This window comes from Lagenorhynchus albirostris, chromosome 15 (genome assembly GCF_949774975.1).
Source record: "Lagenorhynchus albirostris chromosome 15, mLagAlb1.1, whole genome shotgun sequence".
Taxonomy (NCBI): domain Eukaryota; kingdom Metazoa; phylum Chordata; class Mammalia; order Artiodactyla; family Delphinidae; genus Lagenorhynchus; species Lagenorhynchus albirostris.
The window spans coordinates 53,060,778-53,127,525 of NC_083109.1; the positions used below are offsets into that span (position 1 = coordinate 53,060,778).

The window sequence follows — 66,748 nt, forward strand, 5'->3', positions numbered from 1 at the left end:
TAAAATCATCAAAAGAAAGAAAATAAAAATCATCCATAAATATATGTATAAGAACATTGGCTGCAAATAAATAAATAAATAATTAAATAAATCCACTCCTTACCAAAAAAAAAAGAACATTGGCTGCAGTATTATTATCCATAGTGGAAGTTTATGGACAACCTAGATGTCCTTTGGTAAGAACCTGGCTAAATAAGTGCTAAATCCATACAAAAGTGATTAAAAAGAATGTGGCAGGGCTTCCCTGGTGGCACAGTGGCTAAGAATCTGCCTGCCAGTGCAGGGCACACGGGTTCGAGCCCTGGTCCGGGAAGATCCCACATGCCACGGAGCAACTAAGCCCGTGCGCCACAACTACTGAGCCTGTGCTCTAGAGCCCGCGATCCACAACTACTGAAGCCCGTGTGCCTAGAACCCATGCTCCACAACAAGAGAAGCCACTGCAATGAGAAGCCTGCGCACTGCAACAGAGAGTAGCCCCCGCTCGCTGCAACTAGAGAAGGCCTGCACTCAGCAACAAAGACCCAACACAGCCAAAAATAAATAAAAATAAAATTACAAAAAAAAAAAAAGAATGTAGCAGATCTGTATGCACGACTTATGTGACCACAACATGTCCTAGAGTGGAAAAGGCAACTGAAGAACTACAACTACCCTCATACAGTACTGGTGGGAATGTAAAGTGGTACAGTCGCTTTGAAAAAGTCTGGCAGTTCCTCAAAATGCTAAACACAGTCACCATATAATCCAGCAATTCCACTCCTAGGTATAGTCCCAAGAAAATTAAAAACATATGTCCACACAACAACTTGTATGTGAAGGTTCACAGCAGCATTATTCACAATAACCAAAAGGTGGGAACAAATCAAATGTCCATAATGGATGATGGATAAACACAATGTGGTATATCCATATAATGGAATATTATTCAGCCATAAGAAGGAATGAAGTACAGATTCATGCTACAATGTGGATGAACCTGGAAAACGATGCTCAGTGAAAGATGCCAGACACAAAAGGCCATGTACTGTATGATTTCATTTATATGAAATGTCCAGAATGGGCAAATCTTTAGACAATAGACTGCCAGTTTCCAGGGGCTGGGGAAATGGGGAGTGACTGCTAGTGGGTATGGGTTTTTTTGGGGGGGTGATGAAATGTTCTAAAACTGATTGTGATGAGGGTCACAGAGCTCTGTGAATATACTAGAATTGAACACTTTGAACATGTGAAGTGTATGGTATGTGATTTATACCTCAATAAAGCTGTTATATATTTTTAAAATATATACAGTAAAGTAAAAAACAGGACACTCCCATTTAATAAACAGTATCTTTATATACCTAATTTGCCTGGAAGGATACTCAAGAAACTTTTTTTTTTTTTTTTGCAGTACGCAGGCCTCTCACTGTTGTGGCCTCTCCCATTGCGGAGCACAGGCTCCGGACGCGCAGGCTCAGCGGCCATGGCTCACGGGCCCAGCCGCTCCGCGGAATGTGGGATCTTCCCAGACCGGGGCACGCGGCATATGGGATCTTCCCGGACCGGGGCACGAACCCGTGTCTCCTACATCGGCAGGCGGACCCTCAACCACTGCGCCACCAGGGAAGCCCTACTCAAGAAACTTGACAACAGTGATGGATGGGGTTTCGGGGACAGAGGTGGGAGGGAGATTTAATTTTGATATTATGTGCAATCACCTGCTATTCAAAGCTAAGTAATTTTTTAAAAAAATTCAAAGGGAATCTGCGCTCAGGTCCTGCCCCACGGCCCCACTGTGAGTCAGGGGTCCCAGCCATCTCATCGCTCCCTCCAGGACGCCGGGGACATCTTCTGGAGCTGAGGGGCGGGCGCCCACGCTCTGCGGGGTCGGACCGGCCTGACCTCTGCCCTGGGCTGGCCTTGGTGAGGGGTCCTGCGCCTCGGGGCCCCCGTTTGGGGTTTCGCTTACCTGTGGCTCCAAACACGACCACCAGTTTCTTGTCTGCCATGAGGCCGGGAGCCGGAAATTAAGTCCGGAGAGGTCTGAGGGCCGTGAGAGGTGCACAGTCGGTGAAGGGGTCGGGGGTGCTTGCCCGGAACGACCCCGCGCGCGCCGGGTAGGACCAAGGGGGCGGTCCGGCCGGGAGAGGTCGGGACACCGCGACCCCCGCCGCCTCGGGCCCGCCCCTCCCGGGTCCTACCTGCACCCGCCGCCCGGGTCCCCCAGGTCGGCTGTACCTCCTAGCCGCGGCCTAGGTGGGAAATGGTCCGGGAAATAGGGACCCCCAGTTTTGCAGCCGAGTCCACCGCCAAGGGGAAGGATGGAAGCCTGCGAGCGGCGCCGCCCCCCGCCCCCAGCTCCAGCTGCAACCTGGCAAAGTCACCCCTTCCCGGCGACCCTGCGTGAAGGGACCCCAGCCTGGCCTGCTTCCGAATCCCAGCCGTCTGGGCCCTGACTCTGCGCGGAGCTGACCCGCCACCCCCCTCCGCGGACACAGATGGTTCGTCCCAGCTCCGGCTAGACTCAGCCTCAGATCAGGACCAGCCAGCCCCAGGCCTGCGTAAACCGAATTTGTGTAAATCGGATCTAACCGAAATGTACACGCCGAGGGCTTCTTAGCCGGATGCTGGGGGTCATGACTGTGCGAAGCAAAAATAAATACATAAACACATAATAAATAAATAAAATTTTATCTTGCATGAGCATCTGAACTTTGATATACGGGTGTCACCCAAAGACAAATAAATCTATATCTGTGAGTCTTAATACCCAAGGCTCTGTTTGAGTTCTTGTATACCTGACTCACATTTGAGGTTGCTACTACTTGCCCGTTTTGAATTCTATTTAACAGGAAGGAGATCTCTCTCTCTCTCTCTCTCTTTCTTTCTTTCTTTTTTTTTTTTTTTCTTTTTTGGCCACAGGCAACGTCATGTGGGATCCTAGTTCCACGACCAGGCATTGAACCGTGCCTCTGCAATGGAAGCGGGGACGGCCAGGGAAGTCCCCAGAAAAGAGATTTCTTTGTGTTCAACTAAAACTCAAAAATGGCCCTCTCACTCCTCTTCGGAAATTTATTGCTGACTGGATAAAAGCATTCATTTTTTTCCTTTCATTCATTCCAAAATGTGTACTGACTCCTCAGGGAACGTCAGCTTCCTGACAGTAAACATTCTGTGTTCACTGCTGAGTTCCCAGCACTTAAAATAGTACCTGGCACAAAGTAGTCGCTCAATAAATATTTGCTGACTGACTGGTTGTCTAAACATCTACTAGGAACTGGAGTCACAGGGAAATCAAAGTAAAACTGGTGCTGTTTTCCCGAATCTAATAGTGGAGATAACCCACCAGGTAATGTGTATTTTATGTATGTAAAATATTGGTCTTTATGTGTTGTAAGATGCGTTTATTTTAATAAATACTCATTTATGTTTGTGTTTACAAGTGAAGGTGGTGTCTAAATAGAATGTTTAAATCTTGCATTGTCTCCACACCCTGTTATGCATGTCTCTGAGCTCAGACTGCAAAGTTTGCCAAGAATACCTTCCTCCCACCACCTTAGATAGGGCTGACTCCTACTCATTCCTTAATGCGCCACATAACCACCACTTCTTCCAAGAAGCCATCCCTGACCCCTAGGCTAGGGTAACTACTATTTCACTCCCATCTCTATTCCACTGGCAACATTGTCTCTACCATATTAGACCCAGGGCTTCTTAAGAGCTGGCCCCATGTCTTTTTTGTCTCTATCTCTCTCCCTCCTGGCACAATGTCCAGCACTTAGTAGGAACTCAATAAATACTCATTAAATGGAACACAAGTGCATATTATTCTGATAAAAGATGCGGTTTTTCTTTAACTGCATGGGTTAAACCACAAAACTCGATGTTCCGAGGTCTCCACTTTAAGGAAATAAATCCAAACAAGGAGATCCCTAGTGGGACCAGCTGCATAATGTGCAAGGCCCAGTGAAAAAAGAAAATGTGGGGCTCCTTGTTTTAAAATTACCAAGAACAGTGATAGCAGAGCATTAAACCAAACCCAAGGTCCTTCTGAGCCTGGGACCCAGTATGACTGCTCCAGTCATAAGCCCATGAAGTTGATTGGCCCTGGTCCCTAGGTTTGAGAGTAGCAGCCCAGGGCCACGCTGGGGCCTGAGCAACTCCAGTGCCCTTTGGCCTTGCTGAACCTGAAGCTTGGAAATCAGTGCAGGTAATGAGTGGCAGGGAACAGCATCTCTGCCCTGGGCTTCTGGTCAGTGGTGCTGGTGCCAGGAAGCTGTCCTGAAGTTGGTGGGCAGACAGGCAGCCTGGGCAAAGGTCTTGTTTCTTGAAGCCCCAGCTACCCACCTCAGGCGGTTCCCTGAGGCCTGAGGGAAGAGATTTGGCTATTGACTGGCATATGATCAGCCATGACTCGGCATCTCCTGTGGGACTTTATATCTGACAAAGGACTTCCAGCAAAGCACTTGCCAGCAGCTCACTCAGCCAAGCGACATGTACTAATGATGATAACAGTGGGAACCCTTCTCTGGGCTTCTCCTACATGTCAGGCACAGACTTAGCCCCACATTATCTCATTTTTAACTCTAGAGCAACCCCTCCTTCAATCAGTGCCACTCGATTTAATTCAATTTTACGTGTGCGTGTTTGGGGCAGGGGGCAGTTTTAAGATTCATTCATTTTTTTTCTTTTTTTTTTTGGCCACGCAGCATGGGCATGCAGGATCTTAGTTCCCTGACCAGAGATGGAACACATGCCCCCTGCAGTGGAAGCACGGAGTCTTAACCACTGGACCGCCAGGGAAGTCCCAAGATTCATTCTTTTATTATTTTTTTAAGTTAATCCTGTTGTGTTTTTTGGGTTTTAAAAAAATATTTATTTGGCTGCACCAGGTCTTAGTTTTGGCATGTGGGATCTTCGTTGCAGCATGCGGGATCTAGTTCCCTGCCCAGGGATCAAACCTGGGCCCCCTGCATTGGGAGTGTGGAGTCTTAACCACTGGACCACCAGCGATGTCCCAAGATTCATTCTTTTAAATTTGATTTTGATAGCATAATGCATTTATTCATTCTCATAAAAAGTTTAAATGGTACAGATATATAGCACAAGTGAGCCTTGACATCCCTCTGTCATTCTAGTGTGTAAACCTTCCCTCTTTTGGATGCATTTACATGCCTAAACATGAACATGTAGAAAGATAACATTTTGCAGTTAAAAAAATAAAACAATTACAAAACAATATTAAAAACAATTTTTAATATAAAAAATAAAAGGGATTATTGACTAAAAAAATTAAATAGTCAATCTAAGAAAGAAATGGAAAATTTTATTCTCATCAACCTGAGCTCTGAGAACTGTTCCAAAGAGGCAAGGGAGGAGGCCAGAATATATGTGATTTTGATGAAGGGTTACATGCAGTCAAGCACACATCGTGGGAGAAGCCTACTGCTATTCATGAGGAACAGATATCTTAGTTAATGGTTTTAGTGCTTTTCTAAGTATGGGAAGATACAGGAAACTGGGTTCTTAAAAATTTCTCCTGAAAATATCTGAGGGCCATTTCTGTCAGTTTTCCTAGAGCACAAAGTGCCTCATCCTGATCTTTGCTCTTTCAGGGTGGGTTGTAGGTCAGTGACTCTAGTGGCTAATGACAATTCTTGTAGAACTGGCTGGTGGGCAACATTCTTTATTTTACAATCTCCTCCCTTTCAGTCTTAATTTCAACCAAGTTTTGGGAGGCATTTTGTGGCCAGTTTGTCCCATGGAACTAGGAATGCTCATTCTCAGGTCAGGATTTCATTGATAGGCCACTTAATGTACTATTACTGGACTAGGCCCTGCTTAGAGTAGTCAAAAGCCTCTGGACCACCTGTCTTACAGTCTGTCATGGTCAAGGAAATGGTTCCCTCTTGTTGCTTCTTCCCATATGTAGAGTTACACTATTACAATCATTGATCTTCTAGAACTATATATAAGGTCAATTGTTTCAAGTTGCTTAATCGTCATTAATTTGATCTGAGGCTCAGTCACACATTTGGTAATGCAAGAAACATTAATCTTGTAAACGTAGAATACAAGTAATTCAGCTAGTTACATTAATAAAGTCATAAATAAATATTTAAGCTAAGAACTTCCATTAGGTGCAACCCAGTATCTCCCCAAGATATCTGCATCCTGACCCCTTACAGGATCGAGAAAGGAATGTTATGGTCTCAGGAATTTCATGACTGGCTTCAGAAGGGGAAAAATTGGTATTTATGGTGGAGCAGGTATTTCTGCCGCTAGGGAGGGCTGGTTAATGCATAAAGCAGATACACATAATGCACACTAGAGGGGAGGGAGGAGGCCCAAACAGAATTTTTTTTTTTTTTGGCCAAGTTGTGAAGCTTGTGGGATCTTAGTTCCCTGACCAGGGACTGAACCCGGGCCCTCGGCGGTGAAAGCGCAGAGTCTAACCACTGGACGGCCAAGGAATTCCCAGAATTTTTCTTGTCTCAAAATGTGAATTTTTACTTCATCAGTATCATATTGAATATATTTTTCCCCCGAATTTTATTATGAAAATTTGTGAACATAAAAAAAACTTGAAAGAACTCTATAGTAAGCAGCTATATATTAATACCACTTTCATTCTTTTTTTTTTTTTTTTGGCCATGCCATGTGGCATGTGGGATCTTAATTCCCCGACCTGGGATGGAAATCGCACCCCCTGCAATGGAAGCATGGAGTCTTTTAAAATTTTTTTAATTATTGTTTTAAATAACAACAATTTATTTAGTTTTTAAAATAAATTTATTTATTTATTTTTGGCTATGCTGAGTCTTTGTAGCTGCGCGAGGGCTTTCTCTAGTTGCGGTGAGCGGTGGCTACTCTTCCTTGCGGTGTGAGGGCTTCTCATTGCGCTGGCTTCTCTTGTGGAGCACGGGCTCTAAGCCTGAGGGCTTCAGTAGTTGTGGCTCTTGGGCTTAGTTGCTCCGTGTCATGTGGGATCTTCCTGGACCAGGGATCAAACCTGTGTCCTCTGCATTGGCAGGCGGATTCTTAACCATTGGACCACCAAGGAAGTCCAAAGGGCAGAGTCTTAACCACCGGACCTTCAGCGAAATCTCACCACTTTCATTCTTAACATTTTGCTATATTTGCTTTATCAGATATCTATCTAGCCATCAACTAATCTTTTTTTTTTATGTTTTTTCTAGTGAGTTGCAGACATCAGTACTCTTTTTTTGTTTGCGGTACGCGGGCCTCTCACTGTTGTGGCCTCTCCCGTTGTGGAGCACAGGCTCCAGACGCACAGGCTCAGCGGCCATGGCTCACGGGCCCAGCCGCTCCGCGGCATGTGGGATCTTCCCGGACCGGGGCACGAACCCGTGTCCCCTGCATCGGCAGGCGGACTCCCAACCACTGCGCCACCAGGGAAGCCCCATCAGTACTCTTTACCCTTTAACACTTCAGCACACACATTGTTTAGAGTTTAATATTTGTTTAGAGTTTAGAGTTTAGAGTTTCAATATTTGTTTTTAAGATTAAATTTACATACTATCAAATGTATTTTTAAAAATTTTTATTGGAGTATAGTTGATTTACAATGTTGTTAGTTTCAGGTGTACTGTAAAGTGAATCAGTTACACATATACATATAACCACTCTTTTATTAGATTATTTTCCCATATAGGTCATTACAGAGTATTGAGTAGAGTTCCCAGTGCTATACAGTAGGTCCTTATTAGTTACCTATTTTATATATAATAGTGTGTATACGTCAGTCTCAATTTCCCAATTTATCCCCCCCCCCCCAGCCTTTTCCCTCCTGGTAACGGTAAGTTTGTTTTCTACATCTGTGACTCTCTTTTGTAAATCAGTTCATTTGCACCATTTTTTTTAAAATTCCACATGTAAGAGATATCATATATTTGTCTTTCTGTCTGACTTACTTCACTCAGTATGACAATCTCTAGGTTCGAATGTATTTTTGTATTTTCCTACAACTTGCTTTTCCCCCTTCTACTTGATGTCCGCCCTTCCTTTTTTTTTGCGGAATCCTAGTTCTCCGACCAGGGATGAAAGCGGCCGAGTCCTAACTACTGGACCGCCAGGGAATTCCCTGCCCTTCCTTTTTATTCGGCACAGCTCTGTTGAATAGATGTGCCCCTGTCAACCCCAACCCCATCGTCTTTTGATAGACGTTAACGTTGTTTCAAGGTTTTCACCGAAATGCTGTTGCAATGACCTTCCTTGTTTGTGTCTCTTGGGGTTCTTGTGTTTCTCTAGAACAGCTACCCAAAAGTGGAAGTACTGGATCAAAGAGAATGCCTATTCTGAATTTTAACAGATATTTTGCCAAACTGTCCCCCCTTTCCCAATAACTCCCGCAAATACCGCTCATTCCCCACACCTTTGCCAGTACCGGACAATACCAGTCTTTTAATCTGCAGCCAGTTGCGTGGTTAAGGAAATGACGGGAAACCAGTGTGGCTGAAACAGAAGGGACAGGTGGAGCCCAGTGTTAGATGAGCCTGAAGCGGATGTGACAAAGGGCAAGAAAAGCGCCTAGCCCCGAGACGTCCTCATAAACACCCCCTCTAATGAATGGATCATTCAGTCGCAAGCACTTTCGACTTCCGCAGCCGACCAGCGTTCTGGGATTGCAGCCACTTGCCCGCCGCAGGGGTGTGTCCTCCGCAGGCCCCGCCTCCGCTGCGTGCGGACGTCGGGCCGCCTGCTTGGCTGCGGAGGCTGCGGCGGCCGCGGCGCTGAGCTAGACGCTGAGTGACGCGCGGACTCGGCGCTGACGGGCAGCAGACCTGACCCGCGGCCGGTGAGTGTGCGCGGCCGGTGAGTGTCCGCGCCCTGCCGCCCCTCCCTCGGGGCTCCTCCGCGGGCCTGGCCCGCCCGGGCCCTCGGGAGCTGGGCTCGGTCGGCCATGGCCCGCTGCGCCCCAGCGCCCGCTTGAGGGAGCCGTGGCGGGCCAGGGGCGGGGGGCGGCCCGGAGGGGGCGAACGCGGCGAGCGGGGTGGGGGCCGAGCGGGGGGACCCCGCTTCCTAGACGGCGTTTCAGAGGCCCGGGGAGGCCTAAGCCGCGAGTTCGCGTAGTTGTGCCCCGGGGGAGGTGACCCCCTGGTCGCTGCGGGCGGACTTGGCGTTCCCGCGGGGCCTGCAGCCTCTGGCCGCCCAGCCCGCACGTCTGTCCACCTTGGGCCGGCGAGGACCCAGACCTGGCCCGGCGGCGGAGAGCCGTGCCTGGGCTGTTGGCGTGGGCCGGGGCTCTGCCCTTCCTGCTCTTGACTCACCTCGGTCCGTAGGGCCCTTTGAGTCACTGTCTTGACTGACGGAGTGACCCGCGGCCGCCAGATTGCGAGGGACCAACGTCAGGGGCAACCGGTTAGTCTGGCAGGGAGTCTGCTTGTCACCTCATAAGCGCAGTGCCCTAGGTGTATTAATTGTCTCGTAAAAGCTGCCAGGACCGCCTTGCACAGTCTTTGCACAAGGCCTGTGTCATGTCATTTAAATGACTTCTGATGAACTGGTTGTTGTGGTCTGTGGCTGTTCATCCTATTGTCTTGTATTCATGGCTCTGTGAACCACACAAGGCGGAGCATGATTGAAAAAATATAAACATCCTATGGCGCTCTACAGTTCAGGAAGCCCTCTCACTCTCAGCCCCTAACAAAACCCTGTGAGGTGATAGTTTTCCCACAGGTGAAATGGGTTTTAATGATGAATCTTGAGTTAAGAGATTTAACCTGCATCCCACAATCAAGAAGATGGCACAGATGGCCTTGTACCTGGTGGTCTGCTCCCAGATCCCATGCTCTTTCCTAAACAGAGCCATGGAGGTTGGAAATGGATTATGTTATTTAAACTAGACATTTTTCCCTCTTCCCCTAAACTGCCCTCCCAAGCAGAAGGAAACAGGGAGCTTACTGGTTTTATGTATTTGAATTTCTGTTAGGCATTAACCAGGTGTTTTGATTAAAATTTTAACTGTCATATTAAAATTTTTAGGTTTTCTTTTGCGAGGAGGAGGATAAGGAATATAAATGAGTAAATCTGTGCTTTTAAAAAAATTATTATTTTATATTTATTTATTTATTGGCTGCTTTGGGTCTTCGTTGCTGTGCGCGGGCTTTCTCTAGTTGCGGCGATTGGGGGCTACTCTTTGTTGTGGTGCATGGGCTTCTCATTGCAGTGGCTTCTCTTGTTGTGGAGCACGGTCTCTAGGTGTGCGGGCTTCAGTAGTTGTGGCTCGCGCACTCTAGAGTGCAGGCTCAGTAGTTGTGGCGCCCGGACTCAGTTGCTCCACGGCATGTGGGATCTTCCTGGGCCACGGCTCGAACCGGGGTCCCCTGCATTGGCAGGCGGATTCTTAACCACTGCACCACCAGGGAAGTCCCTAAATCTGTGCTTTATTCATTATGTTTTTTTCAAGAAACATCACAAGACAAGACATCACAAGCTTACCAAGAGCTAACAGTTCAGTTGGGCATTTCAAGTTTACTTGGTGAAATTGGGAAAGGTTTTCAAATACAGTACCTAAGCCAAAATACTCTTGGGGGTATGGGAATTCCAGGGAGCTTGGAAACACACTTACTGAGTGACCTTGTCAGACTGGCTATGTGAAGAGGAAAAATCTGTGATTCCCCCATTGTCTGACTTGATTTCCTTTTTTCCTTTGCCTGAGCCAATGAGATGATATGCTGTGAGTCACCAGAGTCAGGAGTATGAGCTACTCCAGAAATGACAATGCCAAGGAGAAGGTGAATTACAGAAAGTAAAGTATTCATTGCCTTTGGCTTACCGTTCCTTGAGTCTGTTGAAAAGCAAAATAGCTGGGACCTTTGGGCTACCTTGGTTTTTTGGTTTCTTTTTAAAAGCTGACTCTCTTCATAGGATAGTTGGGCTCTGTTCATAGGATAATTGGGCTCTGTATCAGGTTTGCACCAAAAACTGAAATATTACTCCTCTAGGAGGAAGATATTTTTGAAAATTGGAATTGTATATTTCAGTGTAAAATTCAGAATTTAGTTTGTAACTCCTTGGAGAGAAAGATTTGAACAATACATTACCTCCTTGTATATTATTGACCATAGTTAACTAAAAAGTGATAAATAGACATTTAATGCAGTCTCTTTTTCTGATACTAGTTAATGGGAGAATTAAGAGATCTGGGTCACATTTCCTTTTGTGTTGAACACAGTGAAGGTTTTTTGCCTTTTAACTTAATTTATTATATCTGTTAGGTTTGTTTGTGTAAAAGTATAGGACGAAAGCTCTGCCTTTTATTATTTATTTATTTTTTAAGAAGATGTCGGGGTAGGATCTTATTAATTTAATTTATTTTTGCTGTGTTGGGTCTTCGTTTCTGTGCGAGGGCTTTCTCTCGTTGTGGCAAGTGGGGGCCCCTCTTCATCGCGGTGCACAGGCCTCTCACTATCACGGCCTCTCTTGTTGCAGAGCACAGGCTCCAGATGCGCAGGCTCAGTAGCTGTGGCTCACGGGCCTAGCTGCTCCGCGGCATGTGGGATCCTCCCAGACCAGGGCTCGAACCTGTGTCCCCTGCATTAGCAGGCAGATTCTCAACCACTGCACCACCAGGGAAGCCCCTCTTCCTTTTATTGTAATCTGAATAATCTCTCAGGGTATTTTTTCCCTGCTGAGAAGCAGTGCCATTACTGATTAATTCTTGCCAGCAATGAGAGAGAGTGGAGGGGGCATATCTTTAATTGGAACAGTTAATATAACTGCTTATACTGGGGTCTTCCTGTTTTTTATATGGAAGTTATTTCACTCTGGTGACCACTCGGGTGCTCTGTGATAGTTCACTCCAAGGTTTACTTTTCCCTGTTGACTTCATTTATTTACCATAAGATGTCTCCCATTATATTACACATTGTAAAGCCAGCTAATGAAGGCATCTGGCTTTAAATTCTTTTGAACTTTCTAATAAATCTGACACACAGTACTGAAATACAGCAGCCCATAACTGATGGTCTGGTCTAACAGTGTTACATATGTTTACAGGATATGCAGTTACATTTATTCATAAATCCTTTCTGTATGACCAGTGTCTTTCCATTAAGAATAACAATGGTTTTGTAGTTCACTATAGATGATTTAGAGGTGCGTAGCTATTATAAAGGGAATATGTTTACAATCAGCCCATCAGAGGACTGCATCTAAATTGCGATTGTGGCTGACTGCAGTGGAGCCAGGAACTCTTTCTGGGTCGTCATATCAACCACATCTATAGTCAGACCTTACAAGGTAATATTCTAAACCTTAACTAGGCATTTCAAAACAGCAGTTAAATTCATGAGGCTCTTCTCAGTGAGCAGGTTTTAATGTTGCTTTGATGTAATTTTAAAAGGCTTTTAGCAAACGTGCATTTCCCTATGTGATACATTTCTTTTAAGCAAATATTTTAATAGTAATCCAAGGGCTGTTTAGTCTGCTTTTGGAGTAGAAATTGCATCAGATTGCGTGTCTTCTTGCTGTTCAGTGATGTGATGTTGAGGAGGGTTCTTTTTTCAAATGTATGCTTAAGTATCTCTCTCTCTGAAAGTCTACATATACACTAACTTTTTGTTTGCACTTCAAAATGATTGGATTAAGTACAAAATTAAGCTGATTAGTCAATTTGTAACCATTATTTTCACAAACAGCTATTCAACACTAGACAATGTTGTTTTACATGTGTGTATATGTATCCAAATAATACATACTAATTTATATTAGAAAGAGTGAAAAATAAACGGTTTGTTTCTCCCCAAAAAGGAAGCTGTGGTATATTTTTGATCATGAGAAAAACATTAGCCCCTTGAGCTGCAGTTTCTGTGTCTGAAAAATGAGATTAATTCTTGATGAGCCTTCAAGTCTTGAGTGCCTTGAATGCTGCTTTTCAATCTAAGACAGGGGTTTCCAAACTTTTCTCTTTCACTAAGTTTGGGGTTGGGCCTGGGAATCTGTGTTTTTAAAGTTTCCCATGTGATTCTTGTTTGGGGCCTCCTTGTCTAAAGCCCAGGCTGGATGGAAGAGGGAATAGATTGGTAGGAAGGCAGAGAAGTAAGCGACAGGATACATGAGGAAGGAGACAGCAGAGAGGACAGGAAGGGCGGATTGCTGCACACAGTGACTGCGGTCAGCTTTTCTGCCAGAGGCCCAGCAAGTGGATATTCTTTTCTCTCTACTTAGGGGAAAAATTAATTTTTGTCACACGAATAGATTTGTTTCCTTCCCAGGAATATCATAAGCCTAATTATTGTCATAGTTCTCAGTAACTTTAAAAGGGCTTTGTGGAAGAATGGCATAAAGAGACAGGTGTCTAGCACCCCGCCAGCCTGACTTTTTCTCAATACTCCCAGCTTCTTGCCTTTCTCCCAGTGAGCTCTCTCAGTCTTGGAAGCCTCAAGTTTCACTGTCTTGTATTATATTCAATCCCGCAGTTACCTTAGGGCTATGGGAAGGTGCTAGCATGATTAAAAACAATTTGCCATCATGCTTTTAGCTAATCTAGTTGGCTGACCTGCCTCCTCAGTCACTGGGGTGATCATATTTATTATGCCAAACAGTGGGACCCATAGTCTGAGCATACAGGTATACTGAAGGAGTTGGTGCGACAGGATATTTGAGTCAGAACTGTCCTGGAAAATCTGGAACATAAGGCTCCATCTTTAGCACTGTTGTCTGTACTGCACAATTAGCATTTATACTATAATACACCTGTTACGTCATTTATCTTTCTATTTCTCTCTGTCTCTTTCTCATTTGAAAGCTGCTTGAGATCCTGAACATCTTAGGCCTCTTTGTAGTCGTAGAGCCCATGAGCATTATAAGTGTTTGTTGATGATAAGATGGCATGTCACATGCCTTCCTTAGTACTGGATCTGCTATTCTCTCTGGCAAGACCACTAGGAGCTGCTGCAGAGGAGCTGTTGTCACCTGGAACTATTTCCAGGGCAATTTGGAGGAGGGCAGGCAGATGAAGGGGAACAATCGGTGAGCAAAACTGAGTGTGGGTGGGAGTGGGGGCTAGGTAGTAGTGTTTGAAGGCAGATGAGAAAAGCAGACGTAATGAAGTGGCATTAAACCTTTACTCCCTTGATTTTCTACAGGAAGGCAAGGGGAGAGTCACGCCTCCTCTTTGCTTAGTAGTAGCAGGTATCCCACTAATTAGAAAACAACTTTTAAAACACTCTATTCTGGGACGTCCTTGGCAGTCCAGTGGTTAAGACTTCGCCTTCCAATGCAGGGGGTGTGGGTTCAATCCCTGGTTGGGGAGTTAAGATCCCACATGCCTCGGGGCCAAAAAACCAAAATATTCAAAAACAAAAACAAACAAAAACACTCTATTCCTCTGCCACACTTGGGTTTTTGTCAGCCTCAGCAAAATTTCTAAGTGTCTGTGCTCAGTGTCATGTTTGTCTTGCTTTGTAACACTTTTTGTGTTTGCAAAAAGTCTTACCGGCAGACCCAGAAGGAACAAAGTGGGGTGACTGGCTGCTCTAGGTTATGCTTTCTTCCCTTTGCATGTGGCTTTTCCGGGACTTATGCCCAGATTTTAAAGTCAACACATTCAAGTGCAAATGCCTACAGGTAGAAGGACAAAGAAGCTAACTATCTGCCCATTTGGCACACATGTCTTGCCTCTATGGTGTGCAGACTATTGGCACTGAGGGGATGTACAAAAACAACAGCAAATCCAGCAATCCTTGTTCACAGGGGGTTGGCAGTCACCTTGAGGAGGTGCAAAACAGTAAATTCACTTTGTATGGTTTATGATTGTTGTTTTGACACTCAATATTCTGTGAGGTCAGGGAAGTATGGAGCTGAGAAATGGAAAAGATGATAATTTGAATGAGACCCACTGGGTTAGGTAAAAGACAGAGTAGGAAGAGAAAAGAAGGAAGGAGGGGAAACCCCTCTTTAATGAATAGGCATTAAGGGGTTTTACTAAAAACATATTACCCACAAAAGGAATGTCTCTCATAAAGTAACTCATCTAGAATAGGGATTCTTAACCTGAATTCTCGGTCCACAGGTGAACTTTAGGGGCCTGTGGTTGCTCTGGAATGGCATAGGTAGCATTTTTTAAATATATAATTGTTCTGGAGAGAGAGTTTGAAGTCTTCATCTGATTTTCAAAGGGATATGCAACTTCAAAAGGCTAATGATTATTATATTCTGACAAATACCCTTGCTACCCATCTTCAGAATTGCACGTCTGTGAATTTGTATCTTCAGATGAGAAGGTATTTCCATGGAAGATTAGAGACAGAAACCATAGGATTCCTTTGTAAACAAGAAGCCTTCTACCAAATATCAAGTGTCATGGGACATACTTGAGTGTTCATGCAAAGGGCAGCATGTTCCCACATACACAGTGGTCTAATCTGGTTCCCAGGAGTGGGGTAGCTAAAGTGCCTTTACCTGACTGGTGTGAGTAAGGCTCCAGGTCTGCCCTCAGGGACCTTATAGTCAAGTGCAGCCAATAGAGTGTGTACCTGTCTGTGATACAGAGCTAGAGCCAAGCAGGAGTGTTGGGGAGAGGGTGAGTTGGCACAGAAATCACATGCTTTTTGGAAGGTCAGGATGTTTTTCAGAAACTACTAGACTGTTGGAAACAAGGTATGAAAGAGTGGAGGGAGCCCTGGGCAGGTCTGTGAACAGTGCCTAATTCAAGACCAGCTTCCCTCTGCTGCTTTGGACATGCAGACCTAAAAGACTGTCCTAGAGCTGCCGTCACTTAGCACACACGGCGAGAATGGAAACCGTCTGTTTCAGAGTGAGTGCCCTAGCTGCCCCAGACCACAGCCAGCAAAGCATGCTGAGCTCAGGGCTCCTGAGGGCGGAGGAGGAGCTGAGCTCCTGCCTCCCACCCGCCCTGACTGCTTTAACTGTGGATGCTCCACTGTACTTGCTCCATGTATTAGCCTTCCGTGTAGGGTTTGGTTTGAGAAAAGGGGTGAGCATACCTCTCAAAGCCCTGGAGCACATGATTCTCTTCCTTTCTTGACATTTGCCCTCCCCATCGTGTCTACCTTTTTTACCCCTAGTTATTCATTCATTATTGCCTAATCAGGTCCTTAGTCAGCAGTAGATGTTCTGGGCTATTTGAGTTTCCTCTCGATAATGATTAGTGGTGACAATGATGTTTGACCAGTTCTGGAGACCTCTTGGGAATTACAGGCACCCATTTCATGTATCTTTTTTTTTTTTTTTTTAATTTATTTATTTTACTTTTGGCTGTGTTGGGTCTTTGTTGCTGTGTGCAGGCTTTCTCTAGTTCCGGCGAGCGGGAGCTACTCTTCGTTGCAGTGCATGGGCTTCTCATTGCGGTGGCCTCTCTTCTTGCGGAGCATGGCCCTAGGCACACGGGCTTCAGTAGTTGTGGCACGTGGGCTCAGTAGTTGTGGCGCACGGGCTTAGTCGCTCGCGGCATGTGGGATCCTCCTGGACCAGGGCCCGAACCCGTGTCCCCTGCATCAGCAGGCGGACTCCCAACCTCTGCGCCACCAGGGAAGCCCTCATGTATCTTTAATTTATGTATTTTGTGCACGCTGCCTCATGGAACAGGAAGTTATTCGTTTTACAGTGGCAAAATGCTGTTTTTTTAATTTTATTTTATTTTTGGTAAATTGCGATCACTGTAGCATTTTGCTTTTCCCCCTTGCAATAATAACCTAATGCCTTGGTGTATTTCCTCCAAAATGTGCTTAAAGACAGGATATGGGCATGTTAAAAGAAGGTTGACACCTTCCCTAGACTAACGAACATGAAGAGAATTCTGTGAAATCCCTTCTCTAAAGCCAACTGGGGGAAAATAAAGGGTTTTCACAGAGGTGGACAGCAGGAAGGGTCAGTGGTTTGTGCATGCATGGAGTGGAGGAGTGCTGGTAAGCGTTTGTTACCTGGACTGTTAAAATTTTGCCTATCCATTTCTTTTCTTTTCTTTTTTTTTTTTTTGGCCGCGCTGCGCAGCATGTGGGATCTTAGTTTCCTGACCAGGAATCGAACCCGCATCCCCTGCAGTGGAAGTGCAGAGTCTTAACCACTGGACCACCAGCGAAGTCCCACCTATCCATTTCTTTTAAAAAAAAAAAAAAGGTAAGGCAGTATTCTGCTCTTAATCAGGCTTTCAAAGTCCTTAAAATCTAAAAGGTGTGTGGTCAATAGCTGTATCTGTAGAATGTCAGTAAGCCAGTTTAAAACCAATGCAGTGCAACATTTCTCTTTCAGTGAGCTATTTGAGCACAGAGCATCATGTGCTTGGTCCCCCTACAAGGTCTGTGTCACCCCCCACCCTCCATCAGTAGCAATTTCTGCAGTAAAAATACTGCTCAAAGATGCTTACTCACTAGCCAGGCATTTTTCTTATTTCTGGGATTCACTGTTAAATGTTCTCTTTGTCATCTGCTCTTTGAGAATACCTTGATTTTGAGAATACCTTACATTCTGGAAATTGTCTATTCACTCAGCAAACCCTGATTAGGTAGGTACCCTGTGTTGGGCTGTAGGAGACAAAGATAAATGAGCCATAATCCGGAAAAAAGACATGTGTACAAATAAATACTGTAACAGAATACAAGTGCTATAATAGATCATGAAAGGCTTACTTAGGTAGCCCTTAATGTAACATCATGCCTCCAATATCATCCAACTCATTGTTATCTAGACCTTATTTTTAGAAGCAGTACAACTCCATTTTCAGAGGAATAGGGGAGCTGCTCTGTCTGAAATGGGTGGGGGAAGCCCACAGTCTTTCCTGCTCTGCCTCCTGTTAAATACCATCTTCCCTGCAGCTCACTGAGAAGTGCCTCTTATTTTATAAATGAGGATGTTGGAGTTCAGGGCAGTCGTGTAATACAGCTAGCTAGCACAGACCTGGTAGTAGAGCTTAGTTCTCATCCTTAGCCTACTTGTCAGTCAGACACCAGACTGATAAACAATAATTAGATTTTCTCCCAGTTTTATGTTCTATTCCTCCAAGAAGTCAGTGAGCACATTTCTGTCAGGGCTTCACCTCTGCCTGGCTTTGTTACTGAGCCTACTTTAAAGGTTTTGCCTCCTAGCGATCTAAATACAAATCAGTCCTATTCCCGGGAAGGTACTGTGACCCTTTTCATTGTCATCTGTGGGCAGTGCCAAGTTGCCCCACCTACAGCCTCTTCTGTTTTCTGGTGGAAATTCAGTTTCCTCAGAAATCTCTGTAAAGGATATTTGATGAAGGTGTGATGGATGGTGTGAAGCTTAGCCTGAAAACAAAGCTCTTCTTGTCTCTGTAAACTGATGAAGGGATGAGAGGTTCGAGCGGGGTTTTTCAGCCTTGGTGCTGTTGACGTTTTGGGCTGGATAATTGTTGTTGTTATTGGTGTGTGTGTGTGTGTGTGTGTGTGTGTGCGCGCGCGCGCACACTTGTGCTTTCTGTGGGATGTTGAGCAGCATCAGACCGACCTCAGACCCACTAGATACCAGTAGCACAGCCCATCCTCCAGTTGTGACAACCAAACATGTCTCCAGGCATGGCCAAATGTCCCTTGAGGGATAAAACGGCCCCCATCTGAGAACTGCTGGGTTAGGGATTGATCGGCAAGAGACCTAAAGGGAAATCAGAATTTTCAAGTACATTTTTCATTTACCTAAACTTTTATTTACAGCGATGAGCTGCTCTAAAGAAACAAAACAGTAACATGTCCTGTCCCCGATCCTGACCCTCTGTGGCATGGAGGGGCTTCACCTAACTCATGTTCAGAGCCTCCTTAAAAGAATTTGAACTCTGGTGATCATCTTCCTTTAGGTCCTTTGCAAATTTTATTTTGCTAGAAATTCCAAGGTTTTTCTGTTCCTTTCTTGGTATCTAGTGTTATCAGAATGAAAACAGAGGTTCTTCACAGTGAGCATTCAGCTCAGTCTGTGATCCCAGTATAGATTTGATGCTACCTGTAGGGCCTTTCATAGAGACAGGGGTTTTTCCATTTCTTAACTAAAAGTATACAGGAACATTTGTAAAATGTTTTTAACTAAAAGTAAACTTAAACTAAAAGTATACAGGAACATTTGTTAACTTTAAGTGACACTTTCTTTAGTTTATTAATCAGCATCATACTATATGGCAGTTTTATAAGTAAATTATCTCATTTTTATACCTACGTTGCAGAGTTGTTATTACTATCCTTACAGATGAAGAAACTGAGACTCAGAGAGGTACCTGGCCGAGGGCCACCCAGCAGGTGTGCAGCAGAACCAGGGTTTTCTCTCTGTCCTGCCTGACTAGAGCCTGTGCCTTGACCACAGCCCTGTGCTGCCTCTCAGCCTGTGTGTGGCAGTGGATTCTCTCTTGGCTGGGCTTAGTTCAGGTCAGGTTTGTTGGGCGCTTACCATAGGCCAGCTCTAGAGATCATCATGCAATTCAGTCATTGCCTCAACTCCTTTGGTGTCCTGTCAGCACATTAGCATTGTGCTGTGCAGATAGGACTTCTGTGCGTATGGCTGCTGTTAGATTTGTTGAGCCCATCTTCCAGAAACTTTGAGGTGGAGGGATTCGGTCTGCATGTCATAGGATGTATACCGAAATACAAATACTTATATTTGTATCTAAGTTAATAGTCACATTTATACAGATGCTGAGCTACTGCCGGTGACTACTGCATGGGGAGGCTGTGTCCTGGGCATTTCGTCCTGGTGAGGAAACTAATGCACATGGCTGTGGAAATTTCATGGATAGACCAGGTAGAGTAATGTGTGATGATCTGTTATCTCTTACCTTGGATCTGAGAAGGCTTCAATGAAGACCTAGAGTATCTAGAAAAAGAGTTTGAGGGCATTTTGCTAAGTAATCACTGTGCCACCTTGATTTTTCTGCCTTTCAAGTATGGTTTTGAGGGGTGTTGCAAGTAAATTGTTACTAACAGTGAAATTTTTGAATATTTTGTCTTTCAAAAAATAAGTTTTATTGAGTTAAAGATTATCCTTATAAGTCAGCTCTCATTCTGAGATGCTTTTTAGAGTGGAAGAGAGGGCTGCTGTTACAACTAACTGCTGATAACTTCACATCACCTACAGTATATTTTTTCTACCCTCTAGCTCCTGGCTACTCCTAGGGGACATTTTCATCCATGTACAAATAGGCCAGATATACTGAGGGAGGAAAACAGTTGCGCACCCCCATTCCTAGGAGCTGTTGCCTCATTTATTAATACAGGGAACCAGAGAGTTGAGTGGCAGCAGGCTGCCTACTCTGTGCTCCTGACTGCTCCTCCAGTGGAGGCAGGGCCTGCTGGGAACGCTGGGAAAGCCGAGCCTCTTACTCTAAGAAAGTCCGGTAGCTATTGCTGCTGGTCCCCTGCCACCATAGACACAAGCCTGTGAGGACAGGGCCAGCCTCTTGGAGTTGCCAGTTCTTGGTCAGGGCTTGTTTCCTTGCCGCCACTTCACCCACCCCTTCCCCTGCTGCCAGAATCTAGGCAGTCGTGAAAAAGCCTGAGAATGACACCTAACTCTGTAAGGCTGTGGAAATATGTTAAGATCCCAAACAGGTCCAAAGTGAGACAGAGGAGCCACCTCATTAGATTATTAGATTGACCAATGCCTTGGCCTGTGGAGTTGCTAATCTTATAAGAAGTTTATGTTGATGTACTTCCTATCCATCACATTACTGTTTCAAAGGCAGATGTATTTTCAGTAGACAGAAAGGACTGAATAGGTCTTAGACACTTAACACATGGAGGACACGCTTTCAGATTCTTAAAACCAGGTCTTCTGTTTCTCTGTAGTTACTATGGTAATAGGTACTATAGAAATGTGCAGACTCTATTGTGACTTCCTCTTGGTGTTGGGATGCCCCAGAGCCTCTGGCTTCATCGTCCACCAAGACCTGGCAGATCTGGCTGCTTCCTTCCAGGCACTGAGTGGTGGCGGGGGTCGGGGAATGGAGTCTCAATCCTCCCCCTTGGGACCAACCATCTCCAGCCTTGGCCTGCCGTGTTAGTCAACAAAAGTAGGGCTCGCCAGGGGACAACCTTCTCGGGTTGCCCTGTATTCTGAGTGAGCCAAGATGAGAGTTGTGGGGATGGGCAGCAGCAGCTTCTGAATCTTCAAATGGGAGCCTGAGCATTTACTTCTCAGAAATCATAGGACTGAGCTCACTTTTCATACTAAAAAAACAAATGGCACTCAGTGGTTTAGCAAACCCCTCCACTGTTAGCGTAAATGCAGTGTAATATAACCTCAGTTTCCATGTTGCTAGTAGTCTGTCATGACACCCTACTAATTTCACGTTCATGTACCACTGAGGGTTAGCTGGGGACACAGGAGGAATCACCTTGCATTCAGAAGGACTCAGGTTTGGTCCCAGCTCGACTGTTTACTCTGAGTGACCTTGGCCATATTACTTAATTCTCTTGATCTTAGTTCCTTCATAGTCATGGGATTCTGCTCGAAAGTGACTTAGTCTGGTGTGTCCACATCTGTTAGACTTTAGTCTGGTGCTCTTCCTCTGCACCACCCTCTCTTGGGTGAACTTGAGGGCCTTTGGTCCCTGCAAGGATGCTGCTTAGGTTCTGTTGATCCTGTCTGTACAGAGGAAATTACCTGGGAGCCCATAGCACTTCTAGGTTTTCCAAAATGGAAATTCAGCAGAAGCATCCTAATCATCCACTCTCTCCCTCAACTCCCAAATGCTATTTGTAGTCATCATTTATGAGAGAAGCTGAAGTCACAGGTGACAGTTGTTGCACCTGAGTGAAAGGAAATGTGGCTGATCACTTAACCCACAGGACATGTGCTTTCAAGATTGTTCCAAAGTTGGAATGATTTTTGTTTGATGGAGATGACCCACCAGCATTTACTCTGTTACAACCAGCCCTGTAGATGTCTGGTGCCTAGGCTTTGTTCTTATAAAATCCCAACCTAACCATTTTAGAATTCAGTCAGTACTTCAGCCCCTATCCCTCCAGGTCCTTCTCATGGGACTAAAGAGTCTTGTCTTCTCAGCCCTGAGACCCAGTGGCACTCAGGGAACAAGGGCAGGTCTTGTATTTATTTCATTTGTAGTAGGAAGTGGCGTCTTTGGTGCCAGCAGCAGTAGATTTCTGGCCTCTTCTCTGCTCTTTTCAGTGTTTCAGGTTTCGTCCCAGTGTTTGCTTTTGAATTCTTGCTCAGCTGTATTAGAATGTGCTACAGATGAGCCCACCCCTCCATAGTGAAAAAAGCCTGCCAGGGAAGTCTTGGACTTCCTGAATCACGCCAGTTTTTGAGGTTACTAAGAGACTAGTGCCCTTAGTTGCTTTCTGGTTGCTTGTTGCCCAAATATGCAGGTGTGTGTTGAGTAAAGCTGATGCAAGAGCTTTGTGTCCCTGGACTCCCCACTTTTCCAGGAATCCTTGTTTGAACTTGCTCTTTGTCAAGAGGTTAATAGTCATCCATTCGTTCAATGAACTGTGGGATTGAATTCACCCAGTGATCAAAATGAAATGGGTGAAGCTTGTGTGTAAGATTTCCTGAGGTGTGGCAGCACCAGAGTTCAGAGACCTCAGGTCATTTATTCTTGAAACTCAGAAGGTATTGATCTAGGTGATGTGGTTTCCTCACGGTTTTGGGAGGCCCCTCTTATCACTGCTTCATAGGGTAAGAGCTGAGTCAACCCTGTGCACCGCTTCCAACATCCAACTTAGCCAGCATCAAGCAGCATCTGCAGTGTGGATTTTCTAGCTTCAGTGGTCACAGGTCTCACCTCAGAAAGAGCAGGAATTCCCATTTCCTGACACTGTCAGAGGATGAGGGCTGAGTCAGAAGTCCTCAGGTGTGACCTGCCCAGAATTATCTATGGATTCACCAAATTTCACATTCTTCCTCAGTGTTTCAGAATCACCCAGCTGCCCGTTTTCACCAACAACTTTCTCAAGAGAGCATTTGAGCAGCGTTAAGTTTCATGAAGCACTTGTGCACACATTAGCTCATTTAGTCCTCACAGCACACTCGAGAATGTGGAGCAAAGAGAGTTTTGTTACCCAGTTTTATGGATGATGAAACTCAGCCTTCAGAAGGTTATGACTTACCTATAGCCATGGAGCTACTAAGCATTGGAACTCCAACCCAGATCTTTCTAACTCTAAAGACCATACCCTTTGTGCAGGGCCCAGCTACCTTTCCATTCCTGAAGGTGAGCTGGGTCTAGAGCAATAATCAACAGTAAGTGGGAGCCCAAAAGTGGCCCCTGTAAACTGACAGGTCCACTGAGCTCCCCCCTCCCCTGCATCATTCCAGCCCTCCCTGAGGTCTGGGAGCAGTGCAGGGACAGTCAAGGCTGTTTGCTACAGAAAACAGGTTGCACCTCCTCTTCATATCCATATGTCAGCTGGGGTGCAAAACTGGCCCTTGGTGCAGGGTTTACGCTTATAAATACTGGATTTTAAACAGTGCTGAGGAGAGCAAGTTTATTTCCACGTTGCATCCGGGAACAGGGCTTCTTCCCCCTGTTGAGAATTTCCTGGTGTCCTAGCACGGTCTGAAAAAAGCTCACCAGGAGTGTCTTCTAGGGTAGACCAGCTAGTAAACAGTTCTGAGTTCATTCTCAATTCTTTTTGTAACATTAACATTTGTTATAAAGTGGTTTCATGGTCATTATCCTGTTTGATCCTAGTAATAGTCTTTTGTTGAATGCTGGGCAGGTATTCATTGCATTTTACAGGTGAAAAATGGAGAAAGCTGGAGAGATTTGGAAGCTCTGAAGAGATGCACCTTCCTGCCCCCTGGCTTCCTCTCTCCTTCTCCCTCTCCCTCCACAGTAGCCCTAGCATTGTTTGTTCCCCAGATCATATATAGGGTTAGAAGGAGGATGTTAGAATTTACTCGTTTTGTGTAGACAGATATTCAGAAAAGAACTTGCATGATGAGTAAGCAACCCATTTCTTTCTTTTTTTTTTTAACATCTTTATTGGAAAAAATATGGAATGCTTCACAAATTTGCATGTCATCCTTACGCAGGGGCCATGCTAATCTTCTCTGTATCGTTCCAGTTTTAGTATATGTGCTGCCGAAGCAAGCACAACAACCCATTTCTTTATCTGCTGAGGCTTGCCTGATAGGAGTATGTGGCACCATTAAGAATTGACTTGGCCTGATTATGGGATTGTTCAACAGAAACAGGTATTCTCACTTAAAGGTGAAAAGGGGATGTAGAGAAGGAACAAATCCTATAGTCCAGGAAAGGGGGTGTCTTGGACTCTTGTATTCTGTGTTTATCATCTGAAAACATTTATGGGGCACATATTGTACATGGTTTCTGTGACAGGTGATGCATCGTTTTTAACTATGACCCTCCTGAATGTCACAATATGTGGGTGGGGTGAGATCATAGACAAAGATGTATACAGTTGAAAGGTATTAGTTCAGCCAGAAGAGTGGAAAACACACAAACACATCTCCATGGGCTGTGGGAAGAAGGCTGCACCAATGACCAGAGGCACCTTGAGACAGAAGAAACCAGAGGCCTCATTACCAGCAGTACTGGCTAAGAAAAGGAGTCAGAGCCTGCTGAGGCGCCTGCCCTCACAGGCCCGCGGGTGAGGAGCAGCCTTGCTGGGCAAGGGGAGAGAGGATGTGGGACTGGGCCTGTGTGGTGCTGTCAGAGGGACCCAGGGAGTCAGTGTCCACCTCTGATGTGGGGAGAGCAGCCCGGGGCAGGGACTATGGGGGAGACCCTGGGCTGCTGGAGCCCTGGGAGAGGACTCTGGGGGAGCAGCAGAAAAAACAACACTGGCTCCTAAATGAAAGCAACAGCCCAGCTGGGCCCTGTGAGGTGAGAATGGCCTTGGCCAGCTCAGAGGCATGGGAATTATAAACAAGTCATTAGTTAGAAAAAAACCAGACCACGAGAAAGAGGGGTGGAGGTAGAGAGAAGGAGAGAAGGAGGGAAGGAGGGAGGGAAGGAGTCAGATTTGAAGAAAAATAAAACCAGATTTCATACCATTTAATTCAGAGAGGTAGTACCCAACTAAATTTTTTTATTATTTTACTTGGTATTTTAGAATTTAATCCATATTTTATTGTCACCCCTCACCCGCCCCCTTCATTTAGCTAGCTTTGTCAGTAGGCATTTCATTCATGCATCAGCAACAATTACAGCTCAGGTTGGAGACTCCTCAGGGTGCTGTGCTGTACATGATTTGGAACATGGTATTGGACTCTGAGAAACTCAGAGTATGAGGGAGTCTTGATCTGTCTTGTAGGATGCTTATAGTTTAATGGGGTGGGAAACAGGCCGATGGCACTTGTGGAAGATGAAGAATAATCATCTCTTATAAATGTGACGCCACTTCTAGACCGGAGTGAACTCTGAGCCGCCAACAGCCTTCTAGGAGGCAGGCAGGGACTTCTGGTGCCCAGTAGGAAGCCATTCGGTAGGGAGGGAGCAGCCACTCACCTTCCGTCTGGCTGCTTCCTCCTCTGTGTATGTGGGAAAACAGCACTAGCTCATGTTGTGGGCATCCCATGAGTTGCGGTAGCTGATAGCTGGTCACTGTCAATTCCAGTCAAGCAGGAGAACTGTTCTCATTTCAGGGAGCTGGTTGCCTGCCTTTCCTCCCCGTTCCCCGCTCCTTCCTCTCTAGTTCTGGCCAAGCTCAGCAACCTGCCCCCTTCCCTCACTTGTGGTTTTCCAGGGCAAAGAAGAAGAATGGGAATGAAAAAAAGAATTGTTACGGATGAAGTCTCCACTGTGCCTTTTGGGATCACCAGGTGGGGAAGGAGTGGTGATTGTGTTTCCGTCTGGCAGCCGTGTCCCAGGCTGACTGACCTGAGATTTGCTGATGTGAGTCTCTATGGAGGAGGATTTAATGTCTTTGAACATGACTGTTTTTTCAGAAGCCCTAGAGTCTTGATTGAGCCTGTCATTTACCAGGGCAGAGGCTTTGAAATGAGTGTTGTGGATCTGCTGGGCCAGGTCCACAGGAGGGAACATTGGTGATCGGGACATTGTTGCCGCTTCTCTCAGATCAGGTGTGGGAGTGGGAGTGAAAACCAGTAGTGATCGGGTAAACAGCTAGGAGTACAGGAATTATGGAGTTATGGAAGTAGATTTTACAAACAGAAAGTCACAGTTTTCTGGAAGTAGAAGAGAGAGGGCAGATCGACCTTTCTAGAATTAGTAAGAGCAAAGTAAATGGCCCAGGGGACTTCCTGGTGACTACTTGGTACAGTACAGGGTCTTAGCTGGTTTCCTTGGTCCAATTGCTCTCTCTCTCCCTCCTCCCATGCCTTTCCTTCCCCCCTTTCAAGAGAATTGAGCCACTTTATATGAAAGAAGGAGCCAGTTAGCTAAAAAGTCCAACAAATAACAAGTATTCATAGTTTTCCAAATTCCCTTCCTGTCACCATCAGTATACTTAGTTGTAGATAGTCGTAGTCAGTGTTTGGGGGCCTTTTTTTAACAAAGAAGTTTATGTAGACTTCTTTATGCAGGGGTAGAGCCCGTCAACTTGTTGCTGTGGTGCCAGGATTCCATTGTTTACTGTTGTTTGAGTAGCCCTGCCCTGTATTGTTAGACTGTGTGACTTTTTTCAAATGTCATAGTATGGCTACTTATCATTTTGATTACTATTAATACTTCTTGAAGTGTATTTCCCACAGTGGAATATTTTGGGATCTTTCTGGTTTTGTGTTTTTGTTGGGGGGGTTGGGGCAGCTTCTTGTTGATAACAAGAGGTTGAAGTCTAGAAAGGTTCCACATTTATGATTTGGCCTCTGATTTTCTAGGGATTACAGTGGTTCCTACAAAGAAAAAAGGATTTGAGTGTAGAAGTCAGCCTGACCAAGTTTGGCCATGTAGCTTTTCAGAGAATGAAGTGATTTCTGTTTCTGACGTGCAAGGTGGCTCCTGAATGCTGCACCCCAGGCCACTCCCTTGAGGAACAGTGGCCAGGCCTCAGGAATGGACACAGCCCTCTTCCTGGCACCGAGCCTGTGTGGGTTGAATGTACTAACTGAGCCTTGCTGAGAATGTTCTCCTTCCCTGCCAGATGGAGTTTTTAGCCTGCGTAAAAACTCCAGGACTCAGTATTCTTGCCACTGGGATGGAATAAGCTGGTATCTGTCCTTGTTTCAAAGCAAAATCCTTAAACCATGTTTTGAGTTTAGAACCTGTTGAAGTAGTGGACCGCAGAGTGCGCTTTGCTGGCCACAGATGCCTGCTGTTGGCGGCACGCATTACACCCACCTTCATTCCTTTGGATTTGTTGTTCAACATGTGTTTATGGAGAGCCTGTTATTTTGGGGGCCCTGGAGCTACAGCAGTGAAGCAGACAGCTGTGGCCATGCCCCTGGGGGCAGAGTCGGGCCTCCTGAGAGCTGGGAGGAAGGAATTAGGGGCTGTTGGGCAGGACCAGGTTGAAGAGCGTGGGCGGAGGGTGTGCCTGAGGGAGGACTGGCACAAATAAAGTGCTGCTGAGAAAAAAAAAGCCAAGACGGGCACTGGAGGAAAACTGGCTTTGCCTTCCTCTGTGTTTTTAAGAGAAGCAGAAGCCTTGTTGCTCAAGTGACTACACCTCCCAGAATGTGCAGTTATCAAGTAAAACAGTTAATGGTCAGATTTAATCGCTCATACAATCACTGCTGTGCAGCATGATGATCAGGTGGAGGAATTTACCTAAGTTACTGCAGTTGGCAACCTAGGCAACCGAATGGCATTTGTTCTTGTCTTTGCCTGATTTTAGTTTTTTCCTGTAAGCAGCATGCGGGCTGCAGTCCTCAGGTGCCTGGGGCGTGTCCTCAGTGTGGCCGTGCACCTGCCTAGAGCCTCTGGGGCCTTTTACTGCAGCTCCCTCCTGTGGGAAGCCTAGAACTCTCATCTCAGCACCCTCTTCTCTCTGCAGTCTGAGTGCCGAGCAGCTGGGGACAAATTGTGGCTCTCAGGGTCCCTAAGGGAGTGGAGCTCAGATGTTCTTTCTTAAAAGTCTGGGGAATTCCCGGGTGGTCCAGTGGTTAGGACGCCACACTTTCACTGCTGAGGGCCCGGGTTCCATCCCTGGTCAGGGAACTAAGATCCCATAAGATCCCGCAGGCCGCGCGGTGTGGCCAAAAAAGAAGTCTGTAAAGTTGGGTCAGTATGAACAAGCTGGGGGAAGCTATGTGGGGCTTATTCCACAGTTGGCAGAGTCTACCTCGACCCCTCAGAAAGAGGACACATAGCTGGGTAGCCTTTCACCATCTCTGTGGACTGTCCAGTTTCTAGCTTTGTTCATACTGTTGCTTGATCTAGAGGCACTTCCTCTCCCCCACCCCAGATCCCGTCTGTTGTTGATGGTCTGCACCATACCGTCACCAACACTTTGATAGAGAAGAGTGTATCTAATTTGGAGTCAAAAGAAGGTCCCATTTTCTATATTTTGCTGTTTCTTTTTTTTTTTTTTTTTTTTTTTGCGGTACGCGGGCCTCTCACCGCCGCGCCCCCTCCTGTTGCGGAGCACAGGCTCCAGACGTGCAGGCCCAGTGGCCATGGCCCACGGACCCAGCTGCTACGAGGCATGTGGGATCCTCCCGGACCAGGGCACGATCCTGTGTCCCCTGCATTGGCAAGCGGACTTAACCACTGCGCCACCAGGGAAGCCCTATTTTGCTGTTTCTTTTCTCTCTTCTTTTCAGCTTTATTGAGTTATAATTGACAAAATTGTAATTGTTTAAAGTGTGCAACGTGATGATTTGGTATATGCATACATTGTGAAAGGATCCCCACAATTAAGTTAACACATCCATCACCTCACATATTTACCTTTTTTAAAAAAATAAATTTATTTATTTTATTTATTTTTGGCTGTGTTAGGTGTTCGTTGCTGCGCGCGGGCTTTCTCTAGTTGTGGTGAGCGGGGGCTACTCTTCGTTGCGGTGCACGGGCTTCTCATTGTGGTGGCTTCTCTTGTTGCAGAGCACAGGCTCTAGGCGCACGGGCTTCAGTAGTTGTGGCCTGCAGCCTCAGTAGCTGTGGCTTGCAGGCTCTAGAGTGCAGGCTCAGTACGTGTGGCGCGTGGGCTTAGCTGCTCCGTGGCATGTGGGATCTTCCCAGACCAGGGCTCGAACCAATGTCCCCTGCATTGGCAGGCAGATGCTTAACCACTGTGCCACCAGGGAAGCCCCTACCTTTTTTTTTTAAGTGAGAACACTGAAGATCTATTCTCTTAGCAAATTTCAGTTACGCAGTACACTATTATCAGCTATAGTCACCATGCTATTCATTAGCTTCTCAGACCTTATTCAAACTGAAAATTTGTACCCTTTTACCAGGCATTACCCATTGCCCCCACTCCGAGGCAGCCCCCATTCCACTGTGTTCTATGAACTGAACCTTTTTTTTTAAAGATTGTGCATGGAAATGGTACCATGCTTTGTCTGGCTTATTTAACTTTCTGCTATTTTCTAAGTGTTCTTGGGCAAGTACAAACCATTATATCTAATATTTACTGAGTGCTTACCAAATGGCAGGCACTATGCTTCCGTATTTTCACTTAATCCTTCCTGTCATTAATCCGATTGTATAAATACTAAATCTAAAGGTGAGAGAAGGTTCAGAAAGATCCTGCTGAGCAAAACCATGCCTTATAATATCCCCAAAGATAACAAAGAAGATGTTATCTAGAGAAAACTCAGGATATTTAGCAAAATACTAACTGGTTGTATCTGTGGGGTGAGATAGAGGTTGTTTTTTACTCTTTATACCTTTCAGGGACCTTTATGCCTTCTTTATACCTTTCAAAGACCATTTCTTGTACTTCTTTGTTCTGCTTGAACAAAGAAGTACCGATTTCTGGGTAGAGCTCAGTAATGCTCAGTAAGTAGATGCTGCTTGAGGTAGAAAGTTAAGGTCTCTTCTTTTCTTGGCTTGATTTGGCCTGAGTTGGTAGCCCTGGTCTTGCGTTACTTTGTTAGTTGTTGGTGCAGCTGTGCTGCTGTTCATCTGGAAAGTTCCCAGATGGGCTCCCACCCCTTTGCACTGCCGGAGTGGAGGGTGAGCTTGTGTTCTGGGACCGTATCTCCCTGGCTGAGGAAGGCTCAGCCGTGGCAGCAAGCAGCAGGCACCGATTGGCTAACTTGTTATTTCCATCAGCCGGGCAGAGTCTGGAGTGGGCTGGGGACAGTTTGCTTGCGTGGTGACTCAGTGTAGCTGATGCAGGTTTTCAGGGGCCTTTCAAGCAGCTCTGCTTTAAAGCAGAGCTGCTCTGAATGGCCTGGCTTGACGTTCCACTTTGTGTGCTTCTCTGCACAAGGCCACCTGCCTTTAACAGGTAGGCTGGACTGGCTTAGATGAGCTTGCTGCCGCACCGAGAGCTGCTGCACTGCTCTTTTTTTTAAAATGATGTTTTCTTTGTTATTTTATGTTTTGGATAACTTTTAATTTTGCTATAATTTCAGAAATACAGAAAAGTTGTAAGAATAGTACATAGAACTCTTGTGTACGTTTTATCCAGATTTACCATCAGCATTTTGCCTCATGTGCTTTACTTGTGTGTGCTCCCCCCTCCATGTACGTGCCTGTACACACACACACACACGCACACGCGCGTTCTTTTTCTCTGTCTCTGAACCATTTGACAATAAGTTGCAGGTAGTATGCCCCGTTACTTTTGAATACCTCAGTATGTGTTTCCTAAAACAAGGACGTTCTCTTAACTAACCACAGTGCAATTATAAAAAACAGCAAGTTCAGCATCAGTGCAATACTGTCACCACTGTCCATGTTTTGTCCATATGTAGATATAGTCCCAGTAACGGCAAAGCTTTATTTTTAACAAAAACATTCCTGAGGCACGTGGGTGACTCTTTGCTTATGTTGCTCAGGGGAGAGCAGAGCCAGCAGGTGTTTGGGGGACGTGACTGTCATGGGCACCGCATCACCTACTCCTCATGTCTCTGCAGGACCAGAGTAGTGAGAGCAGCAAGAACCACACCCCGCAACGATGTCAGCGGAACTGGAGACCTCAGAGGGGGTGGATGAGCCAGAGAAAAAGAGCTCTGGGGCCCCAGAAAAAGAAAACCACACCAGGTGAGCGATGGGGGCTGGCCATCTTGAGTCAGGTGGGCCCAGGGCCTGCCATGCCCAGCACACCTGGCTTTAGGTGCTGGAGGCACCAGGTGTGGTCAGAGTCATGCTGCTGTGGTTCCCGGACGCCAGGCTGGCACTGAAGAGACAGCATATGGCACCCTGGGCTGCTCAGCGCTCTGCCCGCTCCTTCTCACCGTCACCTCCATCATACGAGGAGGCAGGACGGGCACTGCTAGGAATGCTGAATAGTGGAACTTGATGATATTCCTGGTCCTTTTTTCTTCTTAAAATTCTAAGCGTTTTGTCATCTGGGGTGAGAAAGGGTAATCAGAGGCAAAGCTGGCACCTTTTCCAGTGTCTCCCACCCCCTCGAATGTGGGAGCAACTCTAACTTCAGGGCTTTCCTTACTGGGGAGGACCAGTTCACTCAAAGCCTCTAGTTACCTGGGCCTGTTCTTCACTGTTCTTAGCCTGTCCTTGTAGCCCTGTCATTGGCAAAGTTCTTTTTTTTTTTTTTCTGAATATTTATTTTTTATCAAAGTATGGTTGATGTATAATATTATATAAGTTACAGGTTTACAGTATAGTGATTCACAATTTTTAAAGGTTATACTCCATTTATAGTTATTACAAAATATTGGCTATATTTCCTGAGTTGTACAATACATCCTTGTAGCTTATTTTATACATAGTAGTTTGTACCTCTTAGTCCCCCACCCTTATATTGCCCTCCCCCTTTCAATCTCCCCACTGGTAACCACTAGCTTGTTCTCTATATCTGTGAGTCTTCTTTTTTGTTATATTCACTAGTTTGTTGTATTTTTTAGATTCCACATGTAAGTGGAATTTAGTATTTGTCTTTCTCTGATTTCACATAGCATAATGCCCTCCAAGTCCATCCATGTTGCTACAAAAGGCGTTATTTCATTATTTTTTGTGGCTAAGTAATATTCCATTCCATATATGTGCATGTATGTATTATATATATATATATCTCACATATTCTTTTTTTTTTAAATTGGAGTATAGTTGCTTTGCAATGTTGTGTTTCTGCTGTACAGCAAAGTGAATCAGTTATACATATATCCACTCATTTTTAGATTTACTTCCCATTTAGGTCACCACAGAGCAGTGAGTAGAGTTCCAGCAAAGTTTTTTTTTATATCTTGAAATAATTGCTAATAATAAACTATTGTCAGCACATGAGTGATATGAGCCAGTCTCCTAAAGAAGCCAACAGAGGCTGGGCTTCGAGAGGTCAGGTTTTTCTCGCTCTAGTAGATGATTGTGTGGACGCACGTGAGCCCCTACTCGGTGCGTTCTCCACTTTGTCTGGTACTGGCTACTGGCATCTGTCAGCACCACTCCATCCTGCATAATTTTGTTAAGCAGCACAAACCTAGGTCCTGGCTCTAACCTCCCCGGCCTTGATCTCATTTGCATCCTCCTGCTCCTGGACCCAGCCACATGTAATCCTGAAGACACTGTGGGTCCAAGGTGGGAGGAAAGCAGCAGGGCCACCCCAGGAGATGCATGGTCAGTCCTTCTCAGTGGTGTGGATTCCAGGAGAGACATTCCCAAAGGTTGTCTGTTCCCTGAAGCCAGCACACGCTGTGGTGTGTTTGTTCGGGCACTAGGGGGCCACAGAAGCAAAGCGTCATTCATTTGGGTGGTTCAGAGAGACACGGATACTGTGGAGGAGTAGGTCACAGTCATCCAGAGTATCTCCCAAGTCCTTGGAGCAGACTCACGTCTGCCTGCCCTGTGCTTCTTGGTAAGAGGCTGGAATCAAGTTTCTGAGCAGCCTCTGCCTCTAGCTCAGCAAGAGGTCAGCCTAGAGCTGGGAAGGGCTAATACACACATGCATGCTCTCTCCATAGGATGGCGGACCTCTCCGAGCTCCTGAAGGAAGGGACCAAGGAAGCGCATGACCGGGCAGAAAACACCCAGTTTGTCAAGGACTTCTTGAAAGGCAACATCAGGAAGGAGCTGTTTAAGGTTTGTGCCCTAGGTCATGGACTGGGTCGGGCTGGGGGCCTTAGTCCCATGAGGAAGCCCCCCTGGAGAGCCTTTCTCCATACTACATGCTTTCTCAGCGAGGCTGTGGTTTCATGTCTTAAGTGGAATAACATAGTGATGTAAAGGAAGTGATCCATGTTCCAAAGAATTCACAGTGTCATTCCTTTAAGAAACAAAAGCTTCCTGCACATGTGAAATAATTCACTGTATAAAAGTAGGCCTTTGGGGAATGGAGGGGGGTGCTACTCGAGCTTTTGTCTACAGCTGCTCAGAAGTGTGGGCAGTGGGCTCGGGAGTTGCTGGCCAAGGTCTCCCTTTCCCATGGTCTCCCCATCGCCCTCGGCAGCTGGCCACCACTGCACTGTACTTCACATACTCGGCACTTGAGGAAGAGATGGACCGGAACAAGGACCACCCGGCCTTTGCCCCCTTGTACTTCCCCTCGGAGCTGCACCGGAAGGCGGCGCTGATCAAGGACATGGAGTATTTCTATGGTGAGGACTGGGAGGAGCAGGTGCAGTGCTCCGAGGCCACCCGAAAGTACGTGGAGCGGATCCACTGCGTGGGGCAGAATGAACCAGAGCTGCTGGTGGCCCACGCCTACACCCGCTACATGGGGGACCTCTCAGGGGGCCAGGTGCTGAAGAAGGTGGCCCAGCGGGCCCTGAAACTCCCCAGCACAGGGGAAGGGACCCAGTTCTACCTGTTTGAGAATGTGGACAATGCACAGCAGTTCAAGCAGTTCTACCGGGCCAGGATGAACGCCCTGGACCTGAACCTGAAGACCAAAGAGAAGATTGTGGAGGAGGCCAACAAGGCCTTCGAGTACAACATGCAGGTACTGCCAGGGGTCAGGCGGGAAAGGGCCTCTGACCGCGGGGGGCCGCTGTGGGTCTGCCTGAATGGACATCAGTGCACTAGGACAGAGGGGCTGCCCAAATGGGCATCAGTGCACTAGGACAGGAGCTACAGCCTGCCCGAGAGAAAGTCAAGGGACCAAACAGGCCAGAAAGCACGAATCCAGTCATAGCTCTGCCTTGTTTGATAGCCTGTGTGTTGTGTTTTGGGAAGGCGAGTCCCCAGCACATTGAGGGGTTGGGAAGGAGAGAGCCATCTCCCTCCCTCTCACCCCAGGATCCTGGTCTTAAGGAATGGGTTTCCCCCTTTTTAGCAAGGATTGCTATGAGAAGCCCTACTTGATAAGTTCAGGGAGAGAACCAAGGAGAGTGAGAATGACTCAGTTTACAAGTAGCTGTTAGATGGGCCCAAGTCTGGGGAGGCTGATTCTGTGTCCAGAGCCCAGGCCCAGCCCTCAGCACCAGAAAGTTGCCACGGGAGGTGGTGAAGCGCCAGCCTGACCACAGGCCTGGCAGCCCTCTAGGCAGCCCTCTAGTCTGATCTCAGCAGGCCTCTGAGGGCCACTTAGGCTAGATCAGCCCTGTCAGGGCCTCATTCTCCCATGTTCCTCCTTTTCTGTTGTTTCTTGCTAAAAATACCCAGTGGCTGGAAGTAGGGAAGTACCAGTGCTCACACAGTGTCTTGGGGCAGCGCTTTTGCTTTCTCCTATCTGTCCCCTGGTAGTTTCAGTTGTGGGCTGTCAGTCTGGGCAGCACAGGCGCGGCCACACCTCCCAGAGCTCGGCGGTGGGGCATGGACTGGGGCTGCTGCTCTGCACTCCTGAGCAAGCCTCGCCTGCTCCAGCTCCGTGTCCGGGGGAGAGAGATTTTTCTTTGAAAACAGAGGATACACAGTCCAGTGATGGCTGTCGATCCTCTGCACCTGCAGATATTCAGTGAACTGGACCAGGCTGGCTCCTTGCTGGCCAAAGAGACCCTGGAGGACGGGCTCCCTGTGCACGATGGGAAAGGAGATGTGCGGAAATGCCCCTACTACGCTGCTAAACAAGACAAAGGTAGGTCTCGTGTGTCCTGAGCTCCCCCCAGGGTGGTTGTGTCCGTGTCCCCCGCTGATGCCATGTCCCTTGTTGGTGCTGCCGTGCAGGTGCCCTGGAGGGCAGCAGCTGCCCCTTCCGAACAGTCCTAGCTGTACTGAGCAAGCCCAGCCTCCAGTTCATCCTGGCTGCCAGCATGGCCCTGGCTGCCGGCCTCTTGGCCTGGTACTACATGTGAAGGACCCACCACCCATGCTGGCGCCCTCCTCCTGACCACTGGCCTGCCCTTACCTCCACCCACGACCAAACTACCACCTCAGGTGACTTTTTTTTAATGCTGGGCTTGAGAAAACAAGCAGCCAATAAAAGCCAGATGCTAAAGCCTTTGCCTGTCAGCATCCCATCTGTGGGCCAAATGCTGACCTGGGTGCAGGCCCACCCTCCCTGCAGCCCCCAGGCCACGGCAGCAGGAGCCACCATTGCAGCTCAGCGGGCCAGCCTGGGCCTCTGGAACCAGCTCTGCTGCTGGGGCACCCACACCTCTGACCCCAAGGCTCTTTCCCTCTGCTCTTCCTCGTCATGTTGGCATTTAGGTGGGTATCTTTCCCCTGTTGGGAGTGGAGTAGCTAGCAAGTTCAGGCTCCCATAGCCCTGGGGTCAGGGGGGCTCCCTAGATGTGGCTGCTCTTCTGCAGGACCTCTCCTGGGGGCAGGGGCCAGGAAGGGGGCAGAAGCCAGGCTTGCACCCTGCCTCAGAGGCCCTGCGAGCTCTGTCCTGGGTAGCCAGTCCTCATGCCTCTCAAGCAGAAACCTGAGTGGGGTCTGTTTGCCCATGGCCTGTCTTCTCTGACCTGTGGAAATGCTACTGCACTCAATAAAATGGACTCTGACAGCTGCCTCGCTCCTTCCTGGTGTGATGTCATCCTTCTCGATGGCCCCTGGCAGCCCCTCATGTGCTCCCAATACTGCTGGTCCCGTTCCAGCAGCGCACCTCTCCAGGGCAGAGTCCCTGTGACCATCTCACAAAGACCCTTAAAGTCCATGTGGTCCCGTGGTTTTCTAATTCTCAGAGTGCTCTGGAGTTTTCCTACTTTTTGAGTTTTTTTTTAATAACTAAGATAAAAGAGCAATAGAAATGAAGTATTTATTTTAATAGGAATTTATTACCGGTTTTATATATTGAGGATCTGTGAAAGTTTTACTCAGAAAAGGGTTCAACGGTGGGGACACTTTTTTCAATAACTGACCGAGCCCACTTGCCTTCACAAGTCAGATGAGGGGCAGGGGCAGAGCCAGCCAGAACCTGCGGGCCCAGCTGCCTGCCCACCCCCAGTAGCCTCAACCCCAGTGGCTCTGTCTTGCTTAAGGGAGTGAGGGTACCTCCCTGCAGGGTGGGATGACCCTGAGCTCTAGCTGGGGGTCTCCAGCTTGCAGACCCTGTGGGTGGATGCATGGTGTGGAGGTGGGTTACATGTTATCAGTAAGGCAGCCTGACAGTCATGAAGCCAACTTCCTGGTGCAGTCACAGCTGGAATCCTAGGGCTCATCCACACTGGGCTCTGGCGGGTTTAATTAGGGACTGAGATAGCAGTGTTGTTCCTGGATAGTCGGTTTGGCATAAGCACCGACACCCTGAGGACTCAACCCCCCACCCTCTTTCCCTCGCAAAAGGAAGCCAGGCAAGAGAGCAGAGGCCTCGGGCAGGGGAGTGAAAGGGCCGATTTAATGAGAAACTATAAACTGAGACCAGCCACGATTCACAGTGACAGGAGGCCATGCAGTGGCAGTGCGAGACCAGGAGAGGGGCGGCAGCAGGATACAGTGGTCCACGTGAGCAAGTTCACAGACAAACCATTCAGGAAATAGACAGTGTGGGCTCAGGCCCAGGGCAGGGCTGGTGTCCACCAGGGCACTTGTGCCACTTGTGGCTGCTCCTTTCTCGTCCCCAGCCTGTCCCCCATCCAGTGCTGCAGCTGCTCCTGCTGCAGTGCCCGCTGTTGGAGCGAGCACAGTGACAGGTGACAGCAAGCCAGCCAGGGCAAAGGGCGCAGCGCTTACTGGGAAGAGGATCCGTGGAGAGTGCACTGCAGATCTGAGTGTGCCTACAAGGAGGCCCCTCCTCTCTGTCACCTCTAGTCCCAGCTGGGACACACCCCACAGAGGTTGTGCCCACATGCAGCAAGGACATGGTATACACTGATGGGCTAGGCTCCTGGGCATTCCTTCTGGCCCTAGCAAAGACCAGGGTTCACAGAGGTGTGGCTGGAAAGGGAGCTGGGCAGGGGCCAGAGGAGAGTCCCTTCTTGGCAAGCTAGGGCCCAATCTCTTACCCCATGGCCTGCAGGTGTGCCAATGTCCACATTATCCCAGGTGGCATCTGGGCACTGTTAAGAGTTCCTGAGTTCTGAGGGCCAGAGTCATTCCTTCTGACCATCATACCTGCCTCTAGCACTCCAAAAACAAACTCAGGCCTGCCTGGGTCCATCCCCCACTCTCAGCCCAGCAGATCAGAAATGACTGTGGCTACAGGCTAGGCCCCAGTGCAGGCCCCAGGTCTAGGGAACCAGCCACTGCTCTGGCTGCTTTTGGTCCCAGGAAGACCCAGGACCGAACCTGTACCTGGTTCAGAAATGCAGGAAGAGACCCCAGCAGGGAGACCATGTGAGATCATTCCCTGCTTATCTTTCTGATCACAAACACCAAGCAAACCAGCAGCACACAAGCTCAGTGCCATCCCCCTGCCACTTGCTGACCCTTGGCCTAAAATCCAACAGAATTTTTGCCAAAAGAGTCAGATGCTCAGGGAAGGGCAAGGTGAAGAGGACAAGACTTCCAGGGGACGGACTGGTGGAACAGCTTCCACCCCCAAGTGGGAGCAGGGAAGCGAGCCACTGAGCGCGGGGAGCAAAGCACAGGGGGCCAGACTGACAGTGGGGAGTCCAGTCCCGGGTCCGTTAGCAGAGGCGCTTGTACGTGTAGATGTAGGCTTTGCAGCTGGGGCACGTGTGCGTCACATCCTTGAAGTCGTTGATGAGGCAGGGGATCAAGCAGCAGCCCAGGTCACACCTGAATCGGAGATGGGGAGAGACAGGGAGGCCTGAAGAAAAGGCGCCGAGGGCCGGGGCCTACTCCAGCGTGGTGGTGGGTGGGCTCAGCCTCCCCACCCAGCAAGCGCTATACCACCTACCCCATGAAGCAGCAGAAGAAGCCCAGCACGAAGTTCATCAGGCCAATCTCATAGGAGATCTTGGTGGTGATGGCCTGCTGGCAGTGGGGACACACCGTCTGCACGGGCGCACCCTCAAAGATCTCTCCCTGCAGCACTGTCACTGTGGTGGCAGCCCCTGAAGGGACCAGGACCGTGGCCGTATGGCCTCCAGGGCCAGGGTAAGGCCCTGGCGGGTAGGGCCCTGGTGGGTAGTAGCCCATGGGTGGATGGGGGCCTGGAGGAGGGTAGAAACCTGGAATGACACAGAAGATGGAGCAAAGACAGATCACTGCCTTGCCACCTGCCCCATGTGAGAGGTGAGCACAAAGCCCTGAGGCCCCCAGCACCCAAGGACACAGGGTGAAGCCTTGGGGACCAGGCCCTGGGCCAAAGTAACCATCGACATTCTCCCAACCTTTCCTGCTCCCTGTCCCACGGGGACCAAGACAGAGAAGCTACTTGGCCCAGCCAGATACGGCAGAGAGCTGGGAACAAGGTCTAACCTCTCCTCAATCTTAGCTTGATGCGTTGGCTCCCTTGCCTCTGACACACAGGGGACTGAGCTGTGCTCAAGGACCTTGACCACAGGAGGGAAAGCCTTGTCTCTCATCAGCCTCTCCTCCCCACCAGCATCAGGTCTTGTACTGTGGTGCCAGGGGCCAGCCCACCTGACCAGGGCCCGATTCTCCAGCCTGTGTAGTCTCTGAAGAGCTGCTGGGTGAGCAGGATCCCAGGCCTCCACCATGGACTCAGGTTCCTGGCAGCACCTCCAGGAGCCAGCCCTCCCCTGGCAGGGCCCGGGACACCTCTGGCCCACAGAACCTGCACCATGTTCTAGGGCACCTTCCCATGTCCACCGTCCAGACCCACGATCAGCCCCCCACCCTTAAACACCCACACAGACAGACTACCCGCCCGCAGCAAAGGCTGGCTGGCAACCCAGGTGACATGCTGAGTGCTGGGCTAAGCGGATTCCTTTCCAGCTTACCTGGAGGCATGTAGGTGCTGTCTGCATTCACATGTGGGGGGATGAAGCTAGGCTGGGGCATTGGGTGACCCGGCGGCTCATAGGGTGGGGGGCCAATGTCTGCAGGGGGCAGTGACATGCCCAGTGGGGGCTGCATCACAGCTGGGGAGGTGCGGCCTGGACAGAGAGTGACACAGAGAGACAGGGAGAGGAAGCTCAGACGGCTCCAGCCATCGGCGGAGGGCTGCTCCAGGCACCGGCTCCTAGCAGCTGGAAAGGGCAGGAGACAGCAATGAAGCGCTGAACCCTACCTGGGGTGGGTGGAGCTCCACTTTTCTCCTCCAGAAGGGGGGCTGTGGGGCCCCCAGGGTAAGGAGGGGGCGGCTCATTCGACATCTTTGCTGCTTCTCCTGGACCCTGGAGGACAAACTGAGATGCAAAGTATGCTCCCAGCCCGCCCCCCTCAGCCCCCCACTGCCAGTCAGGCACTGGTCTGTGATGAGGGGCTGCAGCACAAGGTGTGTGGTCATCCTCAGAGCCGCCCCTGCTGAGCCCAAGCACACAGGGCCTCCTGTGGCTCCTGCAGGTGTCCCCTGCCCCGGGGCTCAGCTCACCTTTCACTCCCCTCCCCATAAATCTCCACACTTGTGATGGGCTGGGACCAATTCCTTCGAGAGAGCAGACTGGGCTCCCTGTAGGCCCTGGAGATGCCCCACCATTGCTTAGGTAACCCAGCCCAGAGCCACCATCCTCCAACCTCCAGAAACTACCAGCTTCAGGGGTCACCCACACTTCCTTTGTGAAAGCCAGACAGTGGGGTGGCCCTGGGAAGGGGACAGAACCCAGCAGCTTGGGAACCTAATCTAGGGCTTCTCACAGGGCAGTCTGGTCACTGGTCCTCTCCTCCCCTCCAACTTAGGGAGCACCAGGCTGGCCTCCACGCCAGGGCACTGTGGCCTGCTTGTGGGAGGGGGTCTGGGAGAGTTTTTACCTCCAATCCCAGGTACTCAGAGGAGATAGGCAGGTGAGGCTCCTTCTACTGCCAGCCTGGGCAGACACACAGGGTTCTGGGAAGCTGTTTCAGGGGGAGAACAGGTAGCGCCCTCAGCAGCGGCTGCCCTGGGCACCTGGCCCCACGCAGCCACACTCCCTCGGCACTGTATGTCTGGTGTCTCCCCTGCTGCCCAGCTCAGCGCCGTCCTGTGTCCCTACCCACTCCTCAGCCCCCCCTTCCCTTCCCCACGGCTGCTGTCTCCTCAGGGCCACAGCGAGTCCTCTGTCCACTCCCCACCAGGCCCAGAGCAGCCCCCTCATGTCCACATGCCCTGTAGGAAGGAATCAGAACCAAGGGCTTCTCCCCACAGCAGCAGCGCTGTTTTGGTCGGAGAGTGGATGGGGCGAGAAGGAAGGAGGTAGTGTTGGTCATTTGCTTCACAAGGTCCACTGAGCACCTGCTGCCGGGTACTGAGGGAGAAGCAGGGGAAGCAGGCCATCCTCCCGCCCCTGAGTCTGCATTCTGTGTCCTTTAGGAAGACACTTCCTTCACTCTATTCAGCAGCATAAAAGGCTAAAAATTAGTAGCATTTTAAAGTGAGACTCATTTTTTTAAACTGATATAATATGAACTAGAAAAAAAACAGTATAAAAAATATATACAGTGAAAGCAAGTCTCCTAGTATAGCTCCCTCCTAGAGCCCATCAGTGTTAAGTTCAGAACGATGTGGGGATGGAGGGCCCCAAACAATCCTGCCAGGGGAGAGGGAGCCTGGAGTCAGTAAGTTTAAATATTAAATTTAACACATTAGTGGCAGGGCCAGAGGAACTGAGTCCAAGCAACAAAAGTGAAAAAAGATACAACTGATTTCATCAAAATTTAAAACTTGTGCTTCTAAGGATACCATCAAGAAAGTGAGAAGACAACCCACACAGTGGAGGAAAATTTTTACAAATAATGTATCTTTTCAGGGACCTGTACCATTTAGAATATATAAAGAACTCTTCTAATTCATTAACAAAAAAGATAACCCAATTTTTTTAAATGGGCAAAAGGATCTGAACATACATTTCTCCAAAGATAAACAAATGCCCAATAAGCACATGAAAAGAACCTAAACATTGTTAGCCAATGCAAATCCAAACTACAAGGTACCATTTCCTACCCACCAGGATGGCTAAAATGAAAAGGACAATAACAAGTATCATGTAGAGAAACTGGAACCCCCCACATTGCTGGTGTAGCCGCTCTGGAAAACAGTCTGGCAGTTCTTCAAAAGGTTAAAATAGAGTTACCACATGACCCAGCAATTCTGCTCCTAGGTATATACCCAAAAGAATTGAAAACTCATGTCCATACAAAAACTAGCACAAGAATGTTCATAGCAGAATTATTCATAACAGCTAAAAAGTGTAAACAACTCGTGTCCATCAACTGACAAATGGATAAACAAACTGGATATAAATATATATATATTTCCATACAGTAGAATATTAATTCAGCCATGAAAAGAGATGAAGTACTGACACAGCTACAACCTGGATGACACTTGAAAACATTATGCTCAGTGAAAGAAGCCAGACATAAAGGACCACATATTATATGATTCCGTACATAAAATGTCTGGAACAGGTAAATCCATAGGGGCAGAAAGCAGATTCGTGGTTTCCAGGGGTTTGGGGGGCTGGCCATAGAAGCAATTACGAAGTTCCTTTAGGGATGATGAAAATATTGTAAAACTGTAATGATGGTTGCACAATTCTGTGAATATACTAAAAACCACTGAATTGCACACAATTATTTAAAATATTTTAATTTTTTGGCCACGCCCTGCGGCATGCGGAATCTTAGCTCCCTGACCAGGGATTGAACCTGTGCCCCCTGCATTGGAAGCACGAAGTCTTAACCACTGGACCACCAGGGAAGTCCCCGAATTGCACACTTTAAATGGGGAAATCGTATGGTATGTGGATTATTCTATGTCAATAAAACCTATTAAACTGAAAGAAAACAAAATTGCCCAACCTTATCACCCTAATGCAGCCAGTCTCTGCATGTCCCTGCCAGTCTGTATGTATAGGCACCTATATTTTTATATAGTTGCCATTGTGACAAAGTTTTAAATCCTTTTAACATTGTGTCACATGTATTTACTCCGTCTTGCAAGACTCCATGACCATAGATTTTAATATTTCCAAAAATGGGCCCATCACTGTTTACATGACCAATCCCTATTAAAGCATTTAGAATGCTCCTTATTTCATAAAAAACTGGAACATCTTTGGCTAATGCTCTTTCCCTTTCTTGGATTATTTCCTTGGGCTAAACCTGTCAGAAGTGAGATTATTAGGTCAAAGGGTATGGACATTTTATGCCTTCTGTGAAGGATGATGCTGATTTACAGTGCAAACTCTGAATACTACTGTTATTATGATTTGTAATGTTAAGATGACACTTGGTTATGTTTACTTCTTTGATCACTAAGAGGGAGGACATCTTCCCAAATGCTTATCAATTATATGCCAGCTCTTGTGAGTTGCTGCTTATAATTATCCTTTGAAGACATGGAGGCCAAGGAAAGACAGGACCTGTCTGAGGTCCCATGGCTTATTAGAGGCTGAGCCAAGCCTAGGACCCTGGTGTGACTCTTCCACCCCCACCTGCAGGTGACTCCTCATAGCACAGGGTCAAGAACAGTAAACAGCAGAGCCTCTAGAGGACGTCACAGAAGGTCCCTGTCCAGGGGCACTGGCTGTGCAAGCTGGGCCTGAGGTCCCTTGCCCAGGCCACTGCCAGTGGCCACAGCCACCCTGATGGGAGAAAAAGGCAGCTTTCCTTAAGGGGCTTGACTCGAGTCTGCAGAAAACTCTAATATGCTGAGTCTGTTAGAACCTGGGCGGGCACCTGCTGCAAACTGCCATGCTCCGCCCATCAGGGATGCCTGTGGGGGTGGCTTACCAGGAAACTGGCGGGTCCTGGGTCGCTAAGCAGGCCGGGAAGAGCTGCACTGTGCTTGGCAAGGCACTTGAGCACCTTTGGGTTTAAGAGGGAGGAACTAGCCTCTCCATGTCTGGGGAGCAGGCACACACACACACTTCAGAGGATGCAGGCGTGGCCTGCCTTGTCACCAAAATCTCTGGATCTAATTCCATTATCTCCTAGAGCACAAGAATTCACTCTGGAATCCCACCATCATAATGATGGCATAAGCCCTGCACACAGGGCAGAGGCCTCCCCTGGTGTCCAGCAGAACCTAGAGCAGGCACTGCTGCAGGACACTCATTACACTCCAGGCCCTGACCACACCACGGCCCAGCTGCTCCTGTCTCCTCCCCTCCCCTCCACACCCACACCCACACCCACGATGCAGCTGCCTTCCTGAACTGTGGCAGAGACTGGGGGGCAGGCCCCTCCAATACGAAAGAGAGGTTTCTGAAAAATGGCTCATGAAGATTTCAGGAATTCAAACCCCAGTTCCCCTAGTGCTTCCCAATATAAAATCAAATGTGTGTGTTCCCACAAAACGGCATTGTCCAAGGTGTAATCAAAAACCTTAAGAATGCAATAATCTTAAAAAAAAAAGGCACATGTCCAAAAGAACAGTTTTCCAATAAAAACGCACACTGCTCAAGTTAAGCTACAAGTGCAAGCGTGGAATCTGATATCACAGCCCCGGCAACTTCACTGTTGGGCAGGTGCTGGAGCGTCCGTTAAAAGAGGCTCAGGAAGGGCAGCAAGTTCCCAACAGAGGAGAGGGAGGCCCATGGTCCTGGGAGCTTGATGAAGCCAACGTGCAGCCCCTGAACCCCGAGACAGGCCTCTCAGCCTCCTGTTTAGATATTGTAGCTACAGACTGTGAAGAAACAGAGTTGTCTGAAAGCCGTCACGAGTCTATCATAAACCAAACAGGAGCTCCCAGGGGGCCCAGAGGACGTTACACAGCACACCCCTTTATGCCCTCTGGACTTGGTGGATGCAGAGGTATTACCCAGTCATAGTACTGATAAAATACAGATTCTCTGAGAAGAGAGCTAGAGATCCAGCTGACTGCTTAGCAGCTGGTCAGCCAAGGCGCTGACCCCAGCAGCAAGTGGGTGTAAGGTGCAGAGCAGGGCGCCCAAGACCTGGGAGCTGACTCTACTCTGCCACAAGCTTCATGGATTTCCTATTTAAGGAGCCTTAAATTCCTGCTTACCTGATTTCTGGCAGTTTTGGGGATGCTGGGGAATTTCCACTTCACCCTGGATGAAAGCGAAGTGCCGCTTCCCCAGCCCTGACGGCTCCTACTTTAGAAGCCACCGGCCTTGGGAGACAGAGCACTTTCGAAAAGCTGAAGTCTGGGCTGAACTAAGCAGGAGCTGGAAATGTGTGCACGGCAGAGGCTGGATTCCTAGGGCACCTGTCACGGGGCCCCGAAGATGGAACTGACAAAGGAGATCAGTGTCCCCTCCACTGCATTTTCAGGTTGAGGCCTAGCCTGAAAGGAATGTCCTGACTATGGCCACAGGGCAGGGAGGCAGCGTGGGACGCGTGGCTGGCAAGCTGAGAAGGCGCTGTTGGGACTCTGATCCACGCCCTGAGCCCACAGCTTCCTCAGGAGCCGAGGACGGACCAAGGGACAAGGGGGTGTCCAGAAGCTCTGGGACCATCATCCCCTACATGGGAGAGAGGAGAGGGAGGGCCTGCCTGCACCCTGTTCCACCAGGGGATGGAATGGGGCCACTTAAAAGCCACATCTGGCCTCTGCCCCCACAACCAACACAGCCTAGCACCCCCTGTGCTCTTATGTAGGACGGAATTATTCCGGTCACCCTAAAGTGAGATGAAGCCTGTCTCCACGTCTGTCTGTCTGTCTTTGGACCCACTCCCTGCTGCAATCTCATCTCACCTTCCCCAGAGCAGCAGGCACTGGGCCTCTGGGGTAGGACACAGGGCCGGGCACTTTCTGCAAAGCCAGGTCTCCCCATGTTCCCTAGTGGAGTTAAAAGCACAAGGCCTCCCGGCCCTGGGAAACGGCTCTGGTGTTCTGCTCTGCTCCCAGCTACTCACTGTGCCCTGTGGAGAGCGCTGCTGTTGATCCAGGGCCAGAGCCTGGCCAACTGGCAGCAGCCTGAGGTGGCCCAGGTGGCTCCCCGGGGGAGCTGGGAGGGCCTGGGCCCGGGCCAGCAGGATACACCCCTCACTGGCTCAGCCGCTGCTGCAAACTCCATTCTGCAGTCAGTCTAAGCTGTCCTGCACACCACCATGGGGGTGCCAACCCTGTCCCCGGTCCCCCCACCCCAGACAGTCTCTGCTGAGGAAACATACCCACCCTGCCTTCTGGAGGAGGACTGGGAGGGCAGTGTGGAGCTGAGACGCATCTGTACATGAGTGCAGGTTCCTGGAGGACTGAGGACAGATGTGGGGGACGAGACAGAGATGAAGGGAGAGGACGCACCCAGAAGGAGGACTTTCTGACATCAGTTTTCCCCCAGGGTCTGCTAGAGCAGTGGTTCTCAAACTTTTTGGTCTCACAACCCCTTTACACTCAATTATTGAGGACTCCAAAAAGATTGTGTGAGTTATATATATCAATACTTACCTTACTAGAAATAAAAAATAAGGAATTGTTAAAAGTATTTATTCATTAAAAAGATTAACTTATTACATGTTAACATAAATAAAATTTTAAAATAACTACTTTCCAAAACAAATTTAATAAGAAGATGGACATTGTTTTACATTTTTGCAAACCCTTTAGAAGTCTGGCTTATCGTTAAAAAGTCTACAAATAACAAATGCTAGAGAGGATGTGGAGAAAAGGGAGCCCTCCTACACTGCTGGTGGGAATGTAAACTGGTGCAGCCACTATGGAAAATAATACGGAGGTTCCTCAAAAAACAAAAAATAGAGCTGCCATATGATCCAGCAATTCCATTCCTGGGTATGTACCTGGACAAAACTATAATTCAAAACAATACATGCACGCCTATGTTCATAGCACTATTCACAACAGCCAAGACATGGAAACAACCTAAATGTCCATCAGCAGATGAATGGATAAAGAAGATGTGGTACATATACACAATGGAATATTACTCAGCCATAAAAAAGAATGAGGGACTTCCCTGGTGGCGCAGTGGTTAAGAACCTGCCTGCCAATGCAGGGTACACAGGTTCGAGCCCTGGTCCGGGAAGATCGCACATGCCACGGAGCAACTAAGCCTGCGTGCCACAACTACTGAGCCTGCGCTCTAGAGCCTGCAAGCCACAACTACTGAGCCCACGTGCCACACTACTGAAGCCTGCACACCTAGAGCTTGTGCTCTGCAAGAAGAGAAGCCACCACAATGAGAAGCCCATGCACCGCAATGAAGAGTAGTCCCCACTCGCCACAACTAGAGAAAGCCTGTGCACAGCAACGAAGTCCCAATGCAGCCAAAGATAAATAAAATTTTTTTAAAAATAAAATAATGCCATTTGCAGCAACATGGAGGGACCTAGAGATTATCATACTAAGTCAAATAGAAAGACAAACACTATATGATATCAATTATATGTGGAACCTAAAATATGACACAAATGAACTTACCTATGAAACACAGACTCATAGACATAGAGTACACTTGTGGTTGCCAAGCAGGGTGGGGGCGGGGGTGGGGAGGGAAGGACTGAGAGTTTGGGATTAGCAGATGCAAACTATTATATAAAGGATGGATCAACAACAAGGTCCTGCTGTATGGCATGGGGAACTATATTCAATATCCTGTCATAAACCATAATAGAAAAGAATATGAAAAAGAATTAATATATATGTATAACTGAAACTGTTGTATAGCAGAAATTAACACAACATTGTAAATCAACTATACTTCAATAAAATAAAAAAGTCTGGCTTAAGAGAAGGCAGCTGGATGCTCATATCTTCTTCTCCATCCAATCTGTTGTGATGTTTTGGTTAAAGTATGAGAAAAATCCAGCCTCCCACAGTAAGCAGCTGGAAAAGGGAAAGGTATCTGAATAGTCTTCTCAGCTAATTGTGGATATTCTTCAACACTACACCCAAACCTGACAGGTGGTAGTAGCTTCTTAAAGGTTAGTTGCAATATGGAATCTGAATCTTTAACAACAAATTTTTCCTATTATATTGAAAATCATTGGGCTACCTTGTATTTGGAATGGACCTTTTACACATGCCCCGTTTTATAACAGCATGCATGGGTCATTTGGAAAATAATGGTCCACGATTATGATATGAGCCCTGATTATGTAGATCTAGCAATGTTAACACATCTCATTATAAGATATGCCTCCCTCCAAAAAATCACATTGTTACTATCACCACCAACCCCATCAGAAAAGTCTTTAACTACTGGGAAGCTGTCAACCTCACGGTGGCAGATACAAGTTTTCCAAAATTCTGACATTTTCACTTGAAAGCTCAAATTTTATCATTGGAAACAGTAACAAATTTATCATTGGCAACTTATACAAAAATAAAAGGTCAGTTGTTTTCCTTGAATTAGCAGGCTCACTTTGTTCATTTTCAAGAAAATGTCTGCTAAATCCCTAAGTCTGAATAACCATAGTCTGTGTGTCAGTTGTTGTTTTAAATAAATATGGAGCTCCATGAAAACGCTAGTTCAGCTCACAGCTCAAACAGCTGCACACATGCTTCCCCTTGAGGTCTCCAGCATGCTTCATGTGCGTCCTTTCATCACAACACAAAACATTAAAAAAATGTGTACTCAAGGGTCCAGATAATAAAAATAATTTTTACTGCTTTTTCTTAAATGAAACTGGCGTGAACACAACCACAACAATGACTAGCACAGCTGGGTGCCACGCCTCGAGCAGAGCTAAGTCCTGCTACTGTTGCACCGCCAATGCTAATGCCAACACAATGAAAAAGGCAATATAACCAATAACGTCTTGGTGTCCTTATAAACATAGTTCTGACCTTCAGCCCCTGGAAGGTCTCAGGAAGCCTCCAGGAGACTGCACGTCACCTTTTGAGAGCTGCCGGGCTAGAGGAACCCCCACGCCGGTAAGAGGGTACCTGCAGGCAGAGCAGGGTCAGGGCCAGAGGGACCAAGAGTCCCAGGACCGAGAGTGGACTGCGCCGGTGAGTCTCTGAGCTGGCTGTTTGTCACACTGAGGCCCCACCCCAGGAACATGCTTGCTGCAACGTGCAAGGCTTTAAGGAGGCATCAGACTAGTTCAGACTCAGCTCCACCACTTTCCAGCTGTGTGACCTCACTGAGCCTCAGTTTCTTGTTTGTAAATGGGGATAATCATGCCTACCTCTCAGGGTTGGAGCTAGTTTTATAATAAACAGCATAATAAGCAAAACACCCAGAGCAGTAGCTTATGGGAAGGAAAACAAAACAGGCACTGATGCCTCTGCTATGGCAGCTTCTGCTCCCACAGGAGCGGGGATCCTGGTGTGCATTCCCCAAGGATCCCGGGGTACTCGTAATCAAGCCCAGCCTGAGCGGCTCAGCCCAGAAGAGGTCACTGCGGCATGGCCAAGTGGCGGCCAACTGCTCTGTGAGCCCCTAAGACAAGTTCTGGAAAGGAAGAGATACCAGCAATCATTCTAAAGGGCCATCGCTCCTTCCAGGAGACTGCCCTGGAGCTCCATGGGCTACAATGCCCCGGGAAGGGCACTCTGCCCAGACCCTGGCATCCACCCGAGACCCTAGTGGCAGCAACTGCAGGGCCGAGTTTCCCACGGCCGGGCTGGCCTGCCCACTGCCTCCCGCCAGAGGAACTCACCCCCCACCCTTCAGCAGCCATTGCACCAGGATGCCAGCTGGCCTCAGAGGGGCTCCTCTGTCCCCAGGAGGCAGGTTCCAGGCGTCTGGCCAGAGGGGGCTTTGGGCTTTGCTGGGGAAACTGAAAGGCAGCTTTCCGCCTTGCCCACAGCCTTGCATCTGCTGAACCAAGGAGGCGCCCACTGCTCCGCGAAGGGTGGAGGCCCGGGGTGAAAGCCAAGTGCCCTGGGGGGGGTCCCCTAGGGCCCACCCAGAGGATGGGGGAAGGGGAGCACACTCAGCCCCTGCTGAGCAAGGGGGCCTGGCCCACATCGTCTACACCCCGCCTGCCCACTGTAGAGGCTGCGTGGACCATGAAGGACCAGGCAACATGAGGCGTCCCTGTGGCTGGGGGCTTATTCACCAGGGATGGCCACTGACTCCCTGGGCGACGCCACGTACCGTCCTGTTCTCCCAAGTTCCCAGGGGTGGGCTTAAGGACAGTCTGTTTGGTGGCCACTTAACAGAGGCCCTTGGAGGGGGACGGCACTTCCTCTGGGAATAACCAACTGTCTGTTGGTGCTGATCATTGTGTAGCACCTACTTTGCGCTGGGCACACGCGGGGAAGTGTCAGGGAGTGAGCGGCTCGGTCCCTGCCTTCCAGAAGCTCACAACTGAGTGGGGGAGACAGGAGTCAGATACACACCAGAAACACCAAACCTAAGTACACAGTGAAACCAGTGGTGTACAAGAAAGTACGGAAAGATCAGACCCGTTCCGGGGGTCAGGGAGCAACTCTCCAAGTAAGCCGGGGGGAGGAGGTGGGGTCAATGAGACTAGCAGGCAAAGGAGAGGACGGGACAGTGGCAGGACAGTGAGTCACAAGGCCTCAGGAAGGAGGCTGCGCCCGGTGTGGGTGGCCAGACAGCAGCCTGGAGCCATCGAGCCTCAGGACTGTTTCAGAGGTACGAGGCGCAGGGGCTGCCCTGCAGCGCACAGACCTCAGATCCCCAGAGGACCTGGGCCAGTAGGCAGGATAAGGACCTCAGGCCACGCAGCCCACAGCAGCACCCCAGCCCTTCTCCTCTGAGCAGCCACCCCCCACCCCATGCACCACCCCCTCAACTCAGCCTTCAGGAACAAAGACACTGACTTCCTTTCTAGACCGGCAGTAAAATTTGAAGAGCGCCACCGATGGACTGTATGACCCTATATAATCTCTCCACGCCTCAGTTTCCCCACCTGGACCACAGAACTCCATTTTTATTCAGGGCAGCAGTATCTTTGCTAAGATGTTCTCAGCCCTTCTTACAGTCATGTGACCATGTGGCTAAGTTCTGGCGAATGAGTCACAGTAGAGTGACATATGTTCTTGTTGGAAGGTGCTAAAAGGGAGCCACCTCATCAGGGAGATGGAGCCCATGTCCTCAGGCCCTCCTCCTGCTGCCAGGAAGATGGATGTGACAGCCCTAGCAGCCATGCTTGACCACGAGGTGACCTGGGGAATGGAAGCCATGCTAAGGACAGCTGAAGGTGCCCAGGCCCTGGATGACCATGGAGATACCATTCCAGCACTGAATGGACCACTTCTCTCACCTATCTTGTAGTGAGAGAGAAACAAACTAACTTGTTTTCCCTGGGGTTACTGTGAGTTTCCTAGTAAATGCAGCCAGACCTCAATATCAAAGAGAAACAGAGAAGCTAGTTTTCCAGTAATTCTCAAATCCAAGGTAGCCAGAATCTACTTGTGATTGGTAAATTTCCAGTTAGTTATTAACAAGAAAGGAAAACAAGTACCATTAAAAATAAATAGTGCTCCTTGGGCCTGAAGGTATGTAAACAAGTGGTCCATCATTGAAAAGCTCCCATTAGGACTTCCCCATGCCTTGGCTTCCTCTAGCTCACAATGCCTTGCGGAGCAGGCCCATAGGAGGCCAAGTTCAGCCCTGGCAGACTGGAAATCCTGAACTCAGCCCCTTTTCCACTGTCCTTAAAGATGCAGGCAGGACAAGAGAGACAATCCCTCCCTCAGATAGCATCACTGATGGCTGCAAACCATTTATTTTAACGCTCGAACCTGGGTGTTATCTGATGCCTTGGGAATTCTAAACACTTCAAAACAAGCTAAAGACATGGAAAGGACCAGAAAGTAGATCTGGTTCTCCCATCTGGCTGCTCTCCTCCCACCCAGCCCTATACTCTTCTCCCTGATGAGTATCATGGCTCAACAGAGCTGATACATCAGCCTAAGCCAATGGCCCCAAATACCACAGCCTACGCCCTTCCCCGGGGAGGCTTGAGTCCTGATGTCACAGGCCAAGCAGGAAGGGCAGACTCCTCACCTGCTGGCACCCAGGCACTAGGTCCCACCCATCTGGCCACCTAATGTTCCAGAGTCTCAGTTTTCTCATCTGTGAAATGGCAGCAGCCGTCCTTGACCCACCGAGTTGTGATGAGGCGTAAATGAGGTCATGGATGAAGAGCATGCAGCTCAGAGCCTGTCACATAGTGTTCAATAAGCACAAATCATGGTTTGCATAAATACAAATAGCTGTATTTATGGAGACGCAAGCAGAGTGTGGGAAAAGGAAGTATACAATAAAACAGAAATCTTAATCAGAAGCAAAATCAAAAGGCAGACAGGACTCAAAGAATGGTTCTAAGCTAAAAAGTAGTAAGGCTTCTAGGAACTGTGATGATGATGAAAATCATAAATGCACAATTTACATCATGCTGAATTCTGGTCAGAGCCGTGGCAAACCACTCTGACTCCCCGTGACAGAAGCAAGGGCACCTGGGCCACAGCAGAGTGGGTTCATGCAACTTTTCTGGAGGACAATCTCACTCCTGTACATTCTTTTTAACACATTAATTCCATTTCGAGGCATTTGTCCTAGAAATAAACGAACACATGAGCAAAGGTTCACATGTAAAAATGTTTCTGTAGATCAACGTTTTGATGTTCAACCAAAGGAACTAGTTACCCATCTGGTTAACCTATACCATGTAACTATATTCACTCCCTCAAAATGATGTGGATCTACCTTTATTGACATAGGAAGATGGACTTGATAGAGCACCACGTAGCATGTACAGTGCGATCCCTTCTCAGAGAGACGTGTGTATTTACATGTAGATTACACACCAAATGTTAAGGGTGGTTTTTTCTGGATAGTGAGATTTTGGATGATTTGTTTACACACACACACATACACACACACACATATAGAGAAACTTTTTATTTCTGTGTAGTTTCTAGTTTTTATAGAGTAGGCAGCTCCTTTGGTTGGTTCCTTCCTCAAAATGCTCACTATAAGTGTGTTATATTTATGTATATTCCTCCTCAGTCCAGAAAAGGTGTCTCTGACCATAATCTAGTTCTGTCTGTAGGGAAAGAAATGCTCCAAGGAGCAAACCCAAGGACTGGGCTGTTCCCCTCTCATGAGTTGGAGTGGTCTTTGCTTCAGTTTTGTAGGAATTTGGTAACACAAGTCAGTTCTCTATACCAAGTCACTTCCCAGTGCTCCAGTAAAATTGAGGGTCTAGACCTGTGAAGCTGGGACATAAACGCCATCCAAGGTCGTTCTAGCCCCAGAGACCCTGCCTGGAGAGCCAGCAGGAAGTCACCTGGCAGAGGAGGCAGGTGAGAAAATCCCAATAGACACATGACAGAACTGAGACTGACAGCATCACAGGGCTTGACCGAGGTCACTAGCTGGAGCTGGCGCTGGGAACACAGGTCTCCTCCTGCCCTCTGAGCCGCCTCCCAGGTAGGACCAAGCTCAGGAGCTTGGATTCTGCATGTTTTACCGTTGACACAGAAGAAGGAAGTACAGACAGGAGGGGGATGAGGAGCAAAGGGCAGAAAACAGATGCAGCTGCAACCACAAGTGGATAAACAAGTCATCTGCACCTGCTGGACAGGCAGGGCTTGGTAACCAGAAGGCTGACTAATTTTAGAAATGCAATGAATCTAAAGAACCATCCCTTAGGCAATCAAAGTGGAACCCTGAAAAGAAAAAGTCCTTAACTCTGCCTTTGTTGAGCTGACACAAAATGGAAGGCAGCTATGCTCACCACTACACCACCTACGCGAGCTTACACAAATGGACAGTCTTTGGATCGACTCTACTTTAACTGGTTATCTGAGATCAAGATACACCATCTTGATCCAGGAAAAAGCTCTAGGGCCTTAAGTGCAGCCAAGCCACGTGGCCACTACAAGGTCCCCCATTCAGCTGTAAGAGTCTTATTTTGGACACAAAGGCCTGCTGGCCTTGCTGGCCCAGGAGAGGAACTCAGCCTGCAGCTGAGCCTTGCCCAAGTCCCCCCATTCCGTTGGGGGTGGGGGAACCGCTATGCTCCCAAGAGAATGGCTTTGCCTTTCTGCCCTCATGAACTCCGAGTCCCGTAGGTACTGCTCATTTTCCGTGAGCACAAGGAGGGAGCGCCTCTGCATCATTTAAGTCCCTCCTGTTGCTGGCAGTGTCTCAATTCTTTTACACTAAGCACTGCTGGGTGAAGAACAGCAGCTGCAGTCAGTCCAGCGTGGCACGCTTCTAGAGGTCACTTGGATGGAATCAGTGAAAAGAAAGAAGCCCAAAGCCAGCAGACACCTAGCAGACCAGTAATTATTCCTGGGGTAGGACCTCACAATTGCAATGCTTAGATGTGCCGTAAACACCCTGTGAAGGGGCACACGGTAAGAAGCTGCATACAGAACTGACGAAAAAACCCAAGAACACACAACAGCACAGGGATACTCTCCAGCGGAAACGCCCCTACGTGTAGCAAGGGGCACTCACACGACTGGCACTGACAATCCAGAGGAGCTAGCGTCCAGGACAAGGACACGATGTCTACAAAGGTGAAGGGGAAGAGCCGGAAAAGTGCCCTGGGAAACCTGAGTGGGGAACAAATCTAATCAGCATGTGAAATTACACTCCATGAAACAGTATATGGAAGTTGAACTAAATTCATATCACTCTAAATGGACATCTGACCCAAAGAGCTGGCTTGTGCCATTTGGGACAGAATTATTTTGGATCTTCTCTTTGAGGAAATGAGAGCTCACGCTGTATCTGGGGTTGCCTTATTTTCGGCCATGTGCGTATTTCTCTATGTTTTGTACATCTAGAGGCCACCTTTCAGGCCACAAGTGTCTCTAGTGATCACCAAGTCCAAGGTCTCAGCTGACATACGTTTGGTCTTCAGACATTACTAAGCACCCATGAAGGCAGGCCTGGGCGCGGTGCTGCATTTAACAGTGGGCAAGATGGCCGTGCCTGCCCTCCGGCTGCTCCCTGACGGGGAGCCTGGCCCAGCTGCTCAGACAAGAGTCGAGTCTCAAACCAGTGCTCCTTCCCACTGCAGCTGGCTCAGCCCCATCTCTTATCTCACACATTTTCCAAAATGTTTCTCAAAATTTTGCTTAAGCAGAATCTTGAACACCCAACAAAGTGCTTCACACAGTGGAATTCCATTGTGTGAGCATACATGGATTTCACTGCACCCTGGACAAAAGGAGAAACAAGTGAAGTGAGCTGACCAGTCCCTCCCTTTCTCCTGGAACAGAAGGAGGGCTCCTGCATGCCTCCCCTGGTGCCACCCAAGGCCTCCACAGGGCACCAGGACCGGAGGCCTCTGCCCTGCTGGCTGACTGCAGTCCTGACCACTGCACATTCACTAGGGAATTCAACTCTACGCAGATCTGTGTTCCCCACTCCAGGGAGGATGGAGCACACACAGACCACGGGCCCTACACCTCAAGGCTTTACCAGCCAGTAGAGAGATGGGACAGCTGAAGGGCAGACACATACATGATTTTATTCAACACACAAACAGCCAGCACGCATCTAGGCCCTGAAGATGGGGGAAACAGTTTTCATGTCACAATCCAGTGGGAGAGGGGCTGTAAAACACAGAAACTAGTAAAATACATTGTATGTCAGCTAGTGAGGCGTACCACGGAGGAAGGAGGAGCAGGGAAGCAAGGGCTTCTCTGAGTGGGGAACCTTCAGGCAAAAACAGGACGGAGGTGAGGCGAGAGCCACGAGCCATGTACACAGCTGGGGAAAGGCCCTGGGGAAGTGCAGTTCCGCGCAGAGGCCTGGAGCATGTCCACATGCCCGTGGCTGGGCAGGCAGCTGGGCAGAGTTGGGGCAGGAGTGAGATGGAGGGCTTCCCGTGCTGTGCCTGGGCACTAACGTGGGTCCCCAAGAGTCCTGAACCCTACAGTGCTTGGCCCCCACCTCCGGCGGGCACAGGTTCTTTTTGGCCAGTGTGACTGGGACCACAGAGAAATGGGCCCCCGTGTGGCCCCCATACTCCCCAGGCAAAGCAGGTAGACAGGTGACCCGAGCTCACCTAAGCTTGCCTCCATGGGGACAGAAACGGAGGCCTGCCCCGAGTGCCAGAGCTGAGAAGTGGTCACGTGAGCAACACAGAATTCCTCTAGCTCTGGGATTAGCCAATTTTATTCAGCAGACCCATCACTACCCAAGTTTGTTTGCTTATTCTTTCTTTCAAGTGACTACCTGTTCGAAAAGACTTGATTCCTGACTCTTTAATTCAGCCAACATTTCATAGGCCCTCTATAGAGGCCACTCACCTCCCTGGTCCCTGCCCTCAGGCAGCTGCAGATCCAGCTAGAAAGCCAGCTCACATTTGAAAAAATTTTGCAAAAGATACTCAGCAAAACCCAAATGAGAATATGTGACAGCAGGTGCTCCAGGTGAGAGAGGGGGCAGTCTGTGGGTGGGGGCCCTGGGAAGGCTTCAGGGATCAGGTGGGCCCTAGGTAGGCCCTGCAAGGAGGTGGGCAGGGGTTCCAGGACTGGAGCAAGAGTCACTAGGAGAAAGGGGGAAAGAACTGTGGTCAAAGGCCCAGCCTCCCCAGGCAGACTGGCAGCTCCCAGAGGGCAGGGGTGGTGTTTGGGGCCAGTCTCTCCACAGCCCCAGGCAGTACATCAAATATCAGCTGACCAGTTGGATGATAACACAGCCTGGCTGATACTCCCTGGCAGGAGCTCTGTCCCCCAGCCCACAGGTCCTGCTTCAGTTAGCAGTACCCCTGTCCCCATGATGGACGTCTGAGAGATGTTCCAGAATTGTCTCTGCCCCTTAAAACCTGACCTGTCAGCAAGCCTTGCGAATGCCATGGTTCCCAAAGCTCTCAGAACTCATCTACTGGTCAAGGTTCAAGGTCAAGGTTTACTGGTCAAGGTTCAAGGGGAAAAGTGTGGACTTGGCCGTGTGTTCCAGATCTCTCTACCCAAGAGTGTAACTCGCCCTTTCCCAAACAAACCAAATCCCGCCCCAACCAAAGAACCTTTCCACCGACCTTTCCTTCAGCCTCCAAACCCTCTTTCCAGAAGATGGAGCCTCTCCTGTAATTCCCTGTGGTGGGGATCCTCTGTCCCTCACTCTTGTCACCCCACTGGAGAACACTGGGACTCTCCCCCTCATTTTCCTGGGACCCAGCTCAGTCCCTGGCACAGGTGTGTTGAATAAGCAGGTCGGTGAGGGAAGGCTTCCCATGCTGTCCCTAACCCGCAGCCACTGGCCCAGAGCACAGCCTCAGTCGAGCAGCAGTGTGCGGGCTTCCCGATGAGAGTGCCAAAAATCCAGACAAGAAGAGAAACCCTTTCTTGAGTCACTGTCGAGTCCAGGGAGCAGTTTGCACAAGGGGGCCGGGGGAGCCCCCATTTCCCTTCAACCCTGCTGTCTCAGGAGAGCTGGGTTTGGGGCTCTGCTCTGCCATTATTTGGCAACCCTGGACAAGTCATTTGGTATTCTGGCTGCTTCCTCAGCCGTGAGACTCAGAGGTGCCTGAGCTGCATCTGCAGAGCTGACACTGCGTGCAATGACAAAACACAGGTGAGAGTTCTGTCCGGTGGGAACAAAGCACATACAAAAGGCACACACTGCAGACAAAACTTCATTCCCTGCTGTTTCCCCAACTTGTAAGACTATTGCTCTTAATGTTAATTAGAACTGTGACAACCGTTTCACGTCTTCCTGAAGTAATAACAGGTTAGAATTCTCCTCAAGCTCCACCCAGGGAGACCCTTCCGCCATTCCCTACCTACTTCCACCTTTCCTGGCCTCTGTTTCTCATTGAAGGAAAAGCACAGACACTGAAACAGATCTGAGTTTTAGACTGAATCAACACTTATTGAACACATTATGTATCCAGCACCTTCACAATTTTTACTGGACACCTCCTCGTGGTAAGAATTGATGGTCTGGATCACCCAGCGGACAGACCACGCAGGAGCTCACAGCACCCACAGATCAGGAGTACCAAAAAGGTGATGAGAAATGTTTTCTAGAAAAATGATCAAACATTACCAAAAACACATCACAACTGCTTTCATGGAAAGAATCAGAACGTCATTGGCCTTCCTTACCCTGCACTGCATGGTTTCGTGCTGTCTTCCGTCTAATATTAGGGGCCCCTAATCTTCTCAGTGCTTACAGCAGAGACAGACCTTCATCTGGGTGTTGCTCCTCACCTACCACAGATGCAGTAATTGAGGGTCTGGAAGGGCAAATGACTTGTCACACAGCTTGGAAGCGACAAAAAGGCCTCTAGCGTGGTCTGCAGGGCCCTCTCAGGGCGAGAGGCTCTGCCTGCCACAGGTCCCAGGCCAGGTGCCCCCTGTCCCCTGCAGCACTAAGTTGCATTGCAGCCTCTACCACCTCCAGGGAAGATGTGTCTGGGAGAGTCCTGACTATGCAGAGAAGAGAGAACGAAGACCTTTGTGGGATCCTAGAAACTGGCACATTTCCATTCTGTGCACTGCACTTCCAAGTCCCTTTGTGGGGCACAATAAGCCTCATGCCACCACTGCCAGCCTGGCTCTCCTCCTCTCTCCTCCCCACTAAGGGCCGAGCTCCCACTGCATGCTGCTTTCTCACTGGCACAACTGCCTTCCTCCTTGTAAGGGTAGAGACATCAATATAAGATGCCATGACTTTAACTGCCACACTTCCCTGACTGTGTCCTATATGAGTACAAATACGTTCGTGCCCTTTGAATAGTGTTTCTGAAAGTGGAGACGAATTTTCACAGGACCTGTCTCTTCGCTCCCTTTCAGACCACTGAAGAGGGTCAGGGTTGGTATCTCTGGCTATGGAATAAAGTACCTGGGCCCAAGGGACTCAGAGCTTGTTCACTGGGCTACGAAGCCCTGTGCCCCTAGGGCTTTAGAAAACACACCAAACCAGCAGATTCAAACCGGGAAAGCTTATAGTGTAAAGAGGAGGAATGGCTTGCAGGCTGACGACTTACATCAGTCCCTGCCAACGCAATATGTGGGGCGACCTGGCCATCGGGACACATCCCATCAGTTCCCCCTCAAAACAATTTTGTTCCCTGAAGTATCATTCTATGTCACACAGTCCATGTTTTTGCTCTTAGGGTGATTCTAGAACCATGGCCTGCTGTTTTCAAATCTTTGCAAGAGCACATATAAAGCTCTTTCTTGGTTCCAGAGGCCCATCCTATAGAAAAACCTCCAAAGTCCTCAGCTCCTCAGGGATGAGAGACAGAGAGAAAGACTCTCAAATATGCAGTCAGTTAAAAAACAAGAATTCTAAGACTAATTAATAATATGCATGTTTAACTATTTAGGGGGGGATAGACCGATATCTGCAACTTACTCTGACACACAAAAACAAAATAATCAAATGGACTGCTGGATGGTTAGATTTGTGATAAAGTACAATAAAATGTTGGACTTTCCAGGTGGCATTCACTGTAGAATTTCTTCAACTTTCCTGTACGTTTGAAACTTTTCATAATTAAACGTTTGGCAGAGGGCAAGGCAGAGCTGGCGTGCCTCTCCCCACCAGACTCTTAGATCAGCCCTGAGGGAAGAAACAAAGCACGGAGGAGCAAGGTCACACTTGCTAGGCACTGCCCTGCCCAGCATCCCACAGGACACACACGAAACTGGTATAAACGCTATGCTCAAGGTCTTCCATCCTCCTCACACTAAGACCAAGGTTCTCAACCCCAAATGAGCCCGAGAATTATCTGTGGAACTTATTAAGTAAACTCCTGGGGCACATCTCATAACTGCTACATCTGAACCTCTGGGGGTGGGTCCCCGGAATCGGCCCTTTTAACGAGGGCCCCGATGTCTCTGATGCAGAGGATCTTAGGCCCATACTGGAGAAACTTATAGCCTCTTGCTCCTTACCTGACACCTGTTGAAAGGCCTCCTGGGAACATTTAGAGGAAAGCAAAAACACGCATACCCTTAAATAAGTCAAGTGCCCAAACCCGGGCTCGCATGACGCCGTGAGTTCAACTACACCAAAGTCCTCGATGGTATGAGGTTGGGCCCAAAGATAGGCCAGGTCACTGCCTCCACCCCCGGCACCGGCGTGTGCGGTCGAGAGCGGGCGCAGAGATTTACAGATGTAGGCAAACCAGGGCGGGCGGGGGAGGGAGAGCCGCGCGGGGCCCGCCTGGCCTGCCAAGGTCACCACGGAGCTCAGCAGAAGCTTCTTTGTCGCCGGGACCCTCCTCCCGACCCCCCCCTCCTTGAGGAAACAGCCCCTGCGGAAAACCGGGGATGGTACTTCCCCAACCTTCCCTGCAGAGGATGTGGGAGGCGTGATAGCGGGATCCGAGGAGCGGACCGTCAGCCCTCGGGGCACCGAGCACGCCGCCTGCCGAAGCCTGGCTAAGCTGTCACCGCAGCCCCGCGGGTGGCCGGCCAACCCAGCGACGGTACGACGTCAAAACCCCAAGGCTGCTCTGGATCGCATCAGCATCCTGGGAGGAGGCGACCGGCCCGCTGCGCCGCCCCCGTGGTCCCTTTACCTCGAGAAGCCAGCAGCCCAAGGCCGAGCGAACGCCGAGACAGCCCGGGTCCAAGCGCTCGGAGGACAAGACCCTCAGCCCCGCGGGGCTTTGCGCGCACACCACCACCCCCGTCCGCCCAAACGCCTCTGGGAGATGTAGTCCGTCCGGGTGCCCGAAACGCGCTCCGCGGGCCAGCGGGACCACAGTGCCCGGCGTGCACCGCGCGGGCGCCGCAGGCGGGGGCAGGGAGGGGACTGCGCGGTACGAGGTCTCACCAGTCCCCGCATTGGCCGCGAGTACCCAGCCCTGCTCCCAGGAGTCTCCGCGGGAAGCCGTCTAGAATGGTCGAGGCGACTCACCGTCGCCGCGGCGGCCGCCGCGGCCGCAGCAGCAAGAACAGCCGCCTCCGCAGCTCGCAGTGGCGCGTCTGGCAGAAGGAGGCGGGTAGACGTTGGAGCAGGGCCGAGGCCCGTGGCGTCATAGCGAGGGGTGGAACCATGCGGTCAGAGGAGGGGCCATGAGGTCAGTGCAGGGGCGGGGCCTCGAGGCGGCACGTGACTAGCCCTGGTGACTTCACGAGAGCGGGAGCCCTTCGGCCCACGCGAGGCACGTGACAGGGCGTGGGGTCTTTGTCAGGTGAGGGAGCAATCAAGGGAGGCCCTGCTAGGTCTCCCTCCCGGCTCGCCAGACCCCGGGTATCCACCAGAGCTAGGCGCACCTTTCTTCCTTTCAGGCGCATTTGTTCGTTTATTCCACAAATATCTATTGGGTTTAGGCGCTGGACATTATGTGGACATGACCAGGTGGAAAGATTTTAGTTGCCTGATGTGGCGGTTCCAAGCAGAGCTTAAGTGAGACAACACTCCGCCTTTTCCTTTCAGCTCTCATACTGTTAACAAGTGTTAGTGGGCATTTTTAATGCCATGTTTTTTGCAGTTTTTTTCCTTTGGTTGGTTTTGCTGTTTAAAATGGCCCCCAAGCATGGTGTTGAAGCGCTGTCCAGTGTTCAGTGAGCATGAGAAAGCTGTGATGTGCCTTACACAGAAAGTACCTGTGTTAGATCAACTGTGCCTGTGTGAGTTATAGTGCCCTTGGCCTTGAGTTCAATGTTACTGAACCAATAATATATATTAAATAAGTTGTTTTTAAACAGAAACACTCAAATATGGTTATGTATTAATTAGTTGATACAAATGTTATGACCAGTGGCTGGCAGGAACCTTACCCTGCATTTCCCCTGGAGCAGTGAGTGGTTCACTGTTCACTATTTCAGTGTTTGCAGTGACTTTTTTTAAAAAAATAATTTTTATTTTATTTTTTCTTAATCAGCCTAGTAAGGGATTTAGTTATAGTTTATTGTTAACCTTTAAGCCTTTGGTCATTTTTTAATTTATCCAAATGATATTCCTCCTTTCCTTTTTTTTTTTTTTAGGCCACAACGTGTGGCTCGCAGGATCTTAGTTTCCCGACCAAGGATTGAACCCAGGCCACCACAGTGAAAGCGCTGAATCCTAACCACTGGACTGCCGTGGGCCTCTCACTGTTGTGGCCTCTCCCGTTGCGGAGCACAGGCTCTGGACGCGCAGGCTCAGCGGCCATGGCTCACGGGCCCAGCCGCTCCGCGGCATGTGGGAGCTTCCCGGACCGGGGCACAAACCCGCGTACCCTGCATCGGCAGGCGGACTCTCAACCGCTGCGCCACCAGGGAAGCCCACAACTTTTTTTTTTTTAATTGAAGTGTACTTGATTTATAATCTTGTGTTTGTTTCTGGTGTACGACAAAGTGATTTAGTTATACATATATATTTTTTCTTTTTCACATTCTTTCCCATTATGGTTTATTACAAGATATTGAATATAGTTCCCTGTGCTATAGAACCTTGTTATCTGTTTTATTCAATATATATAGTACTTTTTATATGCTAATCCCAAGCTCCTAATTTATCCTCCCCACTCCTTTACCCTTTAGTAACCATGAGTCTGTGAGTTATCTATGTCTGTAAGTCTGTTTCTGTTTTGTAAGTTCATTTGTGTCATATTTTATTTTTTAACTATTTATTTATTTATTTTTGGCCGTGCCATGCGGCTTGCAGGATCTTAGTTCCCTGGCCAGTGATTGAAACAACGCCCTTGGCAGTGAAAGCACGGAGTCCTAACCCCTGCACTGCCAGGGAGTTCCCGATTTATGTCATAATTTAGATTCCACATATAAGTGATATCATCTATTTGTTTTTCTCTTTCTGACTTACTTCACTTAATATGACAATCTCTAGGTCCATCCATGTTGCTGCAAATGGCAATATTTCATTCTTTTTTATGGCTGAGAAGTTGCAGCGACTTTATAGAACATATATACCACTAATAATGAGACTCAACTGCATATGATTCGATTTTATGCGGTGCAGGGGCTTCTCACTGCGATGGCTTCTCTTGTTGTGGAGCACAGCCCCCAGGCGTGCGGGCTTCAGCAGTTGTGGCTCGCGGGCTCTAGAGCACAGGCAAAGTAGTTGTGGCACACGGGCTTAGTCACTCCGTGACATGTGGGATCTTCCTGGACCAGGGCTTGAACCCATGTCCCATGTATTAGCAGGCAGACTCCCAACCACTGCACCATCAGGGCAGTCTCTCGATTGACCTTTTTTTTTTTTTTTTTTTTTTTTTTTTTTGCGGTACGCGGGCCTCTCACTGTTGTGGCCTCTCCCGTTGCGGAGCACAGGCTCCGGACGTGCAGGCTCAGTGGCCATGGCTCACGGGCCAAGCCGCTCCGCGGCATGTGGGATCTTCCCAGACCGGAGCACGAACCCATGTCCCCTGCATCGGTAGGCGGACTCTCAACCACTGTGCCACCAGGGAAGCCCTCGATTGACATTTTAAAGAATCATTCTGATTGCTGTGTAGAACGTGGTTTAGACCAAGAGAAGCAATTAGGAAGCTGGGAAACCAGTACACATGCAGTTTTTAAAGTTTCTACTAATCATATTAAAAAAGTAAAAAGAAACAGGTGAGATTAATTTGTACTAATTAACCCAATATATGCAAAATATTATTGTTTCAATATTTAATCAGTATAAAAAATTATCAATGAGATATTTTACATTCTTATTTTTCCCACACCAAGTCTTCAAAATCCAGTGTGTATTTTATATTTACAGCACATCTCAGTTTGGTTCAGCTACATCTCATGGGCTCAAGAGCCACATGTGTCTTGTAGCTATTATATGAGACAGTGCAGATATTGAACATTTATCCATTTACTCATTCAACCAAGCAAGATCTTGTTGTAGGCCTGGAAATATACAGAATGTAATAAAGCCCAATCTCTGTTCTTGAAGTGCACACTCCAGCTAGGGAGACTAATGTAACAGCTTGTGTTGAAGACCGCAAGACAAAATGCTTTGAGAGGTCAGGGAGGGAGCACCCAGATAGGGAAAGCTTCAGAGAGGAGATAGACATTGAAATTGGGACTTGAAGGATGTGTAGGAGATCCCCAGGTGGAAGAAGTAGGGAAGGGCACTCCTATCAGTGAGAACTGCTTATGAGAAGTCCCAGAGAAATGATGCCGAGCATCTCTGGGGAAATGCAAGCAGTTCTTTATGGCTGGAGTGTAGGGAATGAAATGTGAGGGTGGTGGGTAAGGAAACAAGAGGGTCTTATAGACCAATATATGGAATGTAGAACTTACCCTGTTAAGTAGTAATGGGGAATGGTGAGAATTTTAAGCTAAGTGATGTGATCAGATCTGTGCTTTAGACAGATCATTCTGGCAACGGGGAAGGGGTGGAAACCGGAGACAGGAAGACCCATTAGGAAGGGAAAGGACCCTAGGATGGATGGAGAAGAAAGCCCCGTGGAGACTGAGAAGGGTCAGAGAGGAGGGAGGGCAAAGGGTGGTCCAGAGTGTTCTGTGCAGTAGAAAAGAACAGGCAAACCTTACTATGCCAGAGGCTGGTGGGGATTTGCTGACCCTCCAGAGTCCATGAAATGGCAGAGGGATTGAGCACCAGTGAGAACCTACAATTTAGTAAGAATGAACTGGGTTCAAGTCTTGGACTATACCACTGTGTGGCCTTATTCAAAGTACTAAGTTTTTCTTTCTTTATTTTTGGCTGTGTTGGGTCTTCGTTGCTGTGCGCGGGCTTTCTCTAGTTGCGGCAAGCGGGGGCTACTCTTCGTTGCGGTGCACGGGCTTCTTATTGCGGTGGCTTCTTTTGTTGCGGAGCATGGACCCTAGGGTGCGCGGGCTTCAGTAGTTGTGGCTTACAGGCTCTGGAGCGCAGGCTCAGTTGTGGTGCACGGGCTTAGTTGCTCCGCGGCATGTGGGATCTTCCCGGACCAGGGCTTGAACCTGTGTCCTCTGCATTAGCAGGGGGATCCTTAACCACTGCGCCACCAGGGAAGTCCTCAAAGTACTAAGTTTTTCTAACCACAAAATGAGATTAAATATAAAACCAGCTTTGGGAATTCCCTGGCAGTCCAGTGGTTAGGACTTGGCGCTTTCACTGCTGTGGCCCAGGTTCAATCCCTTGTCGGGGAACTAAGATGCTGCAAGCCGTGTGGCATGGCCAAAAAAAAAAAAAGACCAGCTTCAGGGGGCTGTTGTGAGGATGGATTGGCTTACTGCAGTTAGGTCACTTTACACGGATCTTGGCACTTACTGACACTCGATACAAATAGTAGCTGTTACTATTTGCTATCCTTTCAATGCCCTGGGCCTCAGTTCCCTCACTTAACAAAAATGGAATTGCCATCTACCACTTGCTGTTAAAGGAATCAAGGAATAAATGAGATGATTGAGTTGTATTTGCACTTAAAACTAAGGGTAGGACTTCCCTGGTAGTCCAGTGGTTAAGAATCCGCCTTCCAATGCAGGGGACACGGGTTCGATCCCTGGTTGGGGAACTAAGATCCCACATGCTGCAGGACAACTAAACCTGTGTGCCACATCTACTGAGCCCGTGTGCCACAACTAGAAAGCCCCCATGCCACAACTAGAGAGAAGCCCTCGTGCTGCAACGGAAAGATCCTGCATGCCACAACTAAGACCCGACGCAGCCAAAAATAAATAAATATTTTAAAAAATAAATAAAAACAAAGGCAAATGTTCATCAAAAGATGAAACATGGGGTCACTAGCAATTCTACTCCTAAGAATACACCCAAGAGAAATGAAAACATATGTCCACACGGAAACACATACACTAATGTCCACAGCATTTGTTCATATTCATAGCATGAATGTTCACATTCACTATAGCCAAGAGAGTGGAAACAACCCATCAACTAATAAGTAGATCAACAGAATGTGTTCTGTTCATACAATGCATTATTATTCGGCTATAAAAAGGACTGAAATTCAGACTACAACATGGATAAACCTTGAAAACATCATGCGAGTTGAAAGAAGTCAATCACACAGGACCCAATATATGCAAAATATTATTGCATAATATCACGTATTTTATGATTCCGTTGATGTAAAATGTTCGGAATAGGCAGATCTGTAGAGACGGAAAGATTAGCAATTGCCTAGGGCTGGGAGAGTTCAGGGGAAGTGGAGGTGACTGCTAATGGGTACAGGTTTTATCTTGGGGGGTGATAAGAACGTTCTAAAATTGTTTGTCATGATGGTTGCGCAACTCTGTGGGTGTACTGAAAGCCATTGAATTGTACACTTAAATGGGTGAATGTGAATTATACCTTAAAGCAGTTACCAGACAGAGAGAGAGAGAGAGAGAGAGAGAGAGAGAGAGAGAGAAAGACACTACCCAAAGCAACTCAGAAGAATTCAGACACATAATGAAACAACAAAATAAAGGCAAGCCCCCACCCACTCTGTGCAGAGAGAGAGATGTTTTCCGTGTTATTTACTATAGAATCCATAGGGGCGTATGTGAGACCAGGAGCCCATGACCAGCCATCCCAGGAGGTGGCAGGAGTCATTGGCCATCCTGCAGGATAACTGCTTGTCTCACCTTTTCCTGGGGAGCATTCACTTTCTGCAGACACCTCCATCCTCATGAACACACACCCACGGCTCCTTCCGTGTCACCTGCCTTCTCCTCTGCCCACCGACCTGTATTGCAAAGCCAGCCGCCCTTTATTTTCAGTGCAGATTTGACCCTAACTGGGCCAGCTGGAGCACCTCAGGCCCAGCACGCCTTTGGTGACGGGTGCCTTTGGGCCCCTGCCACTAGATCATCCTCCTGCCGCTGGATGAACACATGTTGGCCTTCAATGGGGCTGGCCCACTGGATTCCCAACAACTTTCATCCAACCGTTTGCCTCCCAGGTTGTGCAGAAAATGGCCCAGAGTGGGAAAAGTCAGAATTCCTCCATCCTCTCTAAACCAGTGCCATCTGCTGGCAAAACGATGGCGCACATGTGGAGGTGGCCTCCCCGCTGGCCTTTCCTTCTTGACTTGGAGCCTGCGTTACAGAACATGGGGGCCGGGGTAATATTCAGCCTTCTTTGTTTAGTTCTGTCAGGCCAGAGCTAAAATTGGGCCTGATTCTTACATTGAGACCCAAAGGAAAAGTGCATGTCTTAAGTGTTGAGCTTGATGCATTTGCATGAACCTCACTCGTTAATGCACCAGGTCAAGACACAGAGTGAGACCTCCTCTCCCCAGCAACCTCCTCTGTGCCCCCTTCCACTCACTGTCCCCCCACGAGGAAGCCACTAGCCCGACTTCTACGAATAGATTTGTTTTGCCTGTTTTTGTATCTTCTATTACAAGCTGGAGCCAGTTGGAGCCAGTTGGAGCATAACGTGTATAGCTCTGTAATGCAACACTCCAGGTAACTAAAGGGTTCTGCCCATTGGAGCAGAGCCTGAGCCCCTCTGGGTGCCGCTCTCCTCCCACAGTCCTCTGTGTCCTCCTTAACCCCCTTCCACCCACCAGGCTGATGCGTTACTGGCTTGAAAGCCTCAAACACAGCCTTGTGATCATTTTGGGAGATGCAGCTAACATCACTGAGCACTTGCTTTGTGCCAGGTGCCATGCTAAGCTCTTTACACTCACCCCTCTCTGCATTCCCACAAGGAGCCTGTGTGCATTTACCTAAAGCTGAGCAGAGAAGTAATGTGCTAGGAGTTGCAGAGCCAGCGGCCG

General features: G+C 48.5%; 3 protein-coding genes and 1 non-coding gene across 14 annotated transcripts in view; 1 reads left to right on the forward strand and 3 right to left on the reverse strand.

Annotated features, from left to right (window-relative positions):
• NMRAL1 (NmrA like redox sensor 1) overlaps positions 1-2,444 on the reverse strand; it is a 9,731-nt gene extending 7,287 nt beyond the window's left edge. Inside the window, exons 1-2 of one of the 3 annotated variants that reach the window (XM_060124317.1) lie at positions 2,184-2,444; positions 1,952-2,025 (exon numbers count right to left, since the gene is read on the reverse strand). In XM_060124317.1, the coding sequence (XP_059980300.1) occupies positions 1,952-1,991 (40 nt within the window). In that variant the 5' untranslated portion in view covers positions 1,992-2,025; positions 2,184-2,444. The remainder of the gene's footprint in view (positions 1-1,951; positions 2,026-2,183) is intronic. The other 2 variants (XM_060124316.1, XM_060124315.1) reach the window with 2 other exon arrangements.
• Positions 2,445-8,674: 6,230 nt separating this feature from the next.
• Positions 8,675-35,810, forward strand: HMOX2 (heme oxygenase 2). 9 transcript variants are annotated; one of them, XM_060123691.1, is made up of 7 exons: positions 8,675-8,800; positions 16,960-17,093; positions 30,886-31,006; positions 32,887-33,004; positions 33,372-33,863; positions 34,811-34,937; positions 35,027-35,810. In XM_060123691.1, exons 3-7 carry the CDS (start codon positions 30,921-30,923, stop codon positions 35,152-35,154), a joined length of 951 nt encoding a protein of 316 aa, XP_059979674.1. In that variant the 5' UTR covers positions 8,675-8,800; positions 16,960-17,093; positions 30,886-30,920; the 3' UTR covers positions 35,155-35,810. The 9 variants fall into 9 exon arrangements, with proteins under 9 accessions (XP_059979674.1, XP_059979672.1, XP_059979673.1 ...); XM_060123689.1 differs by having other exon boundaries at positions 8,677-8,817; XM_060123695.1 differs by lacking the exon at positions 8,675-8,800 and adding an exon at positions 9,067-9,363.
• Positions 23,917-24,023, reverse strand: LOC132506570 (U6 spliceosomal RNA). Its single transcript, XR_009535892.1, has one exon. It is a non-coding gene; the product is annotated as a U6 spliceosomal RNA (small nuclear RNA).
• A 1,892-nt stretch (positions 35,811-37,702) lies between the features above and the next one.
• Positions 37,703-59,944, reverse strand: CDIP1 (cell death inducing p53 target 1). Its single transcript, XM_060124680.1, has 5 exons — positions 59,914-59,944; positions 39,402-39,507; positions 39,112-39,267; positions 38,103-38,376; positions 37,703-37,981 (listed from the first exon to the last, which is right to left on the reverse strand). Exons 1-5 carry the CDS (start codon positions 59,923-59,925, stop codon positions 37,870-37,872), a joined length of 660 nt encoding a protein of 219 aa, XP_059980663.1. The 5' UTR covers positions 59,926-59,944; the 3' UTR covers positions 37,703-37,869.
• Positions 59,945-66,748: the final 6,804 nt, after the last annotated feature.

Excerpts from the sequence above, each read along its gene's own strand:
- HMOX2 (XM_060123691.1), top strand. The coding sequence starts at position 30,921 with ATGTCAGCGGAACTGGAGACCTCAGAGGGGGTGGATGAGCCAGAGAAA. Across the intron at positions 31,007-32,886 it reads GAAAAAGAAAACCACACCAG|GATGGCGGACCTCTCCGAGC; the intron begins GTGAGCGATGGG and ends CTCTCTCCATAG. Across the intron at positions 33,005-33,371 it reads TCAGGAAGGAGCTGTTTAAG|CTGGCCACCACTGCACTGTA; the intron begins GTTTGTGCCCTA and ends CGCCCTCGGCAG.
- CDIP1 (XM_060124680.1), bottom strand. Across the intron at positions 39,268-39,401 it reads TGGAGCTCCACCCACCCCAG|GCCGCACCTCCCCAGCTGTG; the intron begins GTAGGGTTCAGC and ends CTCTCTGTCCAG. Across the intron at positions 37,982-38,102 it reads TTCTTCTGCTGCTTCATGGG|GTGTGACCTGGGCTGCTGCT; the intron begins GTAGGTGGTATA and ends TCTCCGATTCAG.